The sequence below is a fragment of the Chinchilla lanigera genome, unplaced genomic scaffold, assembly GCF_000276665.1.
Source record: "Chinchilla lanigera isolate Chin_1 unplaced genomic scaffold, ChiLan1.0 scaffold00004, whole genome shotgun sequence".
In the NCBI taxonomy this organism is placed as follows: domain Eukaryota; kingdom Metazoa; phylum Chordata; class Mammalia; order Rodentia; family Chinchillidae; genus Chinchilla; species Chinchilla lanigera.
In genome coordinates, this window is record NW_004955405.1 from 28,178,826 (window position 1) to 28,242,294 (window position 63,469).

The following is a 63,469-nucleotide window of genomic DNA, read 5'->3' on the forward strand; positions in this document are numbered from 1 at the left end:
TTTTTTTTTTTTTTTTTTTTTTGTGTGTGTGTGTGTGTCTATATGTGTGTGTGTGTGTTTTTAGGAAACAACCTGTAATAGTAAAAAAGAAATAAACATGTATAAATTGAACAGGATGAGAAATTGGGTCACTTAAAAATGTGTTTAATCAGGTACTAATTTTAGAATTAGAACTGTCAATTAAAAGGATGAGATGTTTGAAATGGCCACACAGTTCCAAATTATGATTCACGTAAGACTTTTCCTTCCAGGGTCTTTGTTGTTTTTCTTGTTGCTGTGACAAATACTTAACTCCAAAAGTTAAAGGAGGAAAGATTTACTTCAGTTCACAGTTTGTGGAGGTTTCAATCCATAATTGTCTGGTTCCAAGGCAGGATGGCATAGCAGAGGGGCATTTCAGAGGAGAAATTGTTCATGGCAAGGAAACAGTAAAGCGGCAGCGGCAGCAGCAGAAACTGATCCTCTTTATTCCTTCCAGGGTACCTGGTTTTTCAGTGGTGCCACCTGTACGCAGGGTGGACTTTTCCATTATTCATGCCCAGAACTATGCTAGACCAATTAGTGGACTAATTTGGTAACCATACACCCTTAATCCTAGAATCACAAAATTTAATCCCAGAATCACACAATTTAATCCCAGAACCACTCATCCTAGATCCAATCACCTCCCCAGACTCCCACCTATGAGCACATGAAGCTTTGGGGGAACATCTAGATACAAGCCAAAACCCAGAGGCAGTCATAATATCTGTCCAAATATCACTGCACACTATCAAATTTGTATAGTAATATCTGTTATGCCAGCTTTTATTTTATTTTATTTTATTTTATTTTATTTTATTTTTTTACAAATTCTCGTCATTGTCTGGAGGATGTGATATCATCAATAATGCCTTGTAGGTGAGGCCTTATTATAAATAGGTTCCTCCATAAATACAATCATATTTTAATGCTTGTTTCTATAAAGAATATATTCCCAGATTATTATTGCATATTTTATCATCATCATCATATCCTCTCTTTATTTTATAAAGAACCTGAACATTTTTGTAGGTCCCCCAAATGATTCTGGGCTAGTATGCCTACTCTCTGTAGTGACGAAGCAGCCCTGCCTGCTAGGAGCTTTCTTTGACCCTCATTCCCTTCCGCCTTCCTGCTGACTTTTAAGATGCTAGGTATGAAGGACTCTTCTGACTCCCAGAAATAGTTCTTCCATCTTCACTTAAAAGTAGAGTTTGGATCATCTGGAAATCACTGCTATATGTGGTGAGACAAGGCTGATTTGGACAATCCTATTTGCTCTCTACATGATTTTCTTATATTACAAAACAAGAAGACAGGTCTGTGTCATTTAAGACACACTGAAGAGGTAGAATAGAGAGGACTAAAGATTCAACCCTTATCCTAGGAGAAATTATTTATCTCTTTTTTGGTCTTTGACTTGTTATATTCATTTTTTCCAACTGTGAACTTGTGATTTAATATACCTGGCATATACTTTGATTACTGGCTATTTTAACAATGTAACTGAAGAGGTCCTAACTTTAAAACAGAACACTATTCAAATTTAAACTCTAGGCCTAAATATGATTTTCTGACTCTATCCACTGAAATATGGGCCATTCTTATGGTCTTTTGCATTTTATCATCTTCTCTATTATAGTAGCAATGCATCAGAGACCTTAATATTTTAAGTAGCACAGTATAAAGTTGGCATAATAGTCATTAGTTTGTCTAGTCACAGTGTGGACCACTAAGCATTATTAAATATATGCATGTCATTTAGCTCAGTATTTTTCTTTCTCCTATATTTCTCACAAAGTAAAGCCAAAGGAACACTGAAAAATAGTATTGATTAAAAATATTTCTATATGTTAAAATATCTCATTTTTTCTAAGGATAATGCAATTCTCTTTCTTCAAATGTAGCAAATGAACTACAACAAAATCATCCATTTAGATGCCTGCTTGGTAAAGCAGAACTGGAGACATCAGTGGTTTTTGCACATCTGATTTCTTGCCCTTATGAAGACTGGATTAAAGAACTGTTCTATTTATAGATACAATGGTAAAATGGTTTCATTAAATATTACTTATGGTTCTTTATCATTACCATTGCTACCCACCCATGATTTCTGTTGTAAAGAAGACTTAAGGGGAAAAACCGAGGTCATTGTCCATGGTGGATCACCATTTGCTTCACAATGCTAGCCTTTGGAGATGGCGATAAAAAGAATTTGAAAAGTAGTAGGCCCAAGATTTCTGACCTCTGGTTATTCAAACATTTATTGACAGAATAGGGTTGTAAAATTTTGCAGATATAATTAAAGTCACAATTGTTTGACCTTAAAATATGGAAGTTACCCAGTTTGGTCTGACGATCAAGTGAGCACTTTCAAAGCAGACAATTTTCTCTGGGTAACAGCAGAAAAGTAAATGAGAGAGGTCAGAAGCACAAGTAAAATTCGACATATCTTCTCTGGCTTAAAGATGGAAGGAGCCATGTAATGAGAAATGCGGGCATCCTTTAGGAAAAATAAAGGGCTGTGTATGACAGCAAGGAATTAGGGGCCTCATTCAAACCTAGAACCACTAGGAACAAATTCTCCCAACCATCTCAGTGAGGTTGGAAGTGCTTAGTGTTCCACATCTTCCCGCTGTGGAACTTCCAATGTAGAGAAACCGAGATAATCAATAGATACTTTTTAAGTTGATGATTTTGATGTTGTTGTTAGTTTATAGTGGAAAACAAATATAGATGCACAATGTTAGTAGAAAAAAAACTACTTTTTGTATGGTTCAGAATAATGTGGTTCAGTCACAAGAAAGCCTACTGGTAAGCTTTCCCATTGCTCGGACAAAAACATTTGACACATGCAACTTGGAGAGAAGTTTCAGCTGACTCGTGGTTGGAAAGTTGTCAGTCCACGATCGCTGGCCTCAGAGGCAGAAACATCATGGTGAAAGAGTGTGGTGTAAAAAGCTGCTCACTTAACACCCACTGGGACCTTGAGAGTTTGTTTGGAGGTTCTAGCAGGGGAGCGCAGCTGCTCATATACCCTTGACCGAGGAACGGGCCTCCTCTCTCAGGGGGTGGTCGTCCTCTTCAATCAGCATGCAGCTTCGCGAGGGACGCATATGGAGCGTTGAGGGAGGAAGGGAGATACCTGCCTAGCCAGCCAGATCAGCCGAATCAACCCTGGCCATCAATGGAGTGACAGATGTCGCAGCCAGATCACCTTCACATCCTTAACACTCACTGGGAAAGAGCACAAGAAGAGTGCAGACTAGAAATATACCCAAAGTCGTGCACACATGACCCACTTCATCCAACTGAGCTCTACTTCCTAACAGCACAGTCAGCAGTGCACACTGGCAGATTAATCCCACTGCAGATCACGCTGTCCTGATAACCCAGTCATCTACCCAAGAGCTCTTAATCCAGTCACGTTAAGAAGATAACAGGCACATGCAGTGCATCTAGAATGTTAAAACAAAAAGTCTTTCAATCAGTTTTTAAATGTCACTAGTTTATGGCACTTGATGGTTTGTTGGTTATTGTCTTTTAAGCTTTTCACCTCTGGGGATTTTCAGATTCACATTTTAGCATGCGCTTTGTATTATCAAAGACACATTAGTGTTTATACTTTTAAATTGAGTCAAGAAAATATTTATATACCAAAACTGGGAACATTTTAGAATGATCTCTGATTGTTACATTATAAAAATTTTAGATTTAGCTCCGATGTCTATGAATAATGGCATATAACAAATGATACAAGGAGAAAAATTAGTTTAGACATAAATGTATGTATATATACTTGATTGAAAGATAGAAATAGATGAAAAATACTGAATTTTAAAATGTTATTTCCAATTGTCCCTTTTGACTTTATTAACTTAGATTGCATAAGTGTGAAAAAAGTTTGATAGTAAACCTTAACAGTGAGGTTGTAAAGAACGGTACACTCTCCCATACTGTAGGTGAAAGTATAAGTGTGTAGAATATCTTTTAAGGGTAATTTACTAACTTACTAACATTTTAAATAATAATTTACACAGAACTCTGGTTTTGTGAATTTATTCACAGATGCTCTCTCCCACACTACACAAAGTTATTCACCATCAAGCAAGAATATTTTTATAGTTTTGGTGTAAATGCAAAATATATACATTCATTCATGTAATGGAATGTTATGTGGTGGTACCTGAATAAATGTAGCACAAGTATATCTGTATTTGTGTAAAAGTGGAGAGATTATGAATGCAAAGTTTTGTTTTTCAGGGAGAACTTCATAAGGGTGTCCAAGAAACCATTATTTTTAGTGAGTAAAACTGGGTATCTCATGGCTAAAAAGAAACACACCTTTCATTGTAGGTCTTCTTGCTTTTCAGTTTTTAACCAGATGCCGGTATTATAACTACATACATTTTAGGTACATCAGCTATTCTAACAAAATGTTTATTATGTCCTAGTCTGCTTATCATATTATCCATATTTTTGATAGTTCTACATTTTATTTTTCTGCAGGCACAAAAACATACCAAGTACCTAATAAATTTAGCAAAGATCTAAAATGAATTTCCAGTGCTTTACATGATAATATGTTATCATTCAAAAGCTGACTTTAAGGTATTGTTGTAGACAGTTATTTGGGTACAATTGTTGCAAGTATCACAAATATATCCTCACAAAACCATTTTAATTTTCAAACATTTATTTCTTTCTTCATGCTCTTTAATGAATAGGAAAAAACATGCATTAGTGAAAAAAATTTAGGAAAGTTGAATTCAAACATCTAAATCTTTGAAAAATACCTAACTGCTCAATTTCAAAGTTTTCTTCATTATATACTTAATTTGAAATTAGATAACATATGAATCCTAAAACTTGCAAGTTATAGTGATTTGTAAGAATTAATATGAAATATGTTCTGTCCTGTAGCATACTTTCTATATATTTTGTAGGTTTATTACTAGCTCATCTGATGTATTCTTAAATTACTAGATTTTCATCATATCTTACCACTTTTAGTTGTACTTTGTGTAATCATGTCATGCTTCAGCGTACAATGTGAAAATGTCACCACACTAAAGTATTGTTTTTGAGGAAAGAAGAATCGTTTTGATGTGGTAGACCTCATAAGGCTAATTATCTTTTCTGAAATTAGACAAGACTCCCAATAGGCAAACGAGGTAGACACATGTATGCTTGTGGAGTTTTGCTGAGATTAATAGGGTTTCCATCCAATCGAATGTCCTCTAGGGCCTTACGAATATATGTCAAATTTTTAACATTGCAGAAAGTATCTTCATGCATCTCCAGAATGTTGTTATTCTAAAATAAAATAAAATAAATTATAAGACAATGTGTAACATATACTTAAAATTGATATTGTAATTTACATTATTGAACATATATTTTTATTCTTTTATTTTTCCCTCAACCAAAACTAAGTATTATGTGAATATTATATACCATGCTCTTGCCAATTAATGAGAATATATTTTCAGAACAGTTATACAGTTTCCTCTACAGAGCCTAAACTTCAGTAAGGGAAACAGAGAATAAGTAAATGAGAATAATTTTAAAAATAATAATAATAATAATAAATGACAAGTACAGTAAAACTAGTTTGTGAAGACTTCTGTTCACGAACAATTTGGTTTGTAAACAGAAGCTTTATGCAAAATTTTGCTTTGGTTCACAAACTTTACATCGGGTGACAAACAAGACCCTGGGAATCTTCCCAGCACGGACATGAATGTAGCCATCTTCCCCAGAATTGTGGAACGAATTAAGTTTGTGAACTGAGGTGCCACTCTGCTATGAAGAAAGGACGGTGGCTGTAAAAACATCTTAAGATGTAACAACTGAACAGAGAAAGGAATGAGAAGACAGGCATGCGAAAAACTAAGGGAAGTGTATTCTAGGCTCGGAAAATGCAAAGTTCAAGGCCCGAGGTGGTAACATGTCAAGTCACCCCCTCGACAATTCACCTGTCACTGGATGAGGCTGAAGTGACATGAAAGAGGAAGGGAGCAAATATCAGAAAGACAAGTGGAGCCCAGGGCTGGAATTTTAAAAATAGTTTTTGTGAATATGTTTTACATTCTATAAAATTCTTGTGCTATGCTTAAAGTGTACGATTTAATCATTTAATACATTCAGAATTGTGTAACCATCACTGAAATATAATTTTAGAATACTTTCAGCACCTACAAAAGAGATCTCAAATACAGCACATTAGCAATAAAGCTCCATTTTATCCTTTCCTCAGTTCACTGACAACTGCTCAGCTACTTCCTGTTTCTGTGGATTTCTCTCCTCTGGGATTTCCATATAAAAAGGGCCATGGCCATGTCATATTTTATCTTTTGTGACTGACTTTTTCAACTACATCATGTTTTCAAAATTCATGCATATTGTAGCAAATATCAGTACTTTATTCCTTTTGTTACCAGGGAGTATTGCATTGTCTTGATATAACATATTTTTATTTATCAGTTAATGAAAATTTGGATTGTTTTCAAATCTAACATTGACTTTTATGAATAATGTTTTATAGCTATCATAAAGAATGCTTCAGTGAACATTTTTGCACAAGTTTTGTGTGGAAACATGTTTTAATTTTCTTGAGCACATGAAGTAGGATCTAAAATTACAGTGAGGGGCCAGGGATACAGCTCAGGGTCATAAATGCCTGCCTGGGAAGCTCAAGGTCCTGAGTTTGATTCCCGGTACCAAAAGAGAAAGAAAAAAAAATAAAATTACAGTGGATGTTTAATTTTTAAAGATCTATTTCAGTAAAACACACATCGCCATTAATATCCCTCAAATACTCTTTGCTTTTAGCACGCTTATCTGAACTTTACTGCTAATTTTTGAAGCAACTCTGGATGTCCTCTTTCCCGTATTTAGCTGCATATCATGGCTGTCTTAAGTTTGAATTGATTCAAAGCACTTACCTTTCATGATCATGATCATTCTGTGTTTCAGAAAGAACCAGAAATTATACAGTACCAGATAGAGTGAATAAGGTGGTGTATATAACAAATATATAAATATTTATAATATTTTTCAAACCTACCTTCTTCCCATTGGCTGGCACTTGGCAGCAATGTTCACTCTTTTGTTTTATTTTATTTACCATACCTCATATAGAAACTCAAGAAAGAGGACTTCCAGAAATGCTTCAGAAAGTAGCAGGAATGATGGAATAGTGTATTGAAGCGTGGGGGGGGGTAATTTGAGGAAGATTAGTGGCAGTGTGTCTTTTACTGTAATAAATTGTAAAACACTTAACTATTCACTGTGTATTTTGATCATACCTTATGTATCTGGACATCATATTATGTAACCATATAATAGCTCTGTTCAATTTTAAAGAAATTATTAAATTGTTTTATATAGTGGACACAACATTCTAGACTCTCATAAAAATATATATGTGTTCCAATTTTGTTTATAACCTAATACTAGTAATTTTCTATTTTAACTCAGCCAGTCAACTGGTGTAAATATCTCACTGTAGTTTTAATGCCAGTGTATTGAGCTATAATTGATATTTTATATTGATTTTATAACCTGTTACATTGATGAACTCATTGATTATTTCAAAAGTTTAGTGGATTTCTTATGATATGCTGTAAACAAAATTGAAACAAATTTGGAACACTGGATAAACTAATTTTAGAAGTATTTCTCATACTGTCTTCTGATCCATGAATTTTGACAAATCTTTACTTGAATTTTCTTTCAACAATGTGTTGTACTTTTAAGTGTAAAAGACTTCTACTTTTTTGTTAAATGTAGTTTTAAATATTTAAAGTCATTTAACTATTGAAATACAATTTTTAATTCTGTATTCATATCATGTATTGATAATGCATGAAAATGCAATTGATATTTATATAGTCATCTCTAACCTGCCACATTGATGCATTCATCTATTAGTTCAAAGCGTTATAGTATTTAGGATTTTTCTGTATATAAATCTTGTCATCTGGAAATAGCAAAACTTTTATGTCCTATTTGGATCTCATTTATTTGTTTGTTTGTGTATTTATTTTATGTTTGCTTATTTACCCCAGCTAGAACTGATAGGTACAATACTGAATAGAAGCAATGAGGCAGTCCTCTCCTGTTTCTGATCACTCTCCATGAAATTAGGTGGTATTCAGTTCTTTTCTAGTAATATCTTTGTCTATTTTTGTTATTGAGATTAGTATTTTAAATTACTGATCCATATTTTTCTTTCTTATAGATTTATTCAGATTTTGTATTTATTTTTTAGTCAATTTTAGTAGTAATTTAAAATCTTCTAAGGGAAACTCAGTATCATATACTTACTTATTAATTCTACTGAATTTTTAAAGAAAAAGTAATATTAATTCTTCAAAACTACTCAAAATAATTAAGAAGAAACCTTTGTTAACCCATTGTATAAGCCCATTATTAATCACACAAAAACACAACTAAAAATTTCTTCCTAATAACTATTTTAACTTGTCATGTTTTTCTGATTCCATTTGTCTCAAATTACTTCCTAACTTTTTGGTGATTTCCTTTTCGATTAGTTAAGGAAAGTTGTTTAATATCCACATATTTGTGAATTTCCCACATTTCCTGTGAGATTCCTTGATTTCTAATGTAAGTTTTTGAAATAAGAAAACATATTTTGTGCTAATTTGTTTCTTGAATTTGTTGAGGCAAGCTTGTTTTGTGGCTTAGCTTAAGGTGTACACCAGGACATGTTCCTTGTGTACTTGAAAAGAATGCATTCTGCTGTTGTTGAATCAAATATTCTGTGGATGCCTGTTAGTCTTAGCAGAGTGTTGCCAAATTCTGCTATTTACTACTGTTTTGTAGCTAGCCAGTCTATTGGTAGAAGAACATCATTCTAGTAAACATTCTTTTGCCCAAGTACTCCGTTGTAATTGCTATACTTACTGTCTTGACAAACATTTTTGCATATTCATTTATAATGTAATTTATATGAGTATTAAAATTGCATACAGATTGAAGAAAAGTAAATTTTTGATAGCTTGTCCTAAAAGTTGGTGAAGTGACTGAGAAACATTTTGAAAGGCTCAATTAATGTTTCTCAAAACTTACAAAAAGAATGTATGAAAAAAAAAAAAAAAAGAATGTATGGTCAGTTACTTAGAAAGTCATTTCATAGTGTAAGTACATAAAGAAAATATGTAATATAGGTAAAATGAATCTTATAGCAGCTTGAAACTAAAGGTAAAGTGTACATAAAGGAAATTTTATACAATAATCCCATATAATATAGGTAAAATGACTCTTATAGCAGTATCTCATACTGTAAGTACAAGCACATTATGTCCCAAAATAACACAGAGTTAATTACTTTGTAGGTTCCATATATCCCAGACAACAGTAGTAAATTTAGTTCATAACTGGAAAACACAGTCCACAATTTCTTTGATGATTCCATTGGCAATTCTGTCTCCAATCATAAACAAAGCAAAAACATAAATATAAATTTGCTGCTAGAAAAAAATAAAGAATTATCTAGAAACAAAATGTGGTCTACACCAGTATTGCATGTCTATATCTGTTTTCATGAGAAGCCACTTTGAAGATATCAATATGTAATACAACCACCATTTTTAATTCCCTACCACTTTGTTTGTAACTCTGTACTGTCTGTATTGTGCTTGTGATATGTTGTAAAATGTTGTATGTCTGTTAATGTTTCCCTCCTTTTATCTTTAAAATAAAAAAAAAAAATGTGGTCTACAAAGAATACCTTAAGGAAGTAAACATAATCATAAAAATTCAAAGGAGACAGGTATCCAGGCTTCAGCCAGATGTACTCAAAAGACACTAAAATATGGAAATATATATTAATAAAAAGAAAAGACAAAGAAGCAAATATATGAGTCTACACTGAAAAATGTAAGAACCGTACATGTGTTCCTACATAGAAAATCACATCTTAGAGTGGTTTATACATTTTCTCTTGAAATTATAACATTGGACTATGATGTTTCTTTGAGCATATAATAGATGTCTTCTCTGTATATTTATTCCATAGAGCAGATGAAATTATTGCAGAGAGCTGATTACAGCTGCTGAGCAAAAGCTACTCACATTTGAATAAGGAGTCATTTATCTTTCTTTGTTTCAATAACCAAAAATGTTTTGGTTGAGCAAATTTTAATCACTTGGGTACAAATGAAATATACTTAGAAACTATTAGATCATAACATTCTTGAAAATGTGTTTTTACTTACTTCTTCAAAGATAAAGTACAGCTTAATAGTATTAAAAATAACACAAACTTTCAAATATGTTGGTTAAAAGAAAAGCAGAGAAAAGAAACGACTGCATTTTCTTTATGCAAACAAATGCAAGCTTGTCATTTCTCAGCAAATAGGAATGCCTTAAGATTGAGTATGATAGAGTACATAAAACTTAAAATCCAAAGCTCAAACTGACATTTTTCCCTGGGCTAGAAGTAGATTTTTTTCTTTTTTCATTTTCTCTTCTACTTCTAATCTTTACTTTTTAAAAAAAAAAATCAGATGAAGATTTCAGATTTGTTTTAAGGGAAGCTCTTTCTACCAAAAACATTGTATTTTGATTTGGAAAAGAACAAAAATAAAGATAACGATCAACAGAAATCTAGCATGATCAACAGGGTCATGAGTGATTATATATCTTGTTCTCAGAAATAATGAGTGACAGAAAGAAAAGATAAAGCAGAAGAGTTGTCTTCCTATATCAGCACGCCATTAGAGACAGGTTTTTGTGCTCCAGTTTCCTCCCTTTGGTTTGGTTTTGGCTGGGCCTTTTGACCTCTTCTGGCTGCCATACACCTACCTGAAGGTGAAGGGCACGAAGGTTTTCTGGGAGTGGCAGAGGAATGTGGTCCAAGTTGTTATCAGTGAGGTAGAGATGGTGGAGGTCATACATATCCTGTAAACAGTCCGAATGTAGGAATTTAACAGAAATCCCCTCTTTATGCGACTATGTATGAAATAATACATGCCTCCACAAGTCGTGTTTTCTGGTTACCAGACCATTCAGTTGAGTTTTAGAAAGAAAAAAAAAAAAAAATGTCTGCAAACAAAGTATTTCCTGATCTCTAGGAAGAACCTGTCTATGTTCAGTATAATTTTCTCAATTGAAGCAACGCAGCCACTTACAGTAGGATTTTGATGATATTTATGAGAGATGGCCATAATTATTTTTTTATTTTACAGTCATGAAAACATGAGAATTTCTTCTTCCCAAAAAACTTGTAGCCTCACAAAGAAAAAGGCAGCTCAGTAAGACAGAAAACTGTTAAACTATAACTTGTCTATTCTTGCTGAACTCCGCAGAAAAACTGTGACGCTCCATCATTCATGCTAACCTATTCTGACTCTTAGTAGGCTACAGTCAGGTCACCTAATTCCCTTGCAAAACATGGGCAGGAAGCCTAGCAGAGAAACAGTATTAAGGAGGCCACACTACCCACTCTGTATTCCCTGGGAATAGCATGGGATCTCTTCAAAGAGTATTTTAACATCATTTACTTAAGGAGGAATAAGGGTGAATAAGAAAATCAATCATCTAATGTTCTCAGATTCTAGGCTGCTGCTCCAAGCAAGTCCTCTAGCTTGAGACTTGTGAAGTTTACTTAGAAAATAATACCCCTAAGGTTAACTTGATCCTTGTGGGGTCATTTAGAAGCCTTTGGTCCTGCATCCTTCCCAAGTAGTTATCCTTTCAACCATGTAAGGCACTCTCTCGGAGTGGAGTTCTGGGCAAATGCAAATTGTTCACCTCTACACAGCCACCCACTTGTTATTCTTGCTCTTTTTCTTGCTGTTCCTAGTACTTGACTATCTTCAGAATGTACCAGTACACAGCATTTTTCAAAGCATGATAGATACAGTAGTGAAGTTCATTTTGGAAGTTAGACTTTTCATTAAATTTGATCCCATTACAGAAAGAGAAAGCTCGCCATTAATAGCAAATGAAAGGGAAAGATGAAAGCCTCACTTATGAAACCTAAGACTTACTTTAAATGCTTCCTGCTTGATCCCTTTCCTTCCAAGTCTGTTGTTGCTGATGTCAATAAATGTCAACGTGGTTGGCAACTCTGGGAGCTGCCTTATTTTGTTGTCACGGAGGATAAGCTCTCGAAGTTGTGGCAACTTTCGGAATGCGTCTTCATCAATCTCAGATATTAAATTGGATGTCAGATCAATCCTTTTCAAATCATCTAGAAGAAAACAATGAAGGAAGTACACACTCTTGAATATAATTTCATGATACAATATGACTACAAAATTCTCTACGTATTGAAAATGTAAATTCAAATTTAGAAATAGACAATTAATGAAATAATTAGCCCTGCTATTTTACGAAAAATGATCTTTCCAGACACACTTTGTATTCATACACTTATAAGAAATTGCAACATTTGCTAAAAAGTTTGGCACATTTGATTTAAAACAACTGGTCTTTTTCTCAGCATACTTCATACATTTTGTCTGGATTTTAACTATTCTAAATGTTTTTCTCAAGAAAGAATATCCAAAGATACAGGAATTAAAAGGAAATCTTTAAGTGATTACACTATTTTACAAAGACAAGTACTAAAATTCTTGTAAGTTGGCAACAACTATAAAGCCAGAATTAAGCTTACATCATCAACCATAAAATTATTATGCTTTAATTACAGCTTGTTCAAAGCACCAAATCCTTCTAAATATATGATCATGATATTTTACTCTTAATGTCATAAGATAGTAAGTTATAGCATATAAACTACAATTATTTTTATATTTACTTGAAAATGGCTCGTTTGAGAATATCACTAGCAATGTGGTCTCATAATGACCATTAATTACGGGTTCTTTCTTCTTATCATTACTAAAATAAACTTTCAAATATTTCAGTAAGAAAAAATTGATTTATGAAGCATAGTTTGTTATTCAACTTTTGTTCTCAGTGCCAACATTTTACACTGTCCAGATTCTAAGGAAGAACATAAAAAAGAAGTGAAGGACGTTAATGTTGTCATCGTACTTAGGCTTGCAAAGTCATTTCTGTTGATCTTTTTAATTCTGTTAAAGCGAGAGTAGAAATAAGCAATGTTCCTGGGCAGTGGGGGAATAGCATCGAGTTCATGATCATCACAGTACACAGTCGTGCTTATACAAGCACACAGTAGGCAGGTTGGGAAGTCTAAAAGGCAGAGAGAAATAATTACATGTAAGTAAAAAAACTTCTAAGAAATAACCCAGTAAGGAATACTTGGTAAGCAAGATTACAGCCTCACAAGACACATTCTCATATATTTCACATTTCTCTTATATTTTCCATAAATGAAATAGTAAAATCAATGTGTCTATTAAAGCTACTTCAACATTTTAAAAATATATTTTGAATTATGGATGGATATGGCTTGACTGTTACTTCTATACTAATTAGAAATTCTGTTTTCCCAATATAAAGACCAAGAGTGCACATTTTATACAGTTAAAGTATCACATATAATATTTTTATTAGAACTCTGATTCAATATTTAAACTTCCCACTAAATCAAATATAACAATCATAATTAACTTTTATTAATTTAACACATACTATTGAATACTTTTTATGTAAATTTACCACGCTAGCTAGTGAAATAGTAATGAGCACAAATAGACACAGATCCACTTTATCATCTGCTGTGTGAGATGAATGTTAATCACACAAGAAAGTTAGGTTTTGATTATGCTCAATATAAGGCATCATATGAACATAACCGATGGTATCTGGCCATCAGGGAGTGATGAAAAGACATTTTTTTGATAAATGATAATGGAGCTGGTATTTGTAGGAAGAGGAGAAATTGCTTGTGTAATTAAAAAGGAAGCAAACAAAGGAAGTAGCACGTATCAAGTCCCTCCACTTTGGAACAATTCTAAGATGGCCCATGTGGCTAAAACCAAGCGAGTCTTGGAATGTGTCTGCTATGGCAGTTGTCTTGAAGAGACCTTGGCAGAGGCCTGTGCAAGAGCCTTGTGAGCTATGTTACAAGTTTCTGTCTTCATTTCAAGGACAGGCAGGAGGACTGCGGGATCTGATTTGCATGTTAAGACACAACTTTACCGGAAGGTGAGGGAGAACACCGGAAGAGGGCAAGTGTGAATAATGAAGATGAGTTATAGTGTAGATAAAATTTAGAATTTAGATTATTTCTAAAATCAAATCAGGCTAGTGACTTGGTGATAGAGAAGCCAACAATCTGAAGATGTTTATGAGGCTGTTCTATATCTCAATACATCAATTTAGTTTTTTCTCTGTGTCACATGGATGCACACACACACACACACACACACACACACACACACACGTCCTCGCCCCTCCTTCTCTGTTTACTAACCATGTAGAGAATGCTAAACTTCCAAAGGAAATAGAGAAGTAGCGATCAGACACAAGTGCAAAGAGTGGCACAGAGAAATATGGAGCAAAGTAGAGAGAAAGTTTTGAAAGAAAGTAAAAAAGCAAGAGTCTAAACTGCAAGATAACTTAAGGATGGAAAACACATTCTTAATGTTGAAGTGCTTTCTGCTGCAATCAGAAAGAAGAATCTGTAGAGTGATGAACGTAGAAGCCAGATGACAGCTAATTTAGGAGAAAGTGGGAGGGAGGGGAAAGTTTACAGGACATGTAGACAAAGCTCGTAAGTTGCTTGACTGTGAAGGATGAAGAAGGACAGATGCCAAAAGTCTAAGAAGGTGTGTCTGGGCTTTGTCTGATGGGGTGTGAGGAGACTAACGTGAGAAGGACTGGAAGGAAGATTCAGGGGCAGACTTCATGGAATGTGAGGTCTTTGTGGAGTCTGGAGCTTGGCGTTCTGGAGAGAGGACAGGACAAAGTAGACTCAATTATAATTCAGCACTAATGTACCAGACCTTCATTGGTGTGTGGGCCCAGAACCCCTGTGAATTCTGGTTCCTGTGGGGAAGAGCCATCTATCAACCTGGGGGTAGATTCCTCGCCCTCCTCCTCCTGCACCTCCTCAGACTGTGGGGCTGGGGTGAGGAGCTCTCTGTTCCCTGAAGGCATCACTGTCACTCTTTCAACCTGGGGAAAAAGGCAGAATAGAGTCAGTCAGGCAACCTCAGTCACCCTGTACAGCAGTGACCAATTTAAAATGCACCTGTCATTGCCACAAGATGTCGCTGACGTCTTGAAGTTCAGCACTATCTGGCCAGCCTGCTGGGATAGCACAGATGGTTTAAGTGACTTATTATTGTTTCTAATGAATTTTGTTTTTTAAACCTTGGAAATTTTTTCCAAAACCTCTTTTTTGGTCTTCTTGATGTTTTCTTCCAATATCATTTATGTCTGTTCATTTCATGGGTTTTAAAGAACCCCACGTATTGTTTTCTAATAATATACAGCATTGCAAAAATGGATCATTACCGTGAAAGAAGTGTGCAAAGAAAATTCCAAAAGCACTCTCCAGCCATAATTCTACTCCCTAGAAGATAATAACCAGTAAGATGTGTGTTATCTCTTTTTAAGCTTTCATTTCCTACATTCAAGTATTCTTTTCCTTCCCAAAACTCATGCTTTGTACTAAAATAAAATGTATTGTGATGCTAAAATGACATGATTTGAATACAGCATATAATTTATCACGTATTTTCCATGTTATTTCAAAAACAAGTACTAGAAAAACTGTCTATGTTAAACTTGAGAACTTTGACAATAAAATTTATAAACTTGCAAAATGTTCAGAAAATTTTCAGATCACACTTTTTATTTCTAATTGTTTTTATTTGTTATTGTGAGACAAGATATGGCTAAATTGCTAAATTCCTTAGGATAGATTTAAACTTATGCCTTTCCACTATATCCAGCTGTACAACTTTAGATTATACTTGCTCCTGTTCTTATTTGCATTTTTATATAATAAACTGTTGCTTCTCTGAATAAACCTTGAGTTTAGAACACACCCTCACTTTCAGCTACCTGCTCTAACATTCAGTATCTTTTCAGTTATATTTCTTAGTATATGTCTTCTTCTCTAATGAGCTTATAAGCTTGGGATGGGAATTTGTTCAAGAAATTAGGAGTGGAAACATCCAAGATCCACTCTTTGTGATCCATTGTCCTCCCCACACTACAAGAAATCTCAGATTCTCCTGTGGCCTTATCAATATAGATTCTTGCTCCTTTGCACTTTCTTTGTTTGAATTCTTAATAAAAAGCAAAGAGACACAAATTACTTTCTAAATTATTTCATACCAAAATGGTGAGTAAACTGCTACTTTCCTCTATGAAAAGGTATTTATCAAGACTAATTAATTCCTGGTTGTTTCAGATGATCATAAGATTATACAGTTCTATTTATTAATTAATACCACTTTTATATATTTTAATATATCACTTAACAAATGAAAATGCCTCTATAAGAAATGCTGAACCTTCTTTTGTTCTTACATAAAATCTCTTTCAATCTTTCCTCTCATGTACTACAATCATTTCATCAGTTTTATGCATAACAACTCTATTGGTTGTTAAAAGTTAAATTGTGTCTTCTATCTTTATATCTCTAGTCTATAGCAAAATAGGCAATCAACAAGTCCTTACTGAGGTATAAGTAAAGAAAAATATTGCTTGTCCTAGGTTCATTTAATTCACAGCTCCACGCTTCACTGTAGAGATTTTGCTGAGAAGAATCAATGAATGTGCTAAGGCTTACTTTAAAACATTTAAAGCAAGAAAACAAAGCAAAAGGTTCTGCACCATTTGATATCTTAGGAGCCGTGCACGAAGATGCTATAAAGATTGGCCAGAAATCTCCAGCTGTGAAGACAGGGCATCTCCTTAAACAGAGAGACATATGGTTTCCATCAGTAGGGTCAGAAAAGAACGGATTTGCAGAAAACCCAAAAGAAGGCTCCAGAAAGAGAGGAAATTGAGACAGATGTTTCATGGAATGCAGGCCGCCTAAAGGGAGAAACGCATTCCAGACACGTTGCCTTGAATCTTTCACTTTGTAGGAAAATGTTTGCACATACTTCTTACAGATAATTGTTTTTCCACTGATTTGATGTGAAGCTGTAAGATCTCATTTGTCATCCAGTATAATGAGGTAGAACAGCTTTGGTGTTTATCAGAAACTGTTTCGTTCATACTGCTTGCAAATGAAATGAGCAAAAACTTTTAAAACCAAGGGAAAGCAACGCCTCTTCAGTTCAGCAAAATTGCAGACCCTAACCTCATTGTACTGCGCCTGGAGAGCCTTTTCATTGTAAACACATTTATTCTTACCATTAAGTAGAAGTTATTTGGGCTTCTGTCTCTTTCCCTCTTTCAACAATCTGCACACTGTGATATGACATTGTGAAGCAATGCATGCAACATATGAAGCCAGGAAGCCATAACTACCTATCTGTCCATGGGACACATTTATGATTATACTGCAGAAACCTTAATTTGGACCCAAACACAACCTGCCAGACAACATCCTTACCCCTCTTCACAGACTATAATCGATAATGCAGAAATGTAAATATTGTTTAGCCTCACATAAATATGTGTTCATCCTTTCAGTTTTTCTTCTTTCACTTTCCTTTGACTCTGTGTTTCATTCTTGCTTGTTTCCTAATGAACTGATGTTTTAATTGGTTGCTTATATTTCTTTATTGAGAACACCCCACAGCAAGGGTCTTTACTGTGTATCATTTTGATTTAGGCACAGCTACACTTGTCACTCTTCTGTACCTAGTGTTAGCAAGGGACTTGTTAGAGTCCATTGCTTTGAAGAAAGAGCTATATTCCCACTTGGCCTTTGGACTATCAATAGTTTTTGTCGTGATAAACTGTGCTTATGAGTAGATTTTGTATCTTTGAAAGAGCATAGACCAGAAATGACAACTGCATATCCCAGAGAGAATGACGTGGCAGAGGAGGTCTCAGCAGATGTCACCGTGGAGAGCTAATTCAAAAGAAAAGAAGTCCTAAGGCCTGGTCAGAGTGCTGCGCCTGCCCAGTCTGGACTCCATGCAGGCAACCCGGCACCTCAGAGAAATCTCGTGGTGAATGGTACTGACGAAACTGAAATCTTTCAGACTCAGATTCTGCCTTGTGGGGAAATAAAATCCTCTCAATAGAAAAGAATCCTGTTACATTTCTTGTATCACACTGGGCGGACACTTTTACTAGCAATATTAATGTTGTTAATATTACCTCAAGATATTCAAGCTTTTCATTTTCTAACAATCAGCAGAATTGTCTGTCCACAGCAAAAGCTTAGCACAATTTTAAGTAACAATATATTTGGTCAAAAATAATTTTGGGCTAATTCTTTTGCCCTTGAGCAAAAAACACATCTAACAGATCTGCAAAACTTGCTACCAATAAGCAATTTTAGGGGCTGGGGATTTAGCTCAGCGGCAAAAGTGCCTGCCTGGCAAGCACAAGGTGGTGAGTTTGGTTCCCGGTACCGGAGAAAAACCAAAAAAAAAAAAAAAAAAAAAAAAAGCAATTTTACTTCTTAGTTTTAGAGGTAAATTGTGAAAAACTAATTTACTCAGAAATAGCAGCTGCACTTCTTCCTAATGGCTTTGTTTGCCAAAGCCCCTTAAGTATAGACTTTTATCACACATGTTGTTTAAACCTGTTATGACAGTTGCAAACCACTTACTGCCACTCAGCATTGTAGAACTCCACCTTTCAATTTTGTTGATATTTTGATGTCATTTTAGTCTCAATACTTCATCTGTATCCGTGTCCAATGATGATCTCAGTGACAATTTGTGTGTATTAGAAAGAGATGCTATGAAGGAGTTCAAATTACCCAGATTTGTTTTTTACCTTCATGAATAAATGAAGGTATCAGCGAGTGAAAGAATAGACTTGTAATTCATGGAAGGTTTGCTAGTCTTTGTAATTATTTAAGCAACCAGACTGAATGGATGCCAAGCACTATGCCTTAGGTATGGTCAATTGTACATTTTTCTTGCTGATATTATTTCCTAAACATCCACCAATACCATTATTTTTCCCTCTATCTGCCACCAACATCATAATGTAAGTGATCACCTAGTGGTGCCTGGAATATAACAAATGTCTACTTACACCCTATTAGAATATTCTCCAGGATTTATTCAATAAGAATGACCCTTTAGAAGGACAAAATTCTCCATGTTAACTATGCCTAAAATCATTTTATAGCATTTTATTTTTCTTAATATTCACAACAACAGTTACCTTGCAGAAGTAAAACATTTTAAGTTTTATATTTTCAAAATCTTGGTATAAAATACAGCTGTGTTAGGATTAAAATGTGAATACATTAGACATTAGAATAATTTGTACCAGCCATATAGTAAGAACCATATAAATGTTGGCTGTTATTATTACAATAAGATCAAAACTCCTTGATCAAAAGTCCTACACATTTGGTTTCCATCTGCAATCCACATATTCATATGAACTGTGTTCTTTAGCTGTCTAAGCTGCACTGGCCACCACTGGATTCTCACACATTCAGTATTTCTTCTTCTATGAGACTCTTCCATGTCCTCATTCTTCAAACAAGAACTCTGACCTCTGCTTGGCTTTTGAGATTCGCTGTTTATTTCCCCTTCACATCCAGTTCAAGTGAAATTTCTTCAAGGAAACTTCTCATTACATACAAGACTTAGACAAATATGTTTGGTGACTCCCAGACATTGGGTGATTTTTTTTTAAGTCAAAGAGAAAAGACTAACAAAACAAAAATGAAGACAAAAACAAAACAATACAAAAACAACCAAAGTGATACATGACCTCCAAACCAAAGGATAGGAATTAATTACCCTCCTGAGTATTTTTCAGAACTGAAAACATCATAGCACAGTGATATATGTGCACCCATGTTTACAGCATTGCAGTTACTCATAGCTAAATCTTGAAAACAACCCAAATACCCATCAACTGAGGAATGGATTCAAAAGATGTGGTATTTTTAAGTAATGGAGTATTACTCAGCTATAAAAAAGGTAAACACAAGCATTTTATAGGTAAATGGATGCAACTAGAGATCATACTCCTAAGTGAAATGGGCAATTCTTGCTGACACAGTAATCATCACACGTATGGCTTTAAAAAAAAAAACTCAGAGTTATTTTCTTCCTTGGACACAGGCCCATTTATAGTATGACTTTTTAAGTCCTACAATCTCAAAGTAAAGCCTAGTCTCTCTTCTCTTGAATTTTTGATTTAGACTGGTCTTATAATTTGTTTCCATCAACAGAATATACTGCTGTCAGTCAAATGTTAGCACACTCCTCTAGAAATATTGTACATTTCCTGTTGCTTCCTAATGAACAAGAGAGAGTTCATTACTGACACTGTAGAAACAAGCCAGAAGACTGTATTGGAAGGTAAAATAACATACTCTGGAGAGGAAAGTCATCTCTAATCAGGCCACCCTAGTCCAGCCAGGCCTCAGCTAATTCAGTGGCTGTTTGTAAATGTATGACTGTGCGTAGGACAAACTAGAAGTGCGTGCGCATGCATGCACACACACACACACACACACACACACACACACACAAGAGTGGACCTATGGCTTTATGAACTAAGTAAACTATCATATGTCACCGATATTGGCAATTGTTTAGTACACAGCACAAACTAATGGATACCTATTTAAACATTATATAAAGGAAAATACTACATATTTTCTTTCTCATCATTGTATGTCCAGTTCCTGCTTCAGTGCATCTAAAATTTATTCGGTTTTCTAACAAGTACTGTCGAATCAGTACAGGTAAAGGATGTCTATGTTTAAAACGTAAAGGACTAAGAGTGAATAATAACTAGGAGGTATGATCGACATTGTGAAACGGAAGGAAAATGCTCAAAAGTAAAGGGCAATGGGGGTGTGGGAAAAGAGAAGGGAAAGAAGGGGAAATTATGTATGTATGTATAAACAGGATAGCTACCATTGTTGTACTACTGTCTTTTATTGCTCTACAGAAAGGAACAGTTAATGATTACTTGTTTGATCAATCTTGTATGTCTCTATTTGTTTTCCTGAGAAACCACTTTGAAGATATCAATAAGTAACACAACAACCATTGTTAATTTCCTATAACTTGGTCTGTAACTCTGTTTTATTTGTATTGCTCTTATGCTATTTTGTAAAGCTATTTTGTAAATGTTTTTGTAAAGCTATTTTGTAAATATGTTTTCCTTCTTTTATTTTTTAAAATAAAAAAAACCGTAAAGGACTGTTTTGATTATCAGAGTAAGAAAATATTGCAACGTAGCTAAAAATTCATGAAGGAGAAGATGAGAATGAAGTCTCAGGGTTAGAGCCATGCGATCACACATCTTCAGAGACACTGCGCATGCGGCATTCCATATGAGCAGTGCATTTCTTTGGTATCCTCCTTCTGAGATGAAGGACATCTATGAGCATTGTGATCCTTGGGAAGTAGCTACTCACATTGTAAATCCATAGGTGGACTTTCTTGTTCCCATTTTAATAGTCATATGAATTTTGTGTGGCATCTCTCACTAACCTAAAATCTGATCTGATCACAATTGATCATGTATAGACAATTCAGTTCCTAAATCTGAAGGCAAAAGACCATACCAAGGCCATGTAGCCCTAGAGAAAAACTCGGTACATGGTCTTTTCTTGAATTTGACAATTTTAAAAATATATTGATGCAGAAGAATTGTAAAAGAAAATTAGAATTTGTAATAATTTTATTTTATGATGAATATTATGTCAGCATGAAACATTAGCCTAGTTTAATCCAATAGATGAGGGAATTCTATGAGTTATCTGCTTCATTTTTCTTCTAAAGGTTCAACTAAAATACATTTTCTATTTTGTTTCCATCTAAGCTTGCTCAAGTAGCTAGCCTTAGCCAATGGAGTAGGGGAGGAAATGATGTCACACCTTTCTTCCACTTTAGTAAAGAGTAAGTACATTTTCTACACATTCTACTTCTCATATACTGTCACTGGAAAATACTAAGGACCATTGGACTTCAAGTGGTCATTGAAGTCTCAAGTTAAAGATAGTGAAATTATATCAAGGGACAAACTTGGAACTCTGAATAACTACATGGAAAAAAGCAAACCTGTTGATTTGCACTGGTTACGAAATCATGTCAGAATTCTCTAACCTTTCATTATGCTAATCCACTTGGATTTCAGAGTGGTTTCTTTTAACTACTGATATAACTTGTCCTAGAACAAACATTTTCTAATTTTATTTTATTATGCATTGATAATTATATTGAAAGAATAATTTCAATATTTTATGTATTGACTAACCTAGTACATACACTGGATTTTAGAAAAAACTGGATGCACTACTGTTGTGCATATGTTTCCTGATTTCTCCTCCGCAAACAACTGTGTTTTGATCTTGGCTGTTTGTTGTAGTACTTACTGACATATTGTGCCATTAAATTTGTGTAAATTTACTAAAATAATTCTTAGTATTTATGAGGTCAAAATTAAGAAAGTTATGCAATGGATAAATGCTTGCAGGTTAAATATCAAAATTAGTTAACAGAGTTTTGTTTACATCCAAATAGCATAAAATCAAAATTCTTTATGTTGACTTGCTAGGATAATGGAAATGCTTTCTTAGTTTGCATTTTTCAGCCTATCTCAGTGTATGGCTTTCTTCATAAGCATGGAATTCTAAAACTAGTGCTTCTTTGTATAAAAAATTCAATTTGCAATATTTAAATGAAAAATTCAACGTAAAAACAGACAAGATCTGATTTAAGACTCAAATTAATCACATTCTCTAGTCTGTATTTTTGGGGGCTTTGATGTATTTTTCTTTGCTCACATATTTATTTTTTTTAATTTCCTTTCATTGTTGCCAGATAATGGCAGTATTCTATCTTTAATTGCCAGAAAGTTTTTTATTTCTCCAAACTATTACTCTGGTTTCTCTTCAGATCATATAAATCTTTTGCCTTTTATTTCCCAAAATTGTACAGCACTCTATTCAGCATTGTCTCCATAAACTCCAGAATCTTACTTAACAGGTTTCTAATATCTTAATCCTCACAAAATGTATCATATAGTTCTACTTGATTGTCCCCAAAAAGTATTGGGAAGCCTCTTTGGCAAAGGGTTTAAAAACATTATCTAACAATGGTCAGTTCATGCTCTCTTTCTTCTTGTTGCCCTTATTCCCTAAGTAAGACCGTCTAAAGGACAACTTAGAACATTTAGTGTAGGACAAAATAAAAATCTTACAAAGGTGAGGTTAGATAAAGGGAGGCAGTCTCGGTAGCTGAAAATAAGACATTGTACTGAAAAGCAAGGTGTTTGGAACCTCTCAAACTCAAGCACTTTATTTTTGATGGAGTAAGGTTGTTGCTTTATAACTATTTTTGTTTTAATCCTTTCCCATCCTAACACAAAGCCAATTGTTCATTCTGACAAAGCCTTTATTGAGGCACAAAGTAGAACAGAACAAAGGAGTCTACATAAATCAGCTCCACAGTAACATGAGGCAAAAGACAGGCTATTTTCCCAAGGGATTACTATCTCTCAACTTGTTGACTATCATAAGTTTTTGCAGTCATTAGCATAATAGCAATCAGACAGGCAATAAAAGAGATTGCTAAGAATGGTTTATTGGCCTTGACACCACTAGCCTTTGGGATCTTTCTGTATTCTTTCTGCTACCATAATTTACTGACCCTTGCAAGCTCCATTCTTTCTTTGTGTTTGTTCCATACTAATTGTAGTCATAGCAAAGTTGTGCTTTTTATCTTAAATACCTTGCCCTTGATTTCTTTCATATTAAAGTCTTTAATTGGAATTTCCATTTTCTTTAAAGAAATGAAGCTTATAGGAGACTTGATACTGAACTAATATAATTTATGTGCCAGTTACAAAATTATAACTGTAAGAACTATAACTGTATCCACTCAGGTTGTGCTTACTGAAAGAATCCTATTTGACTCAGACACTAAGAATCTATGTAACTTAGCTGAAGGAAAAGGAATTAGAAGGCAAAGACTACTGTTTGTGTTCTAATCCATTTAAATTTGAATATACTTAGACTGTAATTTGCAAGACACTTTGTAGTAGTTCACTTTTCACTCCTCTAACCAAATACTTGAGGCTGAGTAATATATAAGGATAAGAGATTTATTTAGCTTGCAGACTGGAGGCTGAAAGTGTAAGATCAGGCTTAGTGGTGGCTGGCATTATGACTCAAGCATGGACAAGAGGAAAATACTTCATGTAGATATAGGAAGCTGTAGAGACCACGGAGGGACCAGTCATTCCCTTTTGTAATAATTTTCTCAGGTGAACTAACCCCAGAACATAATAAATTTTTTTCTTTTCAAATTGTTCCTTAGGCCAGGCATATAGCTCAGCAGCATAAGCTCCTGCCTGGTGAGTGCAAGGTCTTGAGTTCTATTCCCAGTACCAAAAAAAAAAAAAAAAATTCTCTGAACTGCTCTGTCTGGCTTACTAAAGACGGGTTCTTATGGGTTAAAATGCTGGCATGGAGATATTTTAAATGTAACAGATTTCTGCTTTCAACACAAGCCTGGTGCTCAAATTTTCTAAAATGATCTGTATTAATTATCTAAAAGAATGTGACGGTGAACATCTGGCAATAGAAGCTGTATTTTATTTTCTACTTTATCTGAAAATGAATGAGAAAGAAATGCATTTGGCAAAGATTGCTCAATCCTGCTTCTGACAAAGCTGCTTTCAGTTCAGGAGGATCATCTTACCTCTTGCTCCCTTAAAGACTTCGACAGCTAAGGAGATGCTTGGAGATTATGCTCATTATAGTCACTTGAAAACTGTTGTTTTTTCTGATTTCTAATAATCAAGTTACTTAATTTCAGAGAAAATAAACCTCAGTATTGGACAGAGTTATGAGAAGTCAAGGTTACAAAGAAGCAGATGAAAAATAATGGAGGCTTTTAGTGTCAGACTTTCTCCTTTCATGTTTAAAAAATCTGGTTTATATTTTACTCGGCAACTTTCTAGCTGAATAATCTTGAACAGAATTCTTATCCTCAATAATTCTTATTATATAAAAACAATAACATCTTCTTTCCAAGGATAGTTTGAATTAGTTTCTATATAAGGTACTATGAATTATACATAATGTAAATACAGAGAATTCACTGGCAAAGGCTACCAATATTATTTTTAATGAGTTCATATGGTTGTATAGTTTTTGCTGCTTCACTGGTTGTGGTTTAAAATAAGAAACAAATGGTTTAACACTGTCTTTTAAAAAATCCTATGGAAAGTCAATCAGACATCTATATAAAAATTTTTTAGCTAATTCCTCTCTGCCTTTCTCTGAGAGCATCTTTAATAAAGAGGGATTAGCTTTTATTCTTCACAATTTCCAGAAAAGAATACTGAACTCGATGGAGTTAAAAATCTCTTAAGTATCAGGTGTTGGAGATACAAACCATATGTTTGAAACTGTAACTCATACAGTATAAATTGACCAAAGTGAGACATAATTACAAATAAAAGATAAAACATATTGTTGTCAATAGAGGAAATAATAGTAGAAATATCTTGTTCATAAAATACATAGATAAGTTTTCAAAGTCTCTTTTAACAAAGTTCAATAACAAATGATTATATTTAGAAAGCCTAGTGTTAAGATCCTTTTCTATAAAATGGACCTTGATGTCTATAAATAGTCCAGGGTTAACTTGATTCTTCTCAAGCAATTTCTAGTGTTACAGTGTATCAACACATATTCTACCATCGTTTTACATAGTATCATATTACAAAGATAGCAGAAGAAAAGAGACCTCTCCTTAACTGCTAACAAGATGGCTTTCACTGAATTCTCGCCTTTTTCTACAACTTTGCCAAATTTGATTTTTTTTTATTTGAAAAACATTATACCTCCTTCTCTAAATGCCATGTTTTCTCAATATCATTTCATTGATTTCAATGGCAGTTCTTTTTCAATAAGGATGACTTAAACTACCTAGGTGTTTGGTCTCTCCCTGAAGACTCAACCTCAGTTTGATGCTCAACCGGGTTGGGGGTGGCAAGGAAGGCAGCAAGATACTGACCACGGTCAGTTCGTACTGGTACTACTGCATTTGGTGTTATTGGTACTTACTTAGGAATATGTATCCTGTCTCATCTCTGCAAAGAAACAAGACCATTTTAGAACAAAGTACAACACTTCAAAAACTCCACACAGGTGCTGAGCTGATAGGAAGGTGGTAGAGGAAGTGATCTGCAACTGGGCAAGAATGAGGCAAAAGGGGCTGGGGATATAGCTCAGTGGCATAAGCACCTTCCTGGCAAGCGCAAGGTCGTGAGTTCAATCCCCGGTACCGCAAAAAAAAAAAAAGAGGCAAAAAATGAGCCCCCGACTTCTAAGCAGGCAAGGCAAAATAACATGCAGTTTTAATTATAAAATATAGAGCCTGAAAAATAAGCAAATTCCTTAAAACTTGCAATCTAACACGGAGGCCTGAAGGACATTTCTCTTCTACATCTTCATAAAGAATTACTGTGTGGCATCAGTGTGAACAATCTCCAAAATGTCTTACAGTAAATTTAATCAAGAGCCATGAAGTACAACCGTTCTTTGAGCTTACTGAAGATACATAACCACTGCAGGTAAAATTGAGTAAAACTAATACTTAAGGCTAGGTTAACATAGTATAGATGAAAAGTCTAACTGTCTACATAGAGCCAAGAACATGTTGCTGGAGGAATGAAGTCCACAACCTGCATCAGCGTTCATAAATATTAATACTGCTGCTGAATGCTTTGCTGGAAAAGGGCTACTCATGGACAGGGCCAATGTTTCCCTTAGAAAATGATTTCAGGTCCTCTCCTACCTCAAAGAAATGACTTATTAACAAACCACAAACTAAAACAAGAAAATAGAAAACTTCAAAGAACTACCTTCATTGAAAGTACCATGGCAAACTGTGCAATGAATTCTAACTTTTAAAAAGGTGTAGTTTTTAGATAAACTTTTAATGGAAATGGAAAATTTTCACTAAATTACTAAATGTGTGGGTGTGTGTGTGTGCATGCATGCACATATTCTATATATTTGGGGTATTGTCTAGCACTCATATTATAGAATTTCTAACAATAACTGTTCTTTGAAGTATTCTTAAGTTTTTCATTCTTACAATAATTAGTTAACAAGGTTATATCTATAAAGCTTACTGCTATCCCACACTATTCAATAATTAAATAATGCTTTTCTTTCAAGAGTGTTGGCGCACCTTCATTCATTTTATCTAAAAGGAAATTTGGAACAAAGCAGAGATGGAAAGAGGATAGTATAATCTTTAGTACCCTTTTAAAAACTACTTTCTGATATGAAAAGATCATATTACAATGACTAGATTTCATTAGATTTTAAGCTTAGTTAAGTTACTTATCTGCTCTTTGTGTTAATATCTTTATGACTAGATTTCATTAGATTTTAAGCTTAGTTAAGTTACTTATCTGCTCTTTGTGTTAATATCTTTATCTATTTAATGAGAATCATAATAACACATTGTAGTTTTGTTGTGAAAAATAAAAAAGGTGACATGCCTAAAACAGTACTTTGAATATCGTAAGTACCCACTCAGAATTATCTATTATTCAACAGAAAATAAAACTTCATATTTTGATCATGTAGCCTATACTAAATTACTATTCACACCATTAAAGTAAATGAAAAAAATCAGTAAATACTGCAACCAATGATGTTATAGCAACACCTTTATCCATTGGAGTATAGCACTGAAATGGGATTCTTCAGCCGAAATCATGCTTTAATTTAGAATACAGTCAACTCTGGATATTTTAGATCCTCAGGAATCCAACAAATCATCAGTCTCTATACTACTATTACATATAATATTCAAAACTAAAAAAAACTTAAAGACCTTTTCTCAGCCACTCAGATGACAATGAATACACCACCATCAGTAGAACATCAACAAAATACACCATCAACAAAGTGTAATTGAGACCTAACACTGCTTTGGAAGAGTGTGGGTTGGTTGACCATGTAGCTTAGGTAAGTCTCATTTAGGTAATATTCATTTCTTAAGTTCAACTATGTCATATAACAATCTAACTACAGGAGCGATACCCTAGAATATCTGTGACGCTGTTTTACACAGGGCCTGGACATGATAGAGGACAGAACTCTAGTGACATCTCAGAATTTTGCCTAAATTATATTTCAAAGCTTTTCACTACCCAAAGCCTAGTTCAAAGGGTCTAATATGTTAGTCCATGATGCTAAGTCTTGCAATCTATCAAAAAGAAATTTATTTTGGAAGTATTATTCAGTTGTCCCATAAATTCATAATTTTAGAATATATGGTTGACTTTTTTACAGATAAGATAAATTCCAAGCTAAAATGGACAGAATCATACCCCTGGCACTGATGATAAAAATCTGAAGAATCTGACTATCATACTATTCTATATTCTTTACTCACCATGACTTTTTTCAAATCATCTGTACTATATAAGGAGGTTTTACCATGTTCACACAGAAAGTTCCATGCAGGATTAAGACTATTACGATGATTTACCTTAATACAGAGGAGATAAATAAGTTCATCAGAAAATCCGAGCTTCTAAAATTGCATTCAAGAAATCTATGCTATTAATACTAGTTGCTAAAAGTCTATTAATGTAACTCGATTTATTGGCATAATTTCACATCATTCCATAATAATTTTTACAGTAGTTCTCTGTGTGTAAAATTTATACTAATACTTCATTAATATCTGAGCCAAAGTTTCAAATCTAAGTCCTTATACCATCTTATTCACTCTAGCATACTGTTTTTATATTTCTTCTCTTGTAAGTAGTATGTGACTAGGTTAGTTGGATGAGTGTCCTTTGCTACTGAATTAAGCTTGGAAATTTTTTTTTTTTGTTTTCTTTTTCTTGTACTTGGAATTGAACTCACAACCTTGCACTTGCCAGGCAGGCCCTGTGCAGCTGAGCCAAATCCCCAGCCCCAATTGGAAATATTTTTTAAAAATTAAAAAATGTATACTTTAAAATTTAAACTGCAGTTTTCATTATAACCTATGGATATCTGTATCTGTGAATCATCTCTCTATAAATCTGTTTGCCAGTGATGAATTCCTTGCAGCACTTTTCTACGTCAAGGCTAAATAATATACTTCAATCAAACACAGGAAATGTTAGTGGCTGTGTGGATTGGACAGTTGTATAGAATTTTGAGTTTTGCTAGGACTTTAGTTGCCTAGGAAAAAATTCTGTGAATATCTATGGATGTTTGCATGAGATGAAAACTGGGGAATGCAGGGATATAATGGCACATATTTAGCATATTTCAGGGAGTTTGCTGTTAAGGAATACGCAAATACTGGAGAAAGGGTATATATCAAACCATCTTTACACAGATATGTTTATTAGCTTAAATTTCTTGATTGCAGGAAGAACTTCAGTATCTTATACAAATGCCTGGTGCTTTCTGGGCAGTCAGAAGGAAACCAGTAAAAGGAAGAGGTTTAAAAATGTCTGTAGAGACAGCTTACTCCATTGATAATTTTGTCTAAAAATGCCCCAGACCCAAGCAATATGTATTTTGTTATACATTTGCTCATCAGAAAGGAATAAATAGAACCCTTGAATCTACACTTCCACCCTTTTTCAATAGAGTTTTAACTTATAATAATCATCAAACCTCTTTGATCATAGTGATTTTTATGTGAAATAACATGTGTTTGAAGTAAAATATTTAATTTTGTACATAAAAGTGGATATGCACTAAAAATATTTGTCTTAGACAATATAGTGGAAAAAGTACCAAGGTCAATGACTGAGCCACTGGGAAACCTTACTCTCCATACTGACACATGGGCTGGAGCTATAGAACAAGATTGGTGCTAATGATTATAAATTCTCAATGGAAAGCCTTCTTAACGTAAGGAAAAACATCTTGCCAGGCATGGGAGCCACACACCTCCTAGCACTCGGGAGGCTGAGGCAGGAGGATTTCCCCTGAATTCAAAGCCAGCCTGGACTGCATAGTGAGACGTTGTCTTAACATTCCCTCCATCAAATCTTGTGAAATGAATCACACAATGAATATTAACAAAAAATTTATAAAATAGTCAAATCAAATGTGCAAAAGAAAAGTGATCTGTTTTTTAATCGGAAATTTTATTAAAAAGATGAAATTAAAAAACAATAAGGGAAAATCAGGTAAAAAGAGGGTAAGAATGAAAGGATGGGGATATTTATATACATATGCAGAGAGAAAGAGACAGAGACAGAGAGATGGGACAGAAACAGAGACAAAATAGGACTCATATCGGATGTTTTAAATATTTTCTTAATAAATATAACTTATGCCAAAGTTTCATACAATTTAATTACATCTGATTTTGTCTAAATATTTGTATCACTGGTTATCAAAAGAAGTGTTCTAAAAAATGTATAAGGTGAAAGGCTGCCCAAAATATTTTATGATCCTTTAAAGGGGATGTGACTTTTATTTTTGCTAATTTATAGATTTTGTCACATTGTACATTAATTACACTTCAGCATTTCAAGGTCTGTTTTCTTTCTTTCTTTTCTTTTTCTTTCTTTTCTTTTCTTTTCTTTTCTTTTCTTTTCTTTTCTTTTCCTTTCTTTCTTTCTTTCTTTCTTTCTTTCTTTCTTTCTTTCTTTCTTTCTTTCTTTCTTTCTATTTGAGACAGGGTTTCGCTATGCAGTTCAGGCTGGCTTTGAGCTCACTTTGTAGCCCAGGCTAGCATCGAATTTGCAATGATCCTCCTGCCTCAGCCTCCCAAGTGCTGGGATAACAGGTGTGAGAGAACCATGCCCAGCCAAGGCCTGTTTTCTGATTGAGAAAATTATGCTGTATCCTCTAGTTATGTAAAGAACCTGGAATTTAACTATAAAGTCATCATATTAGATTTAGGTAATGGCTTGTCAATGCCAGCCTTGGCCCTGCAGAGATGGTCATTCATTCAGCAGGTACATTCAGTCCTGGCATGCAGGGCAGTGCCAACACTCCTCCTCAGTTTTTTCTGTAGTTTCTTCTAGTTTATTTCAATCTCCTCTTTTCCTTACTGTGAATATTCCTACTCTTTACATATGTATCATTTTCACAATTCCTTCTCTTGCTGACTGCCTTTTTCTCTAATTTATTCTGTTACACCTTAAGATAAACTCCTCTTTCTTTCTTTTTTTTTTTTTCCAATTTGGTGATGAGACTGGACAAAACTACAGTGAACTGCAGGAAAACAAAGACCGTTTCAGCATTAACCTCTAAAATGTTGAATATATTCTGAAGAAAAGATTGGTGTGAAGGTATTAAGATAAAATTTCTCTACAAATACACAAAAATCTATTTGAAAAGAACAGATCCAGTGATCTCTCATTAAATGCTTTTCAAGTTCACAAGAGTAGGAAAGATCGGGTACCTCTGCTTGCTTGATGGGAATGTTCTCATAGCTGTAGGAGTTATCCAACGCGGCATCATAGGTTTCAGAGTCATAGTTGATGTCCTCCGGGGTTGGAGCAGTCATAGCAGCATCAAGGATGACGAGTCCTACAACAAGTCTTGCTAACATTTTCATCTTTCAAAATCTCCTAGTCATAAAGTATTAAGATGCACACATATTTAATGGGCAATAGTTTACAAATAATTTGCTATGAATAGGAATGTTAAATGAATATCAACATTAAAGAAATCAAGCTGGTGGCTTTATTTATGTGGAGAATGTATCAAAACAATACATGAAATTAGATAGATGGCTTCTCAGGACCAGTTATATCAAATGTTCAAATCAAGGCACAAACTCACATGTTTACAGTAGATATCTTAATTATGATGAAATTGATTTTAGGAGAATAAAATGGAGAAAGGAAGATGGATAGAAAGTCAGTGACTCAAAGGAAGATGTAGAAAGATAGTGATTCACATATTTATAAAGGTGTATCATTTAAGAGTTTTGGCATTTAAAGTCTACTAAGATTCTTTCATCAACTCTGAGATACAGGCTTAACAATGAAGCTAATGATAATGATGTCTACAACTGCCAGATCATTTTGTAAATGAAGAAACTTAAACTGTTTGTTAATCACACAACTAGTATTCATAACTTTCATAAATATTCAAACCTAGGCATTTCCAAACTAATGAAGCTTTTTACCCTAGTATTTCTTTGCTAGATTAGAGCATATGAATACATGCATAATTTAATATGTACATAAGTTAATATTTCAAGCACTGTTTTCCAAAGTATTCTTAACTAAATGAAAGAGAAAATAAAACTATAATAGTCCTTAGTATTTTATTTTGATTCTTAATAGCTGTCCCAAGTGTACACTCAGAATCAACATGAACATTTGTCTAAAAGCCAATATTTGGGAAGAGTCCATTAGAAAAGGATTTCAACACAGGATGAGAGAAAGGTTTTTAAATAATTCATTAATAAACATAATTCATATTTTCTATTATAACCTAAAACTAGGCGGTTCTTTCAAGGTCTTATATTTAATTATTTTCTCTCTGTATGTACTCACGTGAATACATTTCAGCTTAAGACAAAAAGTTGATGCTTAATTATAAATATTTAAGTGGGTCCTATAGAATGTATTAATAATCATAACTTATTCAGTAGGCAATGTGTTTTAAAACTGTTTATCAAGAATATCCAGTTTTAAAAGATTTGATAGTTTGGACACATTTAACAACTTTACATTAAAATCAGTACATATGGTGTTAGTACTCCTGCACACATGTAAAGATGAATTCATAGTAAATATTACTCTTAGAGGTTTATGCACTGGCAGACAAACTGATCTTCAGTTTTCTGAAAGAAAGGCTTTCTGAAGCAAGTCCAGGGAGAAGGATATGAAATTCCCTTGAGAATAAGAAGCAGTACAAGGAGTCCCTTTTTATTCCCTACTATCCTTTTTTCAAATGAATTTTTGATTCCAACTGAATAAAGTAAGCCTCTATTTCACTACATTTTGCACCAGTCTTTGCAGGACTGCAGATTTGGAGCTGTTCTGGGCAATTACCAACCAAGTCTTACTTAACAAAACAGTGTGATTTGCAAAGCTTCCAGAAACCATCCTCCCATCTCAAGTGGGAAGCATTAACAGTGGCTACTAAGCTAAAACGGTGTTCTACTTGTACATTTCTGACAACTTCTATTGTTCAAAGAAACTATGCCTTCGCCAACTTTTTTCTCCCTATTTCACATTTAATTATAAATGACTACATATCTGAGTTTACTTGCATTCAGTGTATCCCCTAGAACTATTAGCAATAACAGTCTGAGTGAACCAGAGTAATATGAAGAGTATCTTAAGTTTAAAATGTATCTCTTTTTAAAGACATTGTTAATATTTAATGTAGTTTCTTAATTGAAACATTGAATCAGTTGCTCACTTTACACCATTCCATAACATTTTGAAACTGTATGTATATTTAAAAGCTTAGAATATTTACCAGAAAAAGACATTCAAAATGCATGATGCCCTATGGTCAATTAGCATATTTTAAAATGCCTTTAATACCAATATTTTCTCCCCTTGCTTAATATTTTCATCAATATCAATCAATACTCCTTATTTCTATGGCCAAAGGTTGTGGTCTGTGTCTGAGCTCTTGATTTAAGAAATGTATTGGAAACCACTCTAATTTTATTGGCATCTATTAAAACTACTAAGATCAAATATTTTCTCTATGTTTTTAATGTCTAAGCAAATTCAAAATTTTGGTCATTCCAAAAATAATACACAAACAAAGTCAACAACAAAATTAAACCAAACACATTGGGTCAAATTTCACAGGGAGATATTAAAGCAAGTTGAATTTTTTTTTTAAAGGATGGAAAAGTAGAGAAAAAAATCCTAACCCACTAAGAGAGAAAGTGTGAAAACTTACCTTTGGCTCCCACTTGGAGAAATGGCACAAAGTAATCAGAGACGGAGAGCAGGGGTATTTGCCCCTGACCAATGGATGTGAATTCTGTCCTGTGGGAGGTGGAATTTATAACACTCAACTTTCTGTTTGGAAAAGCTAACCTTGAGAAATACTTCTGTGTCATTAAAAACCCCAAATTATTTTATGGTAGCCCAAGCTAAGCAGCAGAACCCAATTTACATAGTCTATAAAGCTCTTGAAATTATGCTAATGGAGTTATAATTGCCTATGAGTCCACCTTCAAAATTTTAAGTAGAAAAAGTTCACTTTAATGTACCTCGTCTCTAGCAAATCCATCAGATAGGAAAGGAAGCTGATACATAAAGGAATATTATAAATGAGTATTTCATGAGTATTCTAATAGGAAGTAATTTTCCCAAACCTTGCATGTCTTGAATTCCTTTCTTCACTTTTCATTAATGTTAAGTGAAATGTAATAAACGTTAAAGAAGACTTAACTGTTTAAATTTGGCTAAGTAAAAAAAATGTGTCCAAATTATTTTGATTGCTTTAGGTGTTTTAATAATGATGAACAATTAACACTTTGCATGATAAATTAAAATAATTATATTTATAAATAATGCATAAATACAATCTGAGCTCTGGAAAGAAAATGCTGTCTTTGTTTTGCTCTTTTATCTACCACAGCCAAACAAATCAAATTACATAAAGAAAAAAATTCCCCCAAATACAAGATGTATTTTAGGCTCTTGATACCTGATGTGGTTTGTGAAAATGTTTTGTTACAGATATGGAGAGAAAAAAATACGTATTAAATTTCCATCCCTCACTTTCATACTGTGCAAGTTGCAGAGAAAGGTGAAACTTAATCTTTCATTCCAGTGTATTTTATGTAAATCTGATTCGCTGGACCAAGAATCTGTCGTCTGTTGCCAAAATGAATAACTGTTTTGAACTTTGAAAGCTGACTTGGTTGGGGGTAAAGCAATAGGGGAGAATATTGCCTGCTTCAGGTTTCTCTCCCTTTTCTTTCTACCACTTCCCAAACGTCCTTGTCTGTCTCACTATCACTCTCATACAGTCCTGCTCCCAAATGATTTGCTCTTGGTGTCCTTTCTTTTTCTGGTGATCAGTATTATTTGGGACAGAAGTGATGATTATGGATAGTGTCTAAAAACTAGTGAAATTAGACAGACATCTAGGAGCTGAGACCTCCCGTCATGTGTAAAGTCTCACCCCAACATAGAGAGGCTAGTTTTAAAAAACTTACTGGAAAAAATACAAATCTGAGTTTCTGTGCCAGCTTTGTTTAGCAGCAAGTCCCCATGCTCAGTTAGAGGAGTTCACGTATTATTAATTCTCTCAACATGTCCTTAAGCAGGGTGGTTAGCACTATTCAGAGATATGAAGACTGACGAGGTGCTAAGTGACCCAGCATCACATGTGAAATAAAGAAAGAGAAAACGGAACTGGGTCTTCAGATGTTCCTCAGCAGTTTTTTTTTTTTGGTACCAGGAACCGAACTCAGGACCTTGTGCTTTTCAGGCAGGCACTTATGCCACTGAGCTATATCCCCAGCTCTCAGCCCTTCTGAGGAACATGGAAGCAATGAAGGTACCAGCAGCACTGAGTTACTTAGAGTCCATTTCAAGTCTTCTTCATGTGTAAATTTTTTTATTATTTTTTCGGATATTTTATAACAAAATAGATCAATAGAATATCCATGAAAAAACTAACACTTCTTCCTATTCTCCCATTATTTAATTTAGAAGCACACATTGTCAGGTGACAGAGCTTTGGGGTCTAGGCAGGCCTTTGCTTTTTGAAGGGCTCTGGCTAGACCAGTTCGACTATTTCCGGAAATAACAGTTTCATACTCGCCTGCAGGGAAACGTTTCAAAGATGTCTTCCTTAAGCTTCAGAACACTGCAAGAACTGGTATCTATTAATGCATATGAAGCCCCATTTGCATGACAATTTAATAGCCAAACTATTTACCTTGGTATAGCACTGAAAACATAAATAGTTTCTCAAACTTTTGTTCTTCCAAAGTAATAAGACTTCCACCTGTCCTTTTAAGAACTGATAATTTGCTAAATCATTTCTCTTGATCTTATTTGGACCCATTTCAACATTTCAACATCTACTTTGAATTGTAAAAGCTCTGGTGTGTATGAATCTCATGAGGCCCCAATCACTTCTCAGCACTGAGGAAGGATTAATTACCAGTTTCAACTTTTCTTATCCTTGGTAAATACCTTCTACTCTCTTGATAATTTTCTTAATAGAGCCCAAGCTTGTTTATCATAAACCCTTAGGGGATCACTTATTTTTTAGCAACTGAGGTTTTCTGGCTTTTTTCCCTTTTAAATCCCAAAATATTTTACAAAACTGTTTGGCTACTAATCTTTGCAAAACTAATTAAAAACTATCTTTCTTGCTTTGACAGAATTAATTTCAAACAAAGCAGTCTTCCAATGATTGTTTTCTTTCTGTTCTGCAGCAACGGTGCGTAACACACAGCAGTCCTGCTGAGGACATCCCACGGTGGTTGCCTGCCCTTGCCACTGGCCCGGGAAGACAAAATCATTAACAGGAGAGTACAGATGGATCCCACCCTCTTTATTGCAAGTGATAAAACCACTACTTGCATTCTTGAGCTAACTTTTTACAAAGAACTGTTAGGATGAATCCATGTTGCCTCAGCTAGCTTCTGCTCACCGGTAGAGTACAAAACACCAGACCTTCATTGTCACCATAACCTGACTGTGTGGCCTGTATTGCTCCATACTACCCACTGTTCCCCTCCTACCATCTTTTAAGTCTGATCTGTAACCTACAAACTCACCTTTGTCCTCAGTTACTTTGGAAAAACGTTTGAACACTCCCTTTGCCTTCAAGGAATCCTGATGTCTCCTATTGCAAATTTTCCACTGCCTTTCTGCTGATGCAGTTGCTGCTTGCTCCGTCTCCCTCACATAACAGAAGAGTAGGGTCATTTTTCTTTCTATCAAAATTCTCTTCCAAGTGGCTTCTTCGCTTTACTTCAGGAACTTTTTACTCATTTTGGAAGTCATGACACTCGGACTAGTTGCCTATGGATTCTTTCCTCCATCAGCTGCTTGACCTCCTTGCTCATAATTTTGTCCCTGGGTCATTCATACTCTCCACACATGTCCTTGTCCCCATGCCCACTGCCATGGCCGTCCATGTGCCTGATCCATCTGTCTTACTCACTTTCTAATCACTGGTACACAGTACCTGAACCCCACAACCTTGGCTTAGCTTCAAAAGTTCTAGCCTGTAGTTGGCAGGTACAAACGCAGACAGAACAAGATGGAAGGGGCTGGCACAGAGGAAAGTTGCTCTTCTCATGGAGAACAGAGAGCCAGAGGGGAGGAGCAGCCAGAGGCAAAAATGCGCCCACTGTGACCCACATCCAGTCAGCCCCCAGCACCTAAGGTTGCATTCAGGAACTGTGCTTTCAGTATGGCTGAATCCAGCGTAGCATACAGTGTCCCCACATTCAGTCATCTTCCACACACATGAGATGTCGGGGGGAGGGAACATTTTTGTGCTAAACCATAACACTATCCTTCGTGGTGACCCGCTGTTGTTTTATGTTCATATATGCAGTGAAGTTACCACATTTATTCCCAAGTAACCATCATGGCTCTCAGACCCTCCAAGGCGTCACCAGCCATTTCATAACCCTTACGAGAGTTGTACTGTTTCATCTGTCTTTTTCCCTCACGAGACCTCCGTGCTCTAGACTCCATCATTTTGTCACTGTCCTCTATCTTGCCCATCTTCGCTTCCTCCTTACTCTTAGATTAGAAAAGAAATTATTGTAATTATTCTCAAAGGCTTTCTCTCTCTTCTTTTTCCTTAGGTCATACCCACATGGGAGAACCTCAGTCTTGACTGAGTACAACTCTCAACTCTCCTGCCTCCCACATATGAGAAAATATGAATACCATATTAGTGAAAGTCACACACAGCACTGATTAGCTTCATTTTACATTCTTAAAAATAAACTTTAATCTTAGCTATCAGGTCCAGTGTGTTTCTCATATTGATTCTTTTTTTTTTGACAGACTTTTTAATTTTGTTTTTTTGAGACAGGGTCCCACCATGCAGTCCAGGTCGGCCTTGAGCTCACTTTGTAGGTCAGGCTGGTCTCAAACTCACAATAATCCTCCTGCCTCAGCCTCCCAAGTGCTGGGATTACAGGTGTGCACCACCATGCCCAGCTCTCATATTGATTCTATTTCTAATACTCAGATAATTATTTTACAGCATATCTTTATCTTCACACCAAGAAGGACAAGCTTGGGTTATTTGTAGTAAAATGGATGTATCTGAGACCATAATATTAAATGAAATATATCAGACACATGTTTAAATATTGCATGATTTTTCTTGTGTGAGAAACCCAGAATATAAACAGCAAAATAAAAGACAGACAATAGGAGATGGGGAGATCAATCTTTTACAAATAAGAAGGGAATCAAGCGATGGAGGGGAGTAGAGAGAGGGAGAAGAATGGGTTGAATAAAGAATTGAATTGTGTTATATATGTGTACCAATTCCCCAAGAGGAAGATAATCATTACGTACTGCAAACATGTACTAATAAAAAATACAAACTGAAAATAATGATTGATTTGGAGGAGTCATGGGCATATTAGTGCATACTCTCAAAATTATCTTGTTTCAAAAAAATGTAATACATATGCTAATTTGCTTCATTTATACTCCTAGCTTCTCTTTGTCAGGGAAGAGATAGTTTTGCACTTTTATTTGTTTCTTTATTCTTTGCAAGACACAGTCTTCTTTGCCTGTGAATTGTACTCTGAGTAACATTTTGGCCATTATTTTTCTATTATGATACACAATATTACTATTAACAATTCACTATTAACAATTAGCAATTAATTATTGCTATTCTGTAAGTATGATTTATAAAATTTTGTTTTACTTTTCATAGAAGAAAGAAGAGTGCTTTTTACTTTTTTATTAATATATACTTGCATTGCGTTATGCTAAACATGAAAATAAAATTCTTATCAATGCAGAGATTCCTTAAATATAATAGTTGTTAGCCAGCACACAGAACATTTAACTGTCTTCTATGCATGACAAATCACTTCATGTGTCATCTAATTAAATATGACCTTCCTATAGAAAAAAAAGAAATGGGAGAAGTGATCAAATAAATAGTTAATTTTCTACTGTCTAATCTACCTGCACTTAATATGCTGCTTCTTTGATTTCTCTTCTGAGACTGCAAAGAATTTAAATGATGGCTAGGATCATATGCTCTTTCATCTTCTAAAAGTGTGTGTTTGTTTTGTTATCTCACCCTTCTCAGTATCTTGCCTTCTACTAGATCAGTTCTGCGAATATATTACACATTCTCTGGCATCGCGGGCAGAATGTTATTCTATATGAAACGACTGAACTGAGTAAAAATCAGTAGAAAATGGTGAAAACAGCAGCAACTTAGAGAACTTGCTACTTACTGAGAGATTACACATCAAATTGTTTTAAAACCTCGAAGCTAGATCCTTCCTCTCTCTCTAAGCTGAGATCAAGTAAATTTTAAAAATATTTCCTCAAATGATGCATTCTATAAACTCTTGGTTTTTGGCTTTTTCAATTATACCCCATAGACAAGTTATGACTTTTAAGCTCCACATTTTTATACATTATTATTCCATTTCTATGGCCTTTTTTTTTTTTTTTACAGGAAACAATTCTCAAGTAAATGTTATTCATTGGCTATTTCCTCTTTCCCGTTCCCATTCAGTCCTCAAATCTCTGCAATTTGGGCTCTGCATTCCACTGCAGCTTCTAGTCTTGTCGTAATGCCTCAGTAGTCTACTTTTGTTTTAATTCTTTTATTATATTTAACTTTTCTCCGACCTTATTGGTTTTGCCTTTTTTTCTCTATCCAGCCTCTATTTCTGAGGTGTTCAAGGTTTTAATCTTCATGATTCATAATTTCTGTATTTATTCTTTCTCCATGAGTGACCTCATCCATGCTATAATTACAGTGGGAACAATAATAATGTTAATGATAACATTTTGAATATTTACTGGAAGCCTGTCACTGTTTATTACTCTCTTTTAAGGAAGAGGAAATTAAAGTCTAAAGAAGTTAAGTGGCTTCAACAAGAAAGAGACAGCCAAAATGAAGGCTGAGGCATTCTGCCCTCACAGCACAAGTTCAAACTCCAGTACTAAACTACCATCTTCTGCTCGAATCTTGCAGCTCTGCATTCCCAGCCTTTGTATTTCACTCACTTGCAAACTCTTACATGCCACTGCATACACACTTGAATGTCGCCTTAATCTGTTTTTTGTTACTATAACTGAACACCACAGATAGAACTTTAAAAAGAATAAAAATGTGTTTGAACCACAGTAAGACAGATGTTTTAAGAGAGTGAGGTAGGCTTCTAGTAATGACTTGCTGGTGGGGACTGCAAAGTCACAAGGGGTATAGGACATCCAGTGCCAAGACAGCGAGTCTTAGCCTAGGTTTCTCCATTCCTCATAAAACTGAAATTCCACTTGAATTGGGTTCCATGTTATGGCCCCTTTAATTACCTTAATTATCTCCCAAAGAGTCATGTATATCTTCCTTTAACCTTAGTTAACTCTTAAATTTCCAAATGCCAGTCTGATTAAACTCCACATACTTCAGATATGTACTAATAAAATAAGATAAAGTAAAATAAAAGCTTCTACCTTCCTCAGAGCTTCCAGTAGGGATTAAATTTCAAGATAGATTTTAGTAGGGACCTTCAAACCATAGCGGCATTGAATTGGAAAATCACAATATGCCTGAAATGATGTGTTTTGGTCCTTTGGTCATAAGCCAGAGTTTTTTCTTCTTTCTTTTGCATTTTCGGTGATCTCACGTCCACTTAGCCCAAAGACCCAAAGCTTTAAAAGTCTTGTAATTTTTTCCAGTTTCCCTAGTGTCTCATCTTTCCCTTCCCCATCCATTCTCAAAAGAGATCAGTTCTACTTCAAATGCATCTCTTTCCACTAGCCATTCCCATCTGGAACACCAAAAACAAACGAACAAACAAATAAATGAATAAAAACAGTGCTACTGAATCTTCCTCTCTTGTGCTTCTCTTGTGATCTCCAAAAAAACAGTCAGAGAAGTGAGAAATACGTAAACACATAGAACTCTTTTTTTCTTTGAAAATAGTAATTAGCTTCGTATTTCTCTTCCAGGAACAGTTAAACCCCTAAGCCATGATCTGGAGAGTGAGCTGTCTCTCTGTTAGATCTCCATTTTCTATCTAAACTGAGATCAAACACCTCTACCTCAGTTACTGAGTTACAAGCCTACTGATGACCTTTCTGTTCAGGGATAATGCCAAATCATATTGATTAACATGCTATACTCAGTTACTATCGCTCATTTTATAGTGCCTGGCTCATTTTAAGACTATTACGTGTCTGCATAAATATCAGCACAAAGAGGTTTTCCTGACCTCTCAAGGGAAAACAGACCCTCTTCTTACCCCCCACACTGTCATATCTTACCACTTTCACTTTTCCATAGCAGGGGACCCTCCCTGCTTTTACGTTTTTCTGTTCTTATTATAGGTCTTATATATTATAAATCTATCCTAGATGAATATAAACTCCATAAAGCATGAAGAGTATGACTGGTCAGATTTTTAGGGTAATCCTTGACCCATATCCTGCTTAGTGATTCTTGAACAAATTAACTAGCAAGTTGTTGCATTGATAAATAATCAATAATTACTTAATAACTGCTAGGATTTGCTTGGGCTACTGACATATATACAGTTAAATACATAAATATATATTATATATAGTTGATTGCTTTTTCTATATTTTTAATTACTTTTCTTCTATTCTAGTTAACTGGGAAGCTGTCCAGAAACACATTTCCAGCTGTTTTGCATGGGCTTCATAAAGCAAAGCTTTGGTTTCATTCACTGTTATGACATGTTGCATACAAAGATATATGGCATGAACTTTGGATTAGAATACAAGAGGTTTTGGACCATTTGGTTCTCCTTCTGGTTAAAAGTAAAAAAAAAAAAAAAAAAAAGAACAAATTAATTCATAGGAAAAGGAATTCATTGTCCCAAATAACTGAAAAGCACAACTTCTTCTGTTTCTAAGAAGTTTCCTCCTGTTGGCACCATTCTTCGAGAGACCACTCGGAGGAGGTGGCTGCAGCTGTTGCAGGCCTTACATTTTTCAGGTAAAAATCTAGAGATAAAGAGGAATGTTCTTCTTTCTAGCAGTCCTTCAAAATATTTCCCTCTGTGTCATTTGTTCTAGTCAAACTGCAGAAATGCACTCAAAACTTGAAGAAACAGTGAGTCTGGAAGAATTTAATGTCCTAATTGACTGATTTCTCAGCTTGTAACACAACTACTTCATAGCACTCAAAGCTATCTGCAATAAATTACATCATTCATCAGGTTATATTCTCTATGAGAATGTAATCTCCTTTAAAACACATTTTACATGAGTCTTAATTGCAATATTGCTAGCATGATATAGAATAGTCATTCATCAAATAAATATAGTAAAATATGTTAATGAACTGACTTAAACTTTAGGCCAAATAATTTTATTCTTCTCTATCCAATTGAAAAATGGGGGGAAAGTGATTCTCAGATGGGACTAGTAAAACAAGGGTGAAGAAATCCTGAGTAACAAAAGTCTTTGAACTTCAGCACAGGTTTCTCTAAACTATTTTTGCTGAGATATAGTCTTCTTGGCTAAATTTTTTATTTTTATCAGTCTTCCAAATGAGTTGCATGCAAAAGTCCAATAATATTTTTGACAAATGAGATATTATGATAATATTAATAAAGTACTTTTTATATTTAGCCTCTGGAACATTATATTCTCCATCTAATTTTCACATTGTTCAGGTCTAATCAACAAGTAATATAATAATATAGCCACCATCAATATTTATTTTATCAATGTAATTTGGATTCAGTTTTTTCCTTTATATTTGATTTTTGCTGGCAAAAGAAAGTTACTTTTGGCATAAATTTTATATAATCATCATAAAAATACAAAGATTATAATTGATTGTGAAAGAGAAAAATAATCTACCCAAATACTTACTACTCAAAATTATTATGTCTGCATATCTACAGATAAGAGACATAGATTACTGGAATGAAATTATAAAATATTATGTATTTTTTCTTAAATCATTTAACTTTACTTATTTCAATATGGGAACAATTTACTTAACTAAAGGAATTTGTGAAAAACATATAAATGTTTCATACTGGTAATATTAGTACAAAATTACTAAAGAAAAATAGGAAAAAATTGAGAATAACATATTTTTTGCATATAAAAACTTTAAATCTACTTCTTTACATTTATTTTTATTCTACTTTTCCAATATTTTATTTCCAGTGTTTTATATATACTTTTCAACTTGTATTTTCAGCTTATACAGTTTAGTAAGTTTTTTCTTTATCTGAAGGCAGGCTGTTTGCATTAGCATACTTTCAGTGCTTTTATTATCTCCTGTGTATCCAGTATTAAAACATATTTAATCTCCACAATGACCTTATAAAATACATGCTACTGATGAATTTTCTCAGGATTATACTACTGAAAATTTTCAGAATGGAAATTATGAAAACTTAGATCCTGACAATTCTTTTGTTCTATTATATAAAACAATGTGACAGACACTTTACTTGACAAGATATATGCACATTGATATGTATATATATATATTTTTTGGTATTGGGAATCGAACTCAGGACCTTGTGCTTGCCAGGCAGGCATTTGTGCCACTGAGCTGCATCTCCGACCCACACATTGATATTCAGTACCAGTGATCTATTTGTTTCTGTACATCAGCTTCATTTTTCAAATGATTTTTTAAATTATTTTTTTTTAAATCTCTTTTTAAGTCTTTTCATTTTCAGATTTCCTCGCCAATCTTTTGTGCTATGTTTTTTGAGTCTTTGAGTGCTTAAAAGTATCCACAACCCTTTTATTCTAGGACAAATTGTTCGTAAAATTTTCTTGGATCAAATGCTTAGTATGGTAAGTATTACTTCATTGTCATTGGAACTGAAAGTTGCGATGGAAAAGACTGAAGCCAAGCTGATTATTTTCCACTGTTTAGGTCACTTGCTTTTTTTCTCCAGAGTCTCATCAGGTGTTTTCTAGACCTTGCGCCTTGGAGCCATCACCAAATGATTACTCTATGTTCCTGCACTAATTCTCCCTGAAAGATAGGTATAGTTTCATTTGCATCTCTTCCTTTATTCTTAGTTTGAATTTCAGTACAAATCTTTTTTAACTTTAGTTAAATTGCTGTAATCTTTTTTCTGAAATACTAAGTGTATCATTTTTAAACTTGGTTTGCTATTTTTATCCTTTTTTTTACTCCATTAAGTTTTATTCTTTTCTGTATGTTTTCTTGATCCTCACTTTCGTTTATTCTTCATTAACTTTAGTAAATTCTGAAATGTGCCCAGGAAAGAATAACAAAGGCTTACCCTTCATGGGAATCTACTCTAGCAGAGTCCTATTTGAGTTGGAAAAATAAAATCAGTTAACTGAAGCCTTCTCTATCCTTCCTAGGTCACATAAAGTTAGTGGGAAAAGGATCAAGGAATCCTTCTGAAAGCTGTAGCTCCGGAACTCAAGTCTACTAAAATCTGATATTTAATCATAAGTTTCCATTGAATGTTTATCCTCCTTCACACCTTACAACCACAGCAATAAGACTCCAGTATGAAAACAGTGATTACAACTAAGCGAGCTTCAAGACATAAGACTCTATTTAATAGATTTCCAGAAAACCCAAAGATGATGCAAGGAGTTTGTTTCCAAGGAGGAAACAAACATCTACAGTGATAATAAACACTAAAAACACCCAACTTTCCTCCAGTTTAACACTAGAAAACTGGTGACACTAGGGCCTGATACTTGATACATCTTGATACATACTTGATACTTTATTACTGATACATCTTGACAAAATTTTCAACATATAAAAAAAAAATTACACACTATGATAGGGAGCAAGAAAAAGTGATTCAAAGTGACAAAATAGGCATCAGAATAAAAATCAGACACAACACAGATTTGGGGATTATCAGACAGAGAATAAAAAAAAAGTTATGATTGATTTGCTAAGAACTCTAATACAAAATGAGCAAAAAGAATAAACTGATCATAGGAAAAATTATAGAAATCAAAAACACTGCAATAGAGATGAAGAATATTTTTCATGATCTCATCAGTAGACTAAACTTAGCAATGAAAAGGAAGCAGTAACCTTGAAGAGTAAGGATGAATGGAGTAGCCAAGAACTCTGGGCCAATTCCAAAGGTGTAAGATGTAACGAATGGAAATGTCATTTGAAGTAATAATAACAGAAATTTTCAATATACATAACAGCAAATTACAAGTCCATGAAACTCTAAAGACCAACTAAGAAAAACACCAAAAACTATGCCTAGGTTTATCATATAAAAATTACCCCAAAGCAAAGACCAAAAGTTCTTTGAAAAATCTTGAAAGAATTTAGCAAAGCGATAAGTTCTTATATTTACTTACTTATTTTAAATTTTATCCTTTTTTTTCCTCCTTTTTTTTTTCCAGCACTGGGAATTGAACCCAGGACCTTAGTCCATGCGGAGAAACATGTGTCACTAACCTGAATCCCCAGACAAGGGCCCTTATCTTAGTTGAATAAATGTGAGAATTACACTGAGCTTGTAATTAGAAGCCATGCAAGCGAGAGAAAATAAAATGAAATACTGAAGGCACTGAATGACCCACCACCAATTCTACAATTATGTATGCAGTAAAAATATCTTTGATAAATAAAGGAGCAATGAAGACCTTTCACACAAGTGTAAGCTGATGGAATCTGTCATTCCTAGTTCTTCTTTACACAGAATGCTCTAAGTTCTTTAGAGAGAAAGTGATTATAGTTTGTTCAAAGTAGTACTAGCGACAACATATTGGATGATCATAGTATATAGATATGAGTAAATAAAATGAAAGGGATAACAACAATGTTATAATGGATGGGAAAGATGAATTAGTAATATTCTTTACAGAAACTTTATTCATAAGTGCCCAAAACTAAAGGCAACCAAAATATCCTTCAATAGGTAAATGGATAAAAAGTTACATTTCTATCAATGTATTCAGAAATATTTAAAAATCAATTTGAAGATATCAATATGTAATACAACAGCCATTATTTTCCTATTACCTCATCTAAAATTCTGTATTGCTTGTAAGGTTTTTGTGTTATTTTACAAATGTCTGTATGTGTTAATATGTTTTCATTCTTTTATCTTTAAAATTAAAAAAAGTCTGAGCTAGCAAGTCAAAGACTTTGAGGTAAAAGTGAATGTATATATTAAATAAAAGAAGCCAAAAGTAAAGGTGACATATGGTATAATTTCTAATATATCATATTCTAAAAAGGTGATATGATAAAGACAATAAAATGATCAGTGGTTACCAAAACTTTGGAAGAGGTGGAGCAGGTATGAGTAAAAGCACAGGAAATTTTTAGAACAATGAAACTATTTTGTATGATTCACCAATGGTACATACATAACTGTATGCATTTGTCAAAACCTATAGAACTGCACAAAAAATGGTGAACGGTAGTATAAACTCTCAGATTTGATTAATAATATTGTATTATTAGTGGTTCATTAATTACAAGAAATGTCTCATACTAAGATATCAATGATAGTTGACATGTGTGTAGGAGGGAATAGAGTATTCTGTAATCTCTATAATCCTTTTGTAAACCTAAAACTGTTGTAAAGACTCTTCAGTATTGTAGTTTTATATCAATAGATTAGTATATTCATTTACTCACAAATTTGACTTACTTTTTAAAGTATTTCCTAATATGTCACAAACACTGTACTGTAAGCACAAGCCCTGATGGAATTTTCATGGTATAATGAGAATATAGACTAAATATAGAAAACTACATGATTAAAAATATACCATGCCTGGACATATAGTGATTATTCTTAAACACACTGTCACTACAGTCGTTACTACTTGTAGTTATAGATGGGTTCCTACAGTAATTCGGAAGAGTAATTACACACTGTGTATGTTACATGGACACTAATTTTTTTCTGCTTTAGCAAATAATTTTTTGCTAAAGAAAACATTTGAAATCAAAAGAGGCTTTTACTACAGCAGGCAAATGTATCACAAAGTATATTTATGGTGTTCTCATTACAGAGTATCCTCTGATTTCTAACTTTTACTGGCTACCCGTACACATAAATGTCAACAGTCTTAACACTTTTAAATTTTATAAATCTGAAGTTTGTTGGCTCTATTACAACAAATGTCTAGTCTTCTCTTGGCTGAAGTTTCTTTATCTTGTCTACCTTGGTTAAAGCACATGTTCTGAATTAAATAAGTTCATTCATACACTTACTTATAAAGCTGTATGTGTTTAGCTTAGCTTACACAACCGCTGTAGGTGAATGAGCTGTTTCGCATTATGTTTTATTTGGATCCGCAAACATTATCCAAATCTGTCTGTGTTTCAACTATTAATTTTGCTATTCTGTAGGTACCTGTAATAGCATTCAGTACAACTTTTACACATTACCCCAAAGTTTTTTCTCCTTGTTCTCTAAGTTTATTCATTAGAGGAATTTCGAAGTTTCATTTAAAAAATACCTTTGGCATCAATGTTAATAAGAAGAATGTACAAGAAAAATAAGTACACCTTAGGAGCATAATTAATATTGGACTATTAGCAGGTTTATTAGGATTTAATAATACACTGACAAGCAGATGCTTGGTACCTTGATTAAAATAGACACTAAACCTAAAGACCAAATTCTGTTTTATCTTTTTTCTTACAATTTTTTTCAAAAAGTATTTCTGTTTTATTTGGAAAAGTTTAGATAATCTGTTTGTAACAAACCAGGGATATATAGATATGTAGAATATAGATATATAGAATTTCCTATTTCTATAGATGGAGTCAAGTCTGACCCTTCTTAAATTCTCTACAGTGCATCATTTTGCAGTGTGATTTTTTTAAAAGGTTCTTTATTGACATCGTTGTTTATTTCCACCAAGTAATGACTCTTTCTTGTGCCTAGACTTACACGTAGAACCCTTAATGCAATTACAAACATGCTTCGTCTCCTGTATTGTTTGTCTGGCACATGCCTAACTTTCTATATGCAGTCAGTAACACTAGTCTTTAACTTCCTCTGACACAACAAGGTCTTTCCCATTTCAGATTTTTCACATATGTTATCTGTTGAGCATGTGCCTTTCTTCTTTACTGAGAAATACTAACAGCAATCATGTATAATCAGAGACTTCAAAGGTCTTCCAAGCTAAAATATATTCACAGCTACTATCTTCATAGTGTACTCCTTTACTGTTCTGTGCCTTTTACTGAATATTTTACATTTATTTATTATCTAAAATAATTTCACAAAACTGGATCTATTTTTTTTTTTTGTTTTGTCTTTTTGAAACAGAGTCTCACTATGCAGTTCAGGCTGGCCTTGAGCTCACTTTGTAGCCCAGGCTGGTCTCAAATTCGCAATGATCCTCCTGCCTCAGCCTCCCAAGTACTGGATTACAGGCATGCGCCACAATGCCTGGCCCAAAACTGGAATTCTATAGAGGCAAAAATCATGTTTTATTTTCCCCACTTTTTTATACCCAGTGTCTAGTTGTGTTTCCAGAACAAAGATGCAATTCAGTCAGCATTTGTTGAATGCAAAATTGATGTTTTAAAGTTTATATTGTGTAGAGTAGCATTAATACAGAAATACATGAGATGCAAGTAAAATGAAGGCAGACGACTAGAATCACTATTTCCTCATATGGCCTGGATGTCTATGGATAGAAACAACATACAGTACTGGTGGTTGTTCAGTATTTCTCACGTCAGCCCTGGCCTGGTACCATTTCTTGAACTTGGTGGTAGGAAGCCACTCAGTGGGTGAATACCTTGAGCTTCCCTATCTTTCCTCCTATTCATAATTTCATAACAACCCATTTGACATTTATAATTTTAGTGCTGCTATGCCAGGTCCTGATAATTATGAAGGAATTAGAATATTTCTTAAAGAAAACCATGGTAAGGTTCAGAGTTGGAGACATCAAGAAAAGGCAGCAGGAAAATATGACACAAATTCTTTGCTCTGTAGTTGTATACTTGTATTTCGTTCTGCGTAATAGACATTTACACACATGCTCACACAAACGCACACACACAAGACTGGAGGGAAATACACCCCAGTATTAATAATGTTTATGTTCATTTGTCACAATCACCATTGTCTTTATGTTTATACAGTTTTCATTGGGTTTTCTAAAATTTTTACAAGTGCTACCTGCTGTCCACCGCTGCTAGATATGAGTATGTTCTCTACTAAACTGTGACACCTGAAAAAGCCACATTTCCTTAAATTAGTTCTTATCATACTTTATTATAGTATTTATTTCAGCATTAAAGTAAAACCTGGTGAATATTAATTCTTTTGTCAGTATTATTAGTCACTATATCAGTAGCAAATGGAATATTTTATACTTTTATTTGAATTACTTGTAAATGTACTTTGAATTGTTATGAAGAATTGTCAAGTTTAATAAAAAATGCAGCGTGCCTAGTGCAGTGTGAATTTCAAGCACACAACAATTTTATAAGTATTTCCTATACAATATTGGAGATATATTTATCCTAAAATGAACCCTAATTTACATGAAATTCAAATTAACAGAACATCTGTATTTTACTGTCAATTCTGATTAGCTCAGAACTTGAACAGAAAGAAGCATGAATTGCACTGCCCTGCAATTAACCAAGATTACTCATAAAATCTCTAGAACAGCCGGAAATTTAAGGTTCATCTAGGAAATCTACGATATTTAAAGATCCCCCGGAGTATATTCAAATGAGGTTTCATCGACAAGTGAACCTAATATAATCAAGGAGAACTTGGGAGCATGAGTATAGAGCCGGGAAAGATGGCCGCTGGCCAGGGGAGATTTATGAACACTTTGCAAAGTAAGGTGACACCCTGAAGTGCCCTGAAATCTTAAAGACCTGTGTGTTATCCAAGAACAGAAGACCCTACGACTTCTGAAAGCTGTGTATGAATACTTTTCTTTGGCTTATAATGATCTGCATTAGTCAAGAAGTAACATAAGAAGACATTTTAGGTTCTGTTTTAGTGAATCTATTTTAAGCCAGTTTATGGCAAACACGCTGGCTTAGGAATTAGCTGTCTATAATATAACTCAAAGTAGGTTTGAATGACCCCTACTATATCAGCCATAGATTTCCAAAGAAACAGAAGCAATGAAATATATTGGTGTGCATACATAGCCCATAGAAATTTATTTTACATAATGAGTAAATATTGAACTCTGGGACAGCTGATTTCAAAGCTCAGGTACTTCACCCTATGTTAGGAATGAAATGCTTTGAAACTTAAAAATGAATATGGGTTGAATATTTCATGTTATGCGTCAACTTGGCGGGATGCTGGTGTACAGTAGTTTGGTCAAACATCACTCAAATACTGGACTAACACTGATACTGGTGCTTTGAAATCAGTGGTCCTGAGTTCAATATTTACTCATTGTGTAACCTGGAAAAACTCAATTTCTCTTTATCTCAAATTATATTCCTATGAACCATAAAATAATACCCTTATAAGGTTAATAAGAGTATTCAGTATACGAATAATTATTGCCTGTATCTGGAAATGCACAGGCAAAATTTAGTGAATAATAAACTGTGTTTACATTGATAGCTATTGTCATTATTTTCTAACTCACAGTGACATATTAGAATTAATGTTCCTCTCTGAGTTATCTAATTATGTGTCAAAAAGTTCTGACATTTAAATTTGCCATTATTTCTCCTTCTGGGATATTTTTTTTTTTAAGGAAACTTCACACACAAATATCATCAGTGAAGAAATAAAGTGCAATTTTATTCACTTCTCTATTTACTGATATATTTGCTAAAACTTTATTATAGTGACAGTCACTGGCCTGAAATGTGACCATTTAGATACCTAATTTATCATTTGGAGGTACAGGGAGGGACCTTGGAATATAGGTTGGCAGAAGCTTTGAATGCAGGCCTTTTTCAGGCTTGCCTGGGACCAGCTCTCATTAAGAGGACGAGAATTTATGAATGAAGAAGCAGTGTTAAGGGATTAGAAACACATTCAATATTCAACTCATTTCCACCTACCAGTCTCAAGCCTGAAATTCCCTTTAGAAATAAAGTAAATCTGATTAAAGCAAATAAGTACAGAGAACATTTGCCTTCTTCTGCCTGCATCTCCGCTGCTAATGAACCACTGTGGCGACGTCCTGACACATTCGCCTGACAGACAGGGCATGCTTGGTGAAGAATAGCAGGTAAAGGGCTCCTTTGGAATATCAGAGACAAAGCCCACAGGGAAAGACTAGGAAAATAGCAGACTAGGGTGACTGTGATCTGAGTAATACAGAAAAAGTTATTCTTATTTAATAGTCCCAAGCTGATGTGGCTTAGTAATATCTTGTTTAAATAGATGAATCAATGCAAGATTTTCTAAACTTTCATTATTCCCAAGCAACATCATTGATCTTGTAATGTCAATTTAATCTCATTCAATTACCTAATACTTTTATTAAATTAAATGTAACTGAGTTCTTTCAAAAATTAACTATGTGTATCTAATGACTGCTGTGTAATCATGGGTGGTGGTGGTGTGTGTATGCAAGTATGTTTACCACATCAAAATAAATTTTACATCTCCCTGAACCTGTACCTTACTCAGTCAATTTGAAGTTTATCATATTTTGGGAAAATGTAGTTTTACATAGGTGAAAATATGGGGTTAAGCAGATTTTTTTCCTGAACTACTATTGTCTCTATAAATATTTATCAATTACTATGTCAGGAGTTGTTCTGTGAATGCGGAAGTATTTGAAGTAGTCAAAATTTTGAATGCATTTTCAAACTTAGGTAATAGACAGAAATTAGATTCTAGTTATATATACTAAAAAGAAAATAAAACAAGAAAAGAGGAAAGTTCCTGGGTGTGTGAATTCATAATTTTTATAGCTAAGTGAAATCATTATCCCCCCTTTTCCTTGATCTGATCCAGAGGCAACAAGGGTGGTATGACATATAAACATGAAGTCCATTCTATACAAATAACTGAGCAAAAGCACAGAGGAATCAGCACATCACCTGGGCATCAAGTGGAAGAAAATGCTGTCCAAATAGCAAAGAGCAACAGGGGTACAGAGAAAACAACTTGTGGTTTCAGGGTTCAACAAAAAAGCTATAAACACTGCTTATTCTTAAGTAGGTGGCATAATCCTAAGATTCAAAAGCAATATTTTTTGTTTGTAAAAATGGCAATAGGATTATTGGACCTTGGGGGAGCTTTCTTGTGTTTGGCTTGGTTTTGAGGAAAAGATGATGAGAAGAATTAATGGAAAATCATAAAGACAACCATACTGCAGATTAGTCCAAGGGAGGAGAGCCTCTTCACATCATTGTGAGTTGCCTGCCTATTTCTGACCTCAATGTTTTGGATAAGTAAAAATGAATAAACCTCTCACACACACCAACAGAGGCCATCAGAATATTTACTACCAGTCTGGAATGTAACACTGGTCCGTGGTTTGGAAAACTTTCAGGTAATTAGGCCTGAAGAAATTATTTTATTTAAACCTGTTATCAAAATTGAGCCAGCTATAATATAATCTCTAAACCACCTAAAATAATTTTAACATACATATTCTGATTGCTAGAACATCTCCTAAATGTATAACTAACAGGTATCTATAAGTTAAAACTTGATAGATTAAAATGGCAATCTAAAATATAGGAAATGAGGAAAAGAAGAAAATGGGATAGAGAATAAAAAACAGTACCAGCAGAAAATAAGCAGTAAAATGAGTAGATTTCGAACATATTTAAAAAGGTGAAAGACTTACACGATCTGAAGAGAAACCAGAGTATAGACTTTGAACACATTTAGTGTTAATAAACTAAGACAACAAATAAAAAACAAAGGTGGAGGTTACACTAATATACCTTTTAAAAAAAGAGAGACAAGCTTATCCATAAAGAAAGAATAACCTGTTGATGTGGTCACAGTGATGACAATCCTCAAAGTACTTTTTGGAAAATGAAAGGATATATATGCTATGATTGTACTGATATTAAATTCTAGAACAGGAAAAGTAAGGTTTGAGCTTCTATACAAAAGTGCCTGCCTAGTAATTTATAAACAATAAGAATTTAATTGTCACAATTACGGAGGCTGGAAATTCAAGATGGTGCCTACAAAGGGGACCAAGGCTGGTTTCTCAACCTTCCTAATAGGCTGGAGACCTGGGTGGAAATTAAAGGTGAGAAGGGGGAAGCTGTTTCTTGGGCTTGGATATTACCTCAAGAAAGAAACTTGCCATTTTGTTAGAACAGCAGTAGAGCGTGCATAATGGGGTAACACAGTTCCATTAAATAATTGAAATTAGCAGCACAGGCTCCCCTGGTAATAAAATCTAAAGAATGGTTTCTGTTATACGGTAAGATCAGTAACCAGGTAAGAGTTACTGGAGTTAAAAAAGGGAAAAGAGAAATGAAGTGTAAAAACCATGCACAGAAAATTTTCATGCACTTTGAAGGGAAAGGTAGCTAAAAAGAACCAGGAGGACAGGGTAAGTCTGAAGTACTACACAATTTTAGAGATATGTGATATTTGTTTATATGAATTTTCTTTATACAATTATGAGTTGACATTTTCTCATAAATAAATGTTTATAGATTCCCAAATACAAATGTGAATATAAATGAATATTTGCATAGACATTTTTGATTAAGGGTTCTTAAATTCTAGAAATAGGGAAGAGGTTCATAAAATAAAATGAAGCTCAAGATCATGATTAAGGTGGAAACTATTTATCACAGCTCTTACCTTTGGAAAAGCCGACACTGCAGTGGTTATCTGCTGATTTAGACCCACATAGCCTACCCAGTAATCACCTTGCAGTTTTCTCTTGTGGAAGGGCATGGTATGTAAAGCTTAGATGAGTTTTTTGCAAATATTATGCCTAAGAAACTAAAGACAAAAATGTCACTATTGCTGATTTCAAAGACTTGAATTGAACATGACGAAGGTAAAATACCATGGGGAATATTGCTGTGACAGTGTAATATTTCTTTTGCAATTTCCCAGTGAAGGTAAGGGCTATGGAATGCTTCAATTTGTGGACTAGGACTGGGAAGCAGGGCGAACTCTTTTATGAACTTTATGAAAATACTGTGTTGACACAAGTGTTTATGATAAGTAAAATCAGCCTGGCCATACATTTTATCATGAGGAATGCATGAGGAAATGTTGGCGAACAAAAGGAATTTCCTTTTAATTTTATTGAGAAAACTTTAGAATTGCTGAATATATAGTTTAGAATTTATATTTCAAAGTAAGCCTTTCCTAGGTCTTAAGATAAAAAGGGAAAACATATACATTCTGTTTTGTGTTGTGTTTTCTGAAGAGAATATCACTTTTTATATGGCTTGGCATCCAAATATTATATGCCCCAACTGAAAATACTTCAAAATATGAAGCATAGTTGTATTCAGTTGCTATGCAGTTTCATATTATAAGCAGATTATTCAATATTGTGAGGTTTCTCACTTGTTTTTGGTGTATTTCTTCTGTGCTTTAACATTCAGCATTATGCTTAAGATATTTATATGTCTAATAAATATTAACTGATTTTATTTATATTGATACATTTAGATTTGAATATTAAAATATTAAAGTTACAAAGCCCCTTAGAATTTAGGTGCATACTGAGGGTTAGTAAAACTGGTAATATACATACCACTCTGGATGAAATTTATTTCATCACTTTTTGTGTCCAAGTGTTTCATTTTGCACAGACACTATCATTAATTTTGATATAGATTGATAACTCTGGAATAATTTAATGTTATGTTAAAATTACAGTTAAATCAAAGCTTCAAATAAATTCATAAGAAGAGAAAATTTCTTGGCTACAATTCTAATATTATTCTCTATTATTAAGTCTAATAAAGTAAAACTATATGCTATATGGCCAGAATTACAAAAATGTGAAATCTTAAAAATATTTGTTATTTTAATAAGAATTAAAGCACAAACTTATTGGGATATTTTAAAAATGATACATTCATAATTAACATAAGAAATACAACTAAGGACTTTTCATCTTTTGAAAAAACAGTTGTTTAATTGTATATGACAGTTCTGGTAGCTGTTATGTTTAGAAAGACTTGTAAGATAAACAATCTTATTTAGAAAAAGATGATAGGATTATCCACTGCTACTCATTCTGTTAACATTGTGACTACTAATAAGCATCTGTTACTATGCTACTAAACTATAACTTGATGTTGCATACAAGAAAATTGTATACATGCCAGACCATGAGGGTGGTCAGGGAAAATGCTTTGAGGCACAGTGCAACCATAGCTCTAATCTGAATTAGGAGCTATAAAATATAGTTACTGTATTATATTTTTATTAATATCCAATTAATGTCTCCGCATGTCTTCTAGGAATGGAGCAATCTGACTTAGGAGAAACTTAGTTATGACCCAAAGAGAGACACAGAGATGGGCACATAGTATAACTTAGTTCAAATGAAGTCCATCAGAGGCCTTCTTGGGGATATGATGTTTAGGGGCACATGAATATGCATTCTTTTAAATCTAGGTTCTTAAGATTACACGTCAGTCAAAGACAGGTAGTGCTGTTATGGTCCATCATGTAAGATGAGAAAGAGAGAGAGAGAGAGAGAGAGAGAAGAGGGAGGGAGGGAGGGAGATTATTTGAGCAATTACAACAATAATTCTTGAATTTAAAATGAATACACTTTTACTTATCAGTACATACAATTAATTGTGTTTTATGCTTATATTATTTCATACTTGGTTTTTATTAATCATGACTGAATGTGTCCCCGTTGATGCAGGGAATATTCACCCATGAGCAAAGGGATATGAAGCTTAAAATAATCAGAGATGGAAGCCACTGACATGGCAAAAGAAGCATGGGGAATCACAAGGAAAGCAAGGTAAGCCACTGAGAAAATAAACTGAGTTAGGGAGAAGAATGAAGAACAAATGCTTGGGGAAGAGTAAGTATGCATTAAAAACAGACATTGATGAGCTGCTTGGAGCTAATTAGCATGTACTTCGGGTCTTTATAACTGTGGGTATTAGAATCATTTTCAGTATTCCTCAGATAGAGTTGCATACCAATATTTCATACATCTTTATATACACTCATAATTTCTTCTTAAAATAAGAGCTCATTACTTGAATGATTCTGTTTTAGTTATATTCAGAAGAGATTAATTAAAACAAATTATATCTCTTGAATGAAATACTTAAATTTTCTACATTTCTACTTCATCAGCATAGGTGGGTGTTATTTACAGAAACATTGGAAATAGGGAAATTCCACTCTTATCTGAAATAGTTCATTTAATGACAATATAAGAACAAAATGAATTTTACATAATATATTAGATCTTAGCAATTTAATTAATCTAACACTTATCTATTGCATTCCTTTAATCAAAATATTTTGAGATACAAAAACACTCAAACTTCTTATTACCAATATAAAAATTTACAACTCCTAGGCCAAAGAAGGGTAGGCACCTGACTCTGTATATTTTTTTACTGTATAATGAAAGACTCAGTATCTGTTCTAGTGAGTTTCACAAAAGTGTATGAAATAAGCAAGTATTTAAAAATAAAACTTATTAAACATGAGAGGAGAATAAAATCTTATATGTACACTATCTATGAAAACATGTAGTTCACTATGAAAAATCTTCTCACAGATTCTAGTTTTAGTAATGGTAGAATAGCTTGTATGTGATTGATCTTCATGCAGATAGGAACTATAAGGAAGAGATAAAATAGGCAAATAAATACAGAATGAGTACAGTACACAGAAATTGGAAGAAATAGACTTCTGTAAAAGAGGGAACTATACTGATTTTTCATTTGTTGGCCCCTCCTGTCACTGTAAAAACTGAAGTTTTCAAGTTTAGGAAGAGTAGGGCAAGGGATTTCATATAGGAAGGAATAATTAGCACACTAAATCTGTACATAGCCTCACAGGAGTCACTTTCTAGCATGAAGAGCAGACTCTGGGGCACTCAACATACACCAGAGGATCACTGTGAGTTTGAGACCAGCCTGGGCTACAAAGTGAGCTCAAGGCCAGCCTGAATTGCATAGAGAGACCCTGTCTCAAAAAAAAGGGCAAAAATAAAATAAAATAAAATAAAATAAAATAAAATAAAATAAAACAAAAACACACACCACCATCTGGAAGATCAAGAGAAAGTAGTAGTATCAATTCATGCCCACTTTAGATGAGCCATAATTTGGAATTTTCATCAAGCCAATTTAATTTCTACTGGAGCAAAATGCAACAATTTTCAAAAAAAGATTTAATGTCAGCTTTACAGTCTGTCGCTCTCAACATCCTCTATGGTATAAGAAAGTAGTAGAGAATGAAAAAAAAAAAGAACAAAAAGAGAAGATATGACTCACATTAAGAGAAAAATTAGTTACAAAAAACAACCTAAAAGTTATCATAAGTTGAAATCAGAATACAAAGGCCTTAGATAAATAATTGTAGTAAGTATGAAAGCTTGAGCTAAAATATGCCCATAATGAATAGGTGCATATAAGATTTCAGTAGAGAAATAAATCCTCCACATTAATATCTATCAACTTACAATCTTTTTAAAAAATGAATTAATAATAATTAATTCATTTAATTATGAAAATAGGGAGGGAAAAAAGTTATTGTAATCCAGAATGGATAATGCATGTAAAAGTGTACCTTGATTTACTATAATTATCTTATGTATTTTATATGCTTTTGGACTATTTGTCTGGTTATTAATCCATATAAGGATAAATAATTTTATACATTCTAAGATAAATAAATAAATTCTATGCTGGCAAAATAAAAGTGGGAGGAAGGAAGAGGAAAAAACAACTGAGATGTGTTATATACATTTACCAGTTCCCTAAAGTGAATGTAATTATTACGTACTTCAAACATATACTAATAAAAATTTTAAAAAACAATTATACTTAGGGAAATGAAAAAGAGTAAAAAAAAACTGGAAAATTTACTACTGAAACAAACAATATGTAATACTAAATAATTCCCCACATATGGCACAATAAATGATTAGTAATCTTGAGAATAAGTGATTACAAAATATTTGATTTGAATAGAAAAAAGGAGCTGAAAATAAATTAGATTCTCAGAGACCTGTGATATTTACATCAGAAATTCTAAGATACATAATTGAAGTGCCAGAATGTAAGAAGAAACAAACTGAGAAGAAGCACTTAGAGGTCGTGTCAGTAGTCTCCTTGTGTTACTGGGTAGCCTACTTGTTAAGTGGCCAATTAAACACAGATTCTGGGTTGCTCACCTCTCCTTCTGGAGTTAGATTCCAGGTTCTTCCCATCTTGAACAAAGAGCTGGATGAGACAAGCCCAAAAAAAGGTTACGTGAAAAGTGAAGGGTGAAGGGCTATGGGAGAAACCAGCCCCTGGAGTTCTCCTGAGAAGTCCCTGCGCAGGGGTTTGGAAATTCTTCTATAGGAGCGTTCCGGGGTCCTGTCTACTTCCGGAGTCCTATCTACTTCCGGAGTCCTGTCTACTTCCGGGGTCCTATCTACTTCGGGGGTCCTATCTACTTTCGGGATCTCTCTACTTCAGGTCCTGTGTACTTCTCCAGGCAGCTTTGTCTACCCCTAAACTCCTGTCTCACTTGGACGGCCATAAAATAATATCAGAGATTTAATGATTTGAGCAGAATTTTATTTTCTCAGCATTACGAGAGTTAGAAAGCCAAGATCAAGGCACTGTCAGTGTTGGTGTATGGCGCAGCCTCTCTTCCTGGCTTCAAGTCATCCTCATACTGCGTTTGCACATCGCCTCTCTCTGCTCATAAGGAGAGAAGGGACTCTCCAGTGTCTCTCCTATTTCAGGCAATCAGTCCTATTGGATTAAGAACCCACATTTATAAGCTTACTTTAGCTCTATTGCTTCATTAATAGGAATTCTTTCCAAATACAATTGTATTGCGTTTATACGCTTCAGCAAATAGATATTAAGGGAAGACAATATCGTCCATAACGTAAAGGACTAAAATTTTCCCACGTGTATTGACAAACGTCTATTATCATAACCGAGCTTCTCAGCAAACCTCAAGAAAGACAAATATGGAGAAAAACACAGCTATTTTCAGTATAATAAAACTGAGGATCAAAACTAAATATAATGTCCTAAAAGTAGGCAGAGAAAGACAGTGAATTTCCTAGAGGGAATTAATAATACAAATAACAACTGACTTTTCATAAAAAACAGTGATCAGGTGGCAGTGGAGTCGCAACTTTAAACTGCTAAACGATGTTTAGTAAGAAGTTTATATCCAGAAAAACTCTTCAAGCATAGAAATAAAATAAAGATATTTTCAATAAATGAAAAATAAGGGTATTTGTGTTATCAGAATAAATCTACAAGAAGAACTGAAGCAAGTTTTAAAAATTAAGGGAAATTTGAAGATGAAGGAATAACTGTGGGACATCAAAAATGATAAATATGGAAATAAGCATAAAATATTTTATTCATTTTACTTAAAATACTATGTGTTCTTAAAGCAAAATCACAATATTTTCTATGGTTAGCCTAACATGTAAATCATACACTACATATAGGTATATGACTTATATGTTCGCAGAAATATGAATTCACAGTTTTTTTAAATTTTATTTTAAAAAGAGTAGTAAATGAGAAAAAAAAAAAGAATAGCAGCCTACCAGCATCGAAAACATAAACAAACCAAAGCAAGAACCTTTAAAGTGAAACAGAGTTTCAAGACAAAATAATACAATTAACAGTAGTTGTTATAATACATATTCTCTTCAACTATGTTGCTCAGATTACCAGATGTAAGAATGGAAGATTGCTCAAGCCATTAAAGAGAATAAGAAAATAATTATTAGACAAAACATTAGAGATAATACAAAGTTTCACTAGACAAAAATTCACAGTTTTGACAAGTTCTACTATGGCTTATTTTCCTTATCTCTGATTTTGTTTATGCAGTATTTCTTCTTTTCTTTGTAGCTTGGAATATTTAATTCCACCTTCAATATACAAGGCATGTAACTCTAACATCCTTCTCAATAATTTTCAGAGTAACAGAACATTCTAGGCTTTATGAACATCAATAGTTGCATTCCCCATTGTGCTGTAATTACTCTAGTCTTTCCTAGATCCTTCAAAAGCAGGCACTGTAAAAATGTTTCTTGTTGCAGCCTCACTGCCTACCAACATATCTATCTCTTGGTAGACCTTTAAATACGTATTGAACAAACAGGTGATTAAATGAAGGAAGGATTTTGTGAAGTAATGCATTTTCTAATGAAATGAAAATCAGTAAGAGCAAAGAGCTTTTAAAGAAAACAAGTTAAGAACTGGCATACAAAGATGACAGTGCTAAAGTAACAATTGGGTTGAAATGTTATGAAAGCTATTAAGTGTCAGTTTGCATTCTGTGAGAAAGGCAGGATTTAAAAACATAATGAGAGGTCATAGATGTGACTAATCTCACTGTAGGAATATAAAATATGCAAAAAGCAAAGTTCTCAGAAATCTTTTAAAATGTAACTGGCTTTTGGCTCTAATTACAACCATGCTAAACTGAAACAGTCTAAGATTTTATTCAAAAAACTGTATTTCATCTGTAGAAAGTATTTTGACTATATAAACTATGGTTATCAATGGAAAAATGTTTTAGTACGTCACAGACAGCTTATTGCTTAACCAGGTTTGCACTGTTTTTATTTTCATAAGCTAACTTCCTACTGTTTAAAAATGTGCCTTTCTCTCTCTGTAAGTTCTTTTTCTTCTATTTTCATGATTAACATCTGGTATCAATAATAGGGCATTTTGGGAAGCAATTTTGATTATAAGGGTTTTTTTTGAAGATATGGTTTGTTTGAGATTGCATTTTTATTACTTACACATGGTGCAATTCTTTCCCTTTCTCTTTTGAAAAATCAAAATTAAACATTAACAAACTTCTTTCCAAGTCTTGAAATAATATTATTGGTGCTATATAAACTATCATGAAAATTTGTGAATTTTGTCCATTTATTTTAACAGATAATTTCATTTCAACTATAGAGAGATTTTGCTTTGCCATGTAAATTTATTCCCTTTACAGATGGTTTTAGGATATTAGGAAGACATTCCATTTTCTATTTAGTGAAATATTGAATGTGGCAGTGAAGATTTTTAGATTCTAATAAAGAATAGACTTATTACAGACCTCATGAAATGTGTAATTAAACACATAGGAACTAGAACTGGATGACAAAATCTCCTGATTTGATTCTGTGCCCTTTCTAGTTCTTGGTTAAATTTGTAATACTGCATAACCATAAGGACATAGTTTGCATTCATTTTTTTTAGTACTAGGGACTGAATCTAAGTCCTCGAACTGAGCTACATATATCCCCAGTCGCATGCAATCATGTATGTATGCATGTGTGTATGTAGAAGCAGGGTCTCACTAAGACCCTGCTTAGACCCTTGCCCAGGCTGGTATTGAATTTGTGATCCTCCTGTCTTACCTCCCAACTAGCTGGAACCATAGACCTATGCCACCACGGCCATTTTAATGTGACATTTTTCAAAGATGGTCTACATACTCAATTGCCTGTATAGCAGTGATGCTGTTTGTTCATTCTTTGGAAAAGAACAATTTGGATAAGAGTGGGAAAAGTTAGATAAGCACCCCAACTTCCACACTCCTCACTGGCTATTTTCATAGGGGGACTCTGTAGCCTCTCACGATCCCCATAGCTTTTGCTCCTCTGTGGCGAACCATACTAAGTGCTCATTGTCACATCATGTATTAGCTCTCCTGCTGTAGGATCATTATTAATCACGCCTTTGAAAGTGAGAAAATTAGAGTCTTGATATACTGCCAGTTACCTGGAATTCAATAAAAAGTGCTGTGACTGACAAATCTATTACCCACTTTCCACCAACTACACTGCATTGAAGCATGGTCCTTTGACTGTTATAAGGGTGAATGTACCAACTTGGTTTGTCTTCAGCTAATTCTACAGTCCAGTTTTTCTGTTTTCCACACTAGAAGTGGAAAGTTTCATGTCTTATTTATAGTAATTTTACTGGGTCCTTAATGGAGGTAAAGCTGCTTATACTATTTATCGGTCAATATGTATTACAGGCATGTGTACTTAAAATGTTATCTTTATATTCTGAAATTAATTTTGACAATAAAAACAGCAACCCTTTTTCCTATAAATGTAGTTTTTCTTGGCCTTAGTTATAGTCTTAATGTCTAGATCATTTTTATTGTTGTTGTTAATAAGTAATTGATTACAGGAAAATGATCTACTGGGAACTACAACTTTAAAATTCTTTTAACTCTAGTTGTTGATTTTTTAAAAAAATAATCATACAGCTACAACACACATTGTTTTTCTCATGCTATTTTTCCCTCAATTTTTTGTTATCCTTAGCACGTATACATGGCTTTCATATCCAATTGAAAAAGTATGTAGCTCATCAAATACTTCCTAAAAGAAATATGAGTAAAAATAATTTTTCATACAGAAAAATCACAGTTTCTAAATTTTTATTACTTTTCAAGAATACTAGTATGAGTTACTGTAGTGGATTGATAACTGGTGGTCAATTTATAATCCCCAGCTGAACTGAGTGAGTGGTGCTGGGTGTGGGAGGCCCACCTGAGGACTGTTGTCAGCAGCATGGGAGGCAGACCTGGAGGAGAAGAAGCAGGCTGTTGGGAGCTGAGGGAGGCCATGGGGAGCTGGCTTTCCTGATGAACTTGGCTGTTTTCATCCTCAGAGGAGCTCAGGACCTCGCTGGCACTGAGAATGGCTTTGGTTCACTTTGGGGAAGCTCTGGTCCTCACTTTGAGCATAGCTGCCTAGTTCCGGAGGGGAAGATGGTACACTGCCGGCCTCCTGGAAAAGCTTGCTGCATTGGTTTCCCTGATGGGAACTCAGCTGTCCTGATCATTGGAGGAGCTCGGGACCTCACTGTTGTCGAGGATGGCTGTGGTACCTTTTGGGGGAGCTGTGGTTCTTCTGAGCATCACTTCCTGGCTCTAGTGCAGATCCCTCAGCCTGCTAGCACAGATCCTTCTTCCTGCTGGCACAGACTTTGTAGATTCCACCACTGACCTTTGGGCCTTCCCAGCAGATCCGTGAAACAGGCCTGCATGAGACGTTGTCATGGGCTCTGGGCCTCCAGTTGGATTCATGGGAGGCATTGTTATGAGCTCTGGTTATTCAGCTCAACTCATGTAGGACATTGTTGTGGGATCCAGGC

The 63,469-nt window shown here is 34.2% G+C and overlaps 1 protein-coding gene and 1 long non-coding RNA gene across 2 annotated transcripts; one reads left to right on the forward strand and one right to left on the reverse strand.

The window, feature by feature from the left end:
• Nucleotides 1-4,064: 4,064 nt before the first annotated feature.
• Nucleotides 4,065-34,039, reverse strand: Epyc (epiphycan). Its single transcript, XM_005374447.2, has 7 exons — nucleotides 33,932-34,039; nucleotides 31,455-31,623; nucleotides 14,931-15,102; nucleotides 13,054-13,212; nucleotides 12,042-12,244; nucleotides 10,855-10,950; nucleotides 4,065-5,337 (listed from the first exon to the last, which is right to left on the reverse strand). The coding sequence occupies exons 2-7, from the start codon at nucleotides 31,608-31,610 to the stop codon at nucleotides 5,167-5,169; spliced, it is 957 nt and encodes a 318-aa protein (XP_005374504.1). The 5' UTR covers nucleotides 31,611-31,623; nucleotides 33,932-34,039; the 3' UTR covers nucleotides 4,065-5,166.
• An 8,083-nt stretch (nucleotides 34,040-42,122) lies between these two features.
• On the forward strand, nucleotides 42,123-45,811 carry LOC102019134. The gene is made up of 3 exons (XR_259406.1): nucleotides 42,123-42,193; nucleotides 44,130-44,220; nucleotides 45,595-45,811. It is a non-coding gene; the product is annotated as an uncharacterized LOC102019134 (long non-coding RNA).
• The last annotated feature ends 17,658 nt before the right edge of the window (nucleotides 45,812-63,469 follow it).

What these genes read in the sequence shown, in the direction of transcription:
- Epyc (XM_005374447.2), bottom strand. Translation starts at nt 31,610, where the DNA reads ATGAAAATGTTAGCAAGACTTGTTGTAGGACTCGTCATCCTTGATGCT. An exon ending in AAATGACTTTGCAAGCCTAA is followed by an intron (nt 12,245 to 13,053) that starts GTACGATGACAA and finishes GTTTTCTTCTAG; the next exon opens with ATGATTTGAAAAGGATTGAT. An exon ending in TTCGTGCCCTTCACCTTCAG is followed by an intron (nt 5,338 to 10,854) that starts GTAGGTGTATGG and finishes ATTTTATTTTAG; the next exon opens with AATAACAACATTCTGGAGAT.